At 34.2% G+C, this 72089-nt stretch overlaps 3 protein-coding genes, 1 long non-coding RNA gene and 1 other non-coding gene across 6 annotated transcripts; 2 read left to right on the forward strand and 3 right to left on the reverse strand.

Annotated features, from left to right (window-relative positions):
- Positions 1 to 5056: 5056 nt before the first annotated feature.
- Positions 5057 to 12073, reverse strand: LOC111022357 (uncharacterized). 2 transcript variants are annotated; one of them, XR_015788649.1, is made up of 6 exons: positions 11424 to 12073; positions 10816 to 11100; positions 10516 to 10736; positions 10055 to 10452; positions 9893 to 9977; positions 5057 to 9815 (listed from the first exon to the last, which is right to left on the reverse strand). XR_015788649.1 is itself a non-coding variant. In XM_088119293.1 (3 exons), the coding sequence occupies exons 1-3, from the start codon at positions 11445 to 11447 to the stop codon at positions 10683 to 10685; spliced, it is 363 nt and encodes a 120-aa protein (XP_087975419.1). In that variant the 5' UTR covers positions 11448 to 12073; the 3' UTR covers positions 10462 to 10682. The 2 variants fall into 2 exon arrangements, 1 of the variants encoding a protein (XP_087975419.1); XM_088119293.1 differs by lacking the exons at positions 5057 to 9815; positions 9893 to 9977; positions 10055 to 10452 and having other exon boundaries at positions 10462 to 10736.
- Positions 12074 to 14379: 2306 nt separating this feature from the next.
- Positions 14380 to 16768, reverse strand: LOC111022358 (uncharacterized). Its single transcript, XR_002602965.2, has 4 exons — positions 16642 to 16768; positions 15384 to 15608; positions 15159 to 15305; positions 14380 to 15081 (listed from the first exon to the last, which is right to left on the reverse strand). It is a non-coding gene; the product is annotated as an uncharacterized LOC111022358 (long non-coding RNA).
- Positions 16769 to 17950: 1182 nt separating this feature from the next.
- LOC111022355 (protein NRT1/ PTR FAMILY 5.10) lies at positions 17951 to 20248 on the reverse strand. The gene is made up of 4 exons (XM_022299521.2): positions 20061 to 20248; positions 19767 to 19984; positions 19079 to 19632; positions 17951 to 18884 (listed from the first exon to the last, which is right to left on the reverse strand). Exons 1-4 carry the CDS (start codon positions 20173 to 20175, stop codon positions 18068 to 18070), a joined length of 1704 nt encoding a protein of 567 aa, XP_022155213.1. The 5' UTR covers positions 20176 to 20248; the 3' UTR covers positions 17951 to 18067.
- Positions 20249 to 26990: 6742 nt separating this feature from the next.
- LOC111022370 (protein NRT1/ PTR FAMILY 5.10-like) lies at positions 26991 to 29118 on the forward strand. Its single transcript, XM_022299536.2, has 4 exons — positions 26991 to 27115; positions 27209 to 27426; positions 27605 to 28140; positions 28238 to 29118. Exons 1-4 carry the CDS (start codon positions 26995 to 26997, stop codon positions 29055 to 29057), a joined length of 1695 nt encoding a protein of 564 aa, XP_022155228.1. The 5' UTR covers positions 26991 to 26994; the 3' UTR covers positions 29058 to 29118.
- Positions 29119 to 54195: 25077 nt separating this feature from the next.
- LOC148208341 (small nucleolar RNA R71) lies at positions 54196 to 54303 on the forward strand. The gene has a single exon (XR_015789136.1). It is a non-coding gene; the product is annotated as a small nucleolar RNA R71 (small nucleolar RNA).
- Positions 54304 to 72089: the final 17786 nt, after the last annotated feature.

Below are 72089 nucleotides of genomic sequence, written 5' to 3' on the forward strand. Positions count from 1 at the left end.
TAAATAAACCAAGGGGTGAATGCAACTAAATCCTAAAAAATTTCATGAAAACAACAAAAAGCAACATGCCATACTCCAATCTTAAAATCAGCATTGCCATTGACGATGAAAATATAAAAGCAAAGACACTCCCGAAATGTGTTGTGATTGTGTTCGTGGTCTCCTCCCTTTTTCTTGGGCTCAGCTACATAATAGGGCATGAAAGTGGATGAGTGAAGATGCTAAAACAAAAGACAGTGAAATAATTAAAAAAATTAATCAATGAAAAGGCAATAGAAACTTGGTTTGACTATCGAAGGCACTATTTAATGTTTATAGTTAAGACTATGGGTCTCTTTGTCAATTTCAATTGGGATGTATGCAGATTGGGTTGGGTCAGGTTAGAGGGATTTTTTGGACCAATCCGATTTTTCGGGTTGGGCAGTTATTTAACCCAATAGACTAAATCATGTAGGCAACCCAACCCAACCCAACCCTTATATTTTTGGATTAGGTTGGGTTGGGTTATCGGGTTTAAAAGGAATTAAACCTAGATGTGAAAAAAAAGGGATTAGTACATAGATGGTCTATTTAAGAGACCTAATTACATAAAAGGATTGAAAGTTAAAAAATGTCTAACATAATTTCCAAAATAGATGGTACCCATAATAGAAATTACTAATATATCCATCTCAATATTAAATCATTAATAAAATATGAAATTGGTTAATATTTATTAAAATATACCAAAATCCCTAAAATTAAGCTAATTGAGATTTTTACAACCCACGAATTTGGTAACCCACTATTTTTAGAAACTCATTTTTCGTAACCACTTCATCCCCCTCCTCACCGCTTCAACTGAAACCCAAGGTTCGCATCTCCGACGGTTGCTTCAGAAAACTTCTCATCTTCAAGCTTCCAATCTCCATTCTTTCAGAAGATTACTCCGGAGTCCTCCGTCGCATTTATATGGCAACATCGTCACCGGCTACGTCTCTGTCGCATTTATAGGGCAACATCTTCCTTTTTTATTGTCACTGGCTACTTCTTCGTCACCGACTACGTACCCAAATTTCTCATCTCCGGCGGCCTCCGTCGCATTTATAGGGCAACATCGTTTCAATTTTGTACAGAATCGAGGTATATATTTCTTATTGTATATGCTCAATTTAGGTTTCTTTTTTTGACAAAATCTGCTACTCTTTGGTTCCCATTATCTCTTTCTATCTGTGATTATCCTTTATAATAGTGTATATTTCAATATATATAATATAGTCATACTAATTAGGATACATACTAATTAGGATATATAATATATATCTAGATTAAAATATTTCCATATACAACGGTGAAACAATTTCCATGGAAAATGTATTAGGATATATAATATATCTCAAGTTTACATAGGACTTTTGGTATTACATTGGTATATACGAGTATATTTTTCTTTATTCGTTTGTTATGAGTAACGTATGTGTGGTGATATATAGTGTTTAGATAAGGATATATATTATATATGTGGTGATATATAGTGTTTAGATAAGGATATATATTATATCTCAAGATTTATGTATGTCGATATATACTGATGGTGATTCAAAATTAAAAATCTATTGGATATATACCGTTAAGGATTTACATCAGATAAATTTTATATCTCATAAGGTTTAGTCTATGTTATATCGGGTATATTATATATTCAATATGTTATACTTTATACAAGGACGTGCTGGGCAGTGAACGAAGAAGAAAAAACGGAAGAAAAAATGGAAGAAAAAACGGAAGAAAAAACGAGAAAACTTGGAAGTGAACGAAGAAGAAAATCGGAAACAATGGAGGAAAGATGAAATAAATCTTTTTGAGAGATTTGGAGGAGAGAATTAAGGAATTTGAATTGAGATAATATCTATGGGGCCCACATTTATTAAATGATTGTGATATTAATTTATGGAAATAACAATTTTATATTTCAAAAAATCCAAATTCATTAATAAATGAAAATGTAATCAATAGGGGTAAATATGGAATTAAATTAAAATCCTAACTGCATAAATCTAAAAGTGTAAATTTTTAAAAATTTAGACATTTATGTAAATAAGTTTCTAAAACAGCCCTCCAAAGATATTATCTCAAAAAAAAATGTGACACCCAAACTTAATGAAAAAAAAAATATTGAAATCCAAATCTAAAAAAAAATGCGAAACCCACATCTAATAAAAAAAAATAGTGAAACATAAATTTGAAAATATGAACCGAGATCTGACTAAAAGAAAAAGGAGTGAAACTTAATGAAACTTGTTGATGCAGAAATTTAGCTTCCTGGGACTCTGTCAAATTCGCACCAATCTTCAAGAATAAAAGGGATCGATGAGACCTGCAAAATAGAATAGCATTAAAGACCAGTGTGACTCTTGCCACACAAGCTCTGATGCTTAAGTCAGAATCGGAGTAGTCGAGTATAAAGTGTGGGGTGTTGTGAGCATAGCAAAGAGTAGACATTTGTAGCATATCAAATAGTAGGGATTTGTAGCATTTTTCATTGTGAGTATTTACCTTCTATTTATAGAGGTAAAATCCTAAGGCCATTAGGATATCTTCTTCTATTGAATATAGGATATATTCTCCTAAATCTATGGAAAGTCCTAAAACCAGGGGATATATCTTCTCCTTTTGAATTCCTTAAATAAGGGGAATTCAAATTGAAGAAAATAGGGATTTTCTCATTCATAACAAAACTCGTATCTAATTTTTTTTTAAAAAGAAAAAGTAAAACAAAGATCTAAAAGAAAAAAAAAAGAGTGAAACCCAAATCTAATAAAAAATGATTGATACTCGGATTTGGAAAAAAAAAAGAGTGAACAAAATAATTTTATACCAACACAGATGTGAAATGCTGATTCACAAGACCGAACGGGTTGACCGTCAAATGTTTATAAAGGTCTGATTTCGATCGGATCTCCTTGAAACCTGTAATAACAAGAAGATTATAAAGCTAACATCGGTGTGATGTTGGCTAACCACACTTTGATGCTTAATTCAGCTTATGAGCCTACTAAAATAGGTAAGGAGATGTATTCAGTTGATTTTACTTCCCCTAAAGTGTTGTACTTCTTCCCAATTTATAGGACAAGAGTTGTTCACATCGCACTTGCATTTGAGATATGTCAAAGATGGGTCGCACTATCGTATAGGTTGTACTCACGCCTGGCTGCACTATGTGTTAGCTGCACTAAGGCGCTGGGCACGCTATAGCACTAATTGTACTATTTTAGTGCAAAGGGGGCATCATTTTGCCAAGCACGCCATAGCATTGATTGTGCTATTTTAGTGCAAATAGATGCACTATTTTAGGGGTTTGCACTATCTTTTCCTTTTCCTTGGACCCATTATTACTCAAATTCAATCTCTGGCCCAAAATAGTGCAATTCCTAGGTGGGTCCCAACACAAGCCGTTTTGGGCTTCCTAACCTTGAAGTAAGATTTTTTTTGAGATAATATCTTCGGAGGGCTGTTTTAGAAACTTATTTACATAAATGTCTAAATTTCTATAAATTTACACTTTTAGATTTCTGCCGGTAGGATTTTCATTTAATTCCGAATTTACCCATATTGATTGCATTTTCATTTATTAATGGATTTGGATTTTTTGAAATATAAAATTGTTATTTCCATAAATTAATATCACAATCATTTAATAAATGTGGGCCCCATAGATATTATCTCAATTCAAATTCCTTAATTCTCTCCCCCAAATCCCTCAAAAATAATTTTTTTCATCTCTCCTCCATTGTTTCCGTTCTCTTCTCCAAATCCCTCGATTTTCTTCTTCTTCGTTTTTTTCTTCCGTTTTTTCTTCAGTTTTTTCTTCCGTTTTTCATCTCTCCTCCATTGTTTCCGTTTTCTTCTTCGTTCACTACCCAACAAAACATCTTTGTCGTCTGCTACGGTGCTACGAACACTTTCCCTTCGATTTCTGATATGTTGCACGGTGCTACAATGTTTCAAAATGGTAATCTAAATTTTTTGCACTCCTCTCACATACGCACTTGTTCCAAAAAAAAAAACACAGTATGCTACACGTCACTCATCATTCAAAACATGAATTCTGGTTTTTCCACCGTCATTCACGCCTCCAGCAATTACATGTTTTTATTATTTCTTATGATTACAGGTTAATATCACAGTTTTTTCCACTGTCACATTATTTCTGCACTTCCTATTACTATCTTGTTTTAAATTACATTTTAGCTATTCATATTTATGGGTATAAATTATGTTCATGTTGTTTTGTTATTATAAGATAGGGATTAGTACATACATGGGTATATAATATACTTGTACTATTGAAATATACTATCAATTACGTATAAACACCTATTAAGTAGTATATAATTTATACCCATGTAATGTACTTTTAGAAATGTCATGTAGGTAGCACTTTTATTACTTCTTCTTCTTTCCTTTTGTTTTGGTAGCCCTTTGCACTTGACCATGTTAATGTAATTCAACTAATATATATCCACCTAAAACATGTAAAATTGTAAATGCTCATTACAGGGCAAACAATCCAAGCTGAAAGCCAATATAAAGTTCTAAAAGACATGGTATAAAGTATAACATATTGAGTATATAATATATCTGATATAACATAGACTAAACCTTATGCGATATAAAATTTATCCATATGTATTGATGTAAATCATTAACGGTATATATCCAATATATTTTTAACTTTAAATCACCATCCGTATATATCGAGATACATAAATCTTGAAATATAATATATATCCTTATCTAAACACTATATATCACCATACATACCTTACTCAGAACAAACGAGTAAAGAAAAATATACTCGTATATACCAATTTAATACCGAAAGTCCTCTGTAAACTAGAGATATATTATATATCCTATTATATTTTCCATGGAAATTGTTTCACCGGTATATATCGAGATACTTTTATGTAGATATATATTATATATCCTAATCTGTATCACTATATTATATAAACTCAAATATACACTGTTATAAATGATAATAGCAGATACATTGAGATACCAGAAGCCAGAGAGCAACAGATTCTGTAAAAAAATGAAACCTAATTTTAGAATATACAATAAGAACTATATCTCCAATGTTCTGTACAAAATTGAAACCTAAATATAACATAAAATACGGTATAAGTGGACATAACGAGCTGGATTGATCATGTGACGGAGGAAGAAGATGAAATTAGTGTAATGGGTCGACGTAGCTGCCAGAGACGAAGGAAGCGTGACGATGTTGCCCTCTGAAATGCGACGGAGCCCGCCGGAGATATTTTCTGCAGAGAACGGAGAAGCACCCGCCGGAGATATCTCTTCAGAAACGCGACCGGAAGCTTGATGATGGAGAAAAGGTTTTGTCGCAGCAGTGAAGAAGGAGAAAACAACGGAGATGAAGAGGTTACGAAATCGTGGGTTTCTAAAAATCTCAATTTTTGAATGTTGAATTTGCTTAATTTTAGGGATTTCATATATCTTAATAAATATTTACCAATTTCATATTTTATTAATGATTTAATATTGAGATGGATATATTAGTAATTTATATTATGGGTACCATCTATTTTGGGAATTATGTTAGACAAAAGTGTAAATTCGAGTACTTTCAATCCTTTTATGTAATTAGGTCTCCTAAATAGACCATCTATATACTAATCTCATTTTTTTTTCTTTGTTGTCTGTCCTTCTCTTCTCTTTACCACCATTCATCCTCATTCTCTTCTTCTTTTTTTTTTCTCTTTACCAACGTGTCGCTTCTGGCCGCCCCACCTTAGTTCCATGTCGCGTTTATTTTGCTCCGCGTGTTATACCTCATTGTGAGTCATTCTTCTTGCTGCTGTATTTTCCCAATATGCGCTAAAATCACGAAACACCTTCATTTTCTCTTTGGGTGCACTATATTTTTTTTGGCTCTATTCCATCATATCTACACTATTTCGCTCATGGGTGTTGTCCAAGCTTTGTAGATAGTGTTGCATGGTCCGGTTGCCTCCCTCACATCTAATTTGGTCTTCTTTGTGGTGCTAGATTATCCTCTTTCGGCTTCTTTGATTCCAAGTTCGAGCGTTACTCAATATTCCTTTTATCTATCCTATTTCCACCCTTACTTTCCATGGCTGCACTATTTCCACTCTTCCTTTGGGCGAAATCGAGTGCATTGCTTACGTAGGGACTACCACCTTAGCATTTTTCCATTTTAGTGCAGATTTAGGCAGATTTAGTGAAGGAATTCCTTTGTGCATCTTGGAGTTGAAGTTTTTTTTAGCAAAGAATTGTGTGTTTGGCCTTGCGAGGTAATCTTGCTACTTCTTTGTTTTTATTTTTTTTAGTATGTCTGGTTTAGGAGCTGAAGAATTTGATATAGGGGATTATGAATATCTAAGCCCATTGTATTCGAAATGAAGGGATTGTGAACAATCGCAGCCTTTGTAATCACATAAATCACAATCAAGAATGAATAAGCTAGTATAAGATGAAGAATCACACAAGAATTTAAGTGGTTCAGATACCCGTTTGGTATTCCTACATCCACTGTACAACAACTACCATAAGAACTTTATTATCAAGAAGAAGAACATAAACAGAGCAAACGGAAAATTACAGGGCAAAAGGAAATCACCCAAGAGAGTTTCAATCCACTCTCCACACCTAAGTACTCTGCCTCTCTCAAATTACAAGAAGTTTGTACCTCTCTCTAATCCCTCTGTCTCACCCCTCTCTAATTCCTCTATCTCACCCCATTCCAGAATCTTCTTCTGTTTTACAATCTCTTTCTCCCTTAACCGATTTGTCACGTACTTCTAGCTGTGGAAAGAATATTTTTGGTTATTTTCAATTCTTTTCTATTTCCTCATATTCCAGCTTAGGTGGATTTATAAAAATCCACGTACTTTTGAATCAGCTATAGAATGAGCCACATTACAGAGACTTAGGTCTGCCATTAGTAAATTCCTCGTGTATGGAGGGGTTTGCATTTCCCACTTTACCCCTAGATGATTTGATGACGGGGAATGGTCTAGTTGGATGTTATGCCGTGAATTTTGAGGATGTTAACAACAACTATGATTTTGATAGGATGGTTAGCTGACCTTCTGGTATTAAGCCTTCAGAGGAAGAAGAGATATCTAAACCGGTAATTATTACTGATAAAGGGGTTGATCATATGGTTACAGACATAATGTCCATACTTGGATATGAGTTGGTGCAGAGATCACGGAATCCCTTCACAGGTTGTACAAGAGAACTTAGACTATTATCGCTCTCGATATTGTATTCCAGTGTCAACCAAATACATCCCCTTACCTATTTCAGTAAGCTCATATGCTGACTTAAGCATCAGAGTGTGGTTGGCCAGCACCACACCAGTGTTAGCTTTATAATCTCATTTCTATTACAGGTTTTAAGGAGATTCGAACGAAACCATATCTTTATTGAACATTTGACGGTCAACCCGTTTGGTCTTGTGAATAAGCTTCTCGACCCGACTGCGCTCTCCAAATATTTCATCAACAGTTATGAAACCCAATAGACAAATTTGAAACAACAACGGATTTGATACAAAAAAATAAAGTGAAAAACAATGCAAGTGCAGATTTGAAACGAAAAAATCAAGTGGAAAACCATGAAAATGATATGATTGCCAGACCATGAAAGATGAAAGTGAGATGAGGGTGAAAACCTCAAGCATTTTTTTATGAACCTCGATCGGGGTTCATAACTTCCTCTCCTGAAATCGTTAATTCGTGTGAACCTCGCCCGAAATTTGAAGGATTTTCACCCAAAATCTTGAAAGCGTAAGAACCTCGCCCGATATGTCATTGATTCTCGTCCGAAATCATGAAGTCGTAAGAACCTCGCCAGAAATTTAACGGATTCTTGCCCGAAAATTGTCATATAGTCTGATTTTTTATTTCGTAGAATGTTCGTATTTTTATTTTAGTTTATAATTTTATATATGTTTACAGGATGCCTCGTTTGTTTGTTAGTTATAGTGGTCAGTGGAATGAGGTATAATCTATTTATGACGGTGGAATTATGGGAGGTTTGGATGTAGATGATAGTATAACATATGATGAGTCCATGAGTGCGATGTACAAGCTCACTAAAGTAGATATTGACAAGTTCAATATTGTGATATAGTGTTTATATAAAATTCATTGCCAAGTACCAAAGTATTATATGTGTTAACTCTTGGATGCTACAAGGATGGATGCAAATGGGGCATGCGTGCGAAGAGGATTCCTGGTTTTGATACCTTCCTCAACTCTAAGTTTTTTGGTGTGCATAATTGCAAAGGTGAGGTAATGAAACATGATTACAAACAAGCCCGAAATCACGTGGTGGGTTAGATCATAAAATACAACTTCGAGGATCCAGGCCGTTGTTATAGGCCAAAAGCTATTGTTAATGACATGCGTAAAAATTACGGCATTAACATCGGTATGAAAAGGCGTGGCGTGCGAGAGAAGCAGCCTTGGACTTACTGATGGGTTCGTCGAACAAGTCTTATACTCTTCTGCCTAAATATGGTGAGGCGTTGAAATTTGTAAACCCATGGACGGTGTTTAATTTGAAGCTTGAGGGTGATAAATATTTTTAATATACGTTCATGGCCCTTGGATGCTTTATAGGGGGTTTAGAAGTTGCATTCGCTCAGTACTTGTAATTGAGGGTGCTCATCTGAAATGTTGTGACAATTTCGGCTGAAGAGAATTCCAGTAACTCATTAATGCACGCTAGAAAACTCCTCTGGCGAAAATTGCACAACTTTGCTCGAGGATTTCGAAAAAATTTATTTGTATGACGTTGACCTCAAGCGAAGTCTTGCAAGTTTTGAGCTAAATTCGGGTGAAATTGCGACAATTTCGTTCGAAGAGAATTCCAGTAACTCATTCATGCACGTTGGAAAAATCCTCGGGCGAAAATTGCACGACTTAGCCTGAGGATTTTGGAAAAATTTTATTTAAACAACTCTGACATCGGGCGAACGAGACCAATTTTTGGGCCAAATTCAAGCGAAAATTGCACGACTTCGCTCGAGGATTAATATAGTGAGGATGTACTTCAGACTATTTTAGCCGGAGTCATGTTATTTTCATACTTATACAATTTATGGGCCATGAAAAGTGGTCTCTTATAAGGAATTTAAATGATTCGAATAGATTAAACCGTAATAAAATCAAAGTACAAAGGCATAAGAAACTTTACATGAAGTATTCAGCTAAAAAAATTGACATGTTTTCCCCCAGTTCAATCGCAATTTTTTCCCTAAAAAGCCTAATTTTGTCTTACGCTAAGGTGGTCATATCAAACCCCCTTACATTATATTCAAAATATTTGACACAGAAAATCCCGTAATCACTAGAGCTAACCTGTTGCGACGCCAACGTTACATGAAGAACGCACCATGACAGATTTGGTAAGGTCGGCCTCTATACCATAACACTAGTCTCGTGCATCAATGCTGGGAGGACGACACTCATAAGCTTCAACTCAACCTCCAGAACTGACAGCGGGGTGTTCGACCTCAGTGAATCCCACACAACGATCTCACCCTCTTCCATATCGATGCAAACCATGATCCAATGGTTTCCACCGATGTTAAACGATTGGTAGACAACGTTCAATTCAAGCCACTGTTTCGGGTAGTCTGTGTGAGTCCCGTCTATGTAGCTAAGGACAGTTTTATATTTCCCAATCCAATTGTATTCTGCTGCCACTCTAGTTGGCACTGCGTTTGGGGCTTCCAATCGTTGGTACAGATCGTCGGTTTGTCAAAAGAAGTTCTGTAATTGGTAGCGAAGACATGTTAGAACATAACTTACTATGCATATGCAGCGTATAAGAACTAGATATTACGTACCGCAAGGACTATATCACTGGTGGTGAACTAGATATTAAGTTCGGTCGTTGCTCGAGCTTGTTCCGCGTGAACATGACCAGCAAATCTACCGCATGTATAGGTTACCATTGTTAGGAAATTATAATCGTCAAGGTAGCATAAATTAAGGTTTCGACCCCGTACCTCACTCGTCAACCAGTTATCCGATGTGAGAAGGTCATGAAATCACGTCTTTCCTCGATTTCCGTAACATGACTTTTGGAAAGAAATGTCAGTATTCGGGTTGGCCATCCATGCATGACACTTTTCGACTTGTTCGGGGGGACATGCACAAGTGGATCGTACCGAATAACCTTCTTTCGCTTCCCGTCCACCATAACTTGGAACGAGCCCTGAAGCTTCCATGGCAGCTTCCTCTTCCACGACCATCATCGAGGTTTAGGCCGTTCAATCGGTTGCAAGATCAGACGTACTACATCCGACTCTGCCTGTGACGTACCAGATGTATTCTCAGCAGTCTGGGATTGAACTTCTCTTGGTTCTTCCAGATACGAGTTGGTGAAATCGTCTGCATGTTGATCCTAGAAAAAATATGTTAAAAGACGAAGTACTTTATTAAAAGGTTGACTATCAAGAATAAACACCTCGTCTACGGATGACTCGGAGTAATGTGAATTGATGATGATACGTTCAACTAGTGTGCACTCGCTGAGAGCATGTTCAAGAGGGGCATTCTCACCACGCGCATCTTCGCCCTGGGTACATGCACACCTTCCTCGCCACGCGCATCTTCGGTTTCCTTACCCTCCTCCTACACGTCCTCTTCAGGCACGTCTTGCTTGCACAACAAGTCACGTGCATGTTGCTTCAAATATGACACATGCAAACCTCATTATTACTGGATTAATACTCAAAAATTGAAATGGAGATGTAACAAAATGTACCTCCTGTCCTAGTGCCCGATATCCACCCGATGTCGGTTCCGATTCAAGTTGCTCCCCCTCGTGATCACAAACCATTGTTTCTCTCTGATGCACTCCTAAATCCGAAGGATCAATGTTCATGCCATCAGTGGCTTCACAATCCATGGCAAATGGTTTAGAACCATCACCGCCACTCAGTCCGTGACCCCATCTGTCTCCCCGTCCACCATCACCGCCAGTGGGTCCGTAACCCCGATCGTCTCTCGACCCCTTCCGTCTCATGTCGTTGGGATCAACAGGCAGACCCTATACAAAACACTTTCAACATATGTTAATTATTATAAATGACAAAGTAATTTACCTTAGTTATTCGTCTAAGAAATTTTCAAATGGATTTCTATTCAGCCTCAATACTGATTACGCTTGTTTACATGCGTAAAAAGAAGGTTTTAGATGCTGTTTTTACTATGTTTCAGCTTTGTTTCGGATTTTTCTCGGTCGTTTGAGTTCCAATTCATGCAAAATTCATATATTATGGTTTGTGGTTGGCTTATATTGTATTTATGATATTTTAGGACCATTTGGGAGTGCAAATTAATCAAAAGAAGCAAAAAGTCGGAAATACCTACATGGGAGGCGCCAGGCGCCTGCATGGCTGCAGAAAAACTGGTTTTCTTCCAACTTTGCCATTAATGAAACGCGTCTTCCCATGCGTTTTGGTGGTTCCAACCGATGCATACGTGTAGAAGAAGTGTTCCACTATCAGTTTGAGCACGATTTGGTCAGTCAAAAGAGTTGGAAATGGGTGATTCACCATCGTTTTAGGACCTACCTAACCAATTTTGCACAGCTATAAATTCCAGCAGCTTCTCCACCAAATTCATCAAGCTTTGCTTCCTTCTCTTTATCATTTTTAGTGTTTCTTTGTTGCTTTCTAAGTACTTTTGAGTTGCTTTCATTAGTTGCTTTTGGTTTTTAAATCCCGAGCACTTTACATTCCTTTATTGAGCTTTGTTTTGTTTCCATTTGTACTTAGTTATTTTCTACTTATCCAAATATATAAAAATTCAGCACTTTGCTTATCTTCCCTTTGCCTTTACTTTATTTTTAGTTAAGAGAGTTGTGTTTTTGGAGGAAAGAGCACGTGACACTCCCCCTTGCTTGAAAGAGAAGGGCGAAGCTCTCAATCCCGATAAAAACTCTCCGTTAGTTAACTTTTGTTTTTCACACATGCATTCCACATTCAACCATTTTACTTGCTGTATTTTCTTCAATATGTCTTTCTAAATTCCCGTCTCTAGCCCGGTTATGGATAGTTAGCCTTTTATTTCTAAAAAGGGTTGCTAAGAAGTAGTGTTTTTGCTTTCCATTCATTGCTCAACATGTTTTCTCAAAAAGTTAGGATTTAGAGAAGGCCACTGTAAGTCTTAACAAGTCAATACTGAAAAGGTTGCTTATTTGCATTGTTGAGTGGTTAAACCGAGGAGAGGAGCGCCTTAGACATAAGGGTTCCACTTAAGTAGCCTAGACATAGGACCTTAACCCGAGGTTGCGACTATTTCCATCCTAAAACTAAGATATCTCTCATAATAGACATATTAGGGAATGTCTTAGGACTTTGAACTTGCTTAGACATAAGTCAAGTGAAAAGCGTAGTCGTTGGTTCCTAAAGTAAAATGCATATCGTCCTTAGCATATCCTTGATTCTTTGTTGGCTAACTTGAAGTAATTCGGGCTAGGTTTTATCATTATAAGTCCAAATCCCAAATCCAAAACCATTATTTGTGACCACTTCCCATTTTACAAGAATCACTCATTTCAACATTCACTATTCTTTAAAACTTTAGAGTTTGGAAATTATTTAGAAGTCCTTGAGGATCGATACTTGGATACTCCATCCATTTTATATTACTCTGACAGGTGTGCGCTTGCATCTATATAATTGTTACCACGCTTAGTGCGTGCGTTCAGCAAAACGCCAGTCAAATACCACCCATCCGAACGTCCATACGCTTGTCCATTCACTTCAAATGTTTTTCCTGTTGGGTGTGTTGCCCTAAACTCGTAGTTTGTATTTTGTAAAAACAAATGTCTATTTAATAAAGTTTTATTCAATAAATTTGTTGTTGAATCATAGCTTTGCATTGTCCAAAATCCAATAAACTAAACATCCAAGGTTATTTTTGATGTAATCGGGACTGTATATATACTGGGTATATAGTTCATATATGGGGTATATATTTGATATACCCCTGATATATGAATGGATAATGTCTCGTGAATAACCTAAAGAGTCTATAGTATATGGATAAGGCTGGGTTCCTTATCCTGGCAATACTATGGTTACGGCCCGCTCTGTAAAGGTTACAGACGACTTGATCCAGGTCGTTCGTGTGGAGACATGCGAGTGGGGGTATCCTATACAATGAGTTTGTATAAGATCGAACCACGAAATAGGCAATCTTTAGATGTAACACCGTTAACTAATAGGTTGCTATTTCTTAGGATGACCAGGCAACTCATTCTCAATCTTGAGTGAGTTATGGACTCCTGCCCGTGAGGGCTCGTCCTTTGATCTGTATGGGTGAGAGTGGCCCGAGTCGCTGACTCAACATTCCTATCATTTTGGGGACGAGACCGAGTGGGGAGCTGGGAACATAACTTCACAAGATGGAATTCACTCCTCCCCGACTTTAGGGGAGTAGATGAGTGTTCCCTTAAATGCTAACTCCGGGACTTGAACAAGGGGCCCCACCCTCTCATTGGCCGAGAGGAACTTCCGGTTATTGGTTGGACCATAACCGGGTTGTTCATTAGAGGAGCAGTGGTGTTTAAGGAGTAAGATGTAACTCAGGGGTAAAACGGTAATTTGACCCAACTTGAGTTACGAACACTCGTGAATGATTGACTCGTCATTAATGGTCATATATCCATGGACACGAAAACATTCTGCAGTGAGAAGAGTGTAACTGCGGGTCTTTAGTAGAATGACCCGTAGTTAACGAATCTAGATTAACTCGGTCAATGAGTTTGATTGATTAATCTTGCATCGTTGAAGCTTCGGATCTGTAGGTCCATTAGGTCCCCTTGCTAGCTCATAACGGGTAAAATGAAGATCAAGTTTTTGGAAGAATTTGAATTGTTCAAATTACTTAAGGGATTATATGTATATTGATACATTATAATATATAGTTAATTATAAATTAAAAACTATATATTATGAGAGAAATTATTTGAATGAGATTCAAATAAAATTAATATAAATATGATTCATATTAAAACTATAGGTTAAAAATAATGTGCATAAGATGTACATTACAACTATAGGTTATGCGAGAGAAATGTTTTAGAATATGATTCTAATTTTATAATAAATAATTAAGTGTTAATTATTTATTTGATTTATATATATATTTATTAATTAATTATTAATTGGATTAATAATTAATTATATTTATTAATTAATATGATTAATTAATAAATTAATATATAATATTAATTATTATATATATAATATTAATTATTATATATATATTATTTATTAATATTAATTAATATATAAATTAATAATTAACTCTCCTGCAAAATTGCATGGGAGTGGGCAGTTAAGTGATGTGGGGTAACTCCCCACGTCACTGCTTTTTGTTCTTCTTCCTTTGCAGTTCTGCAAAACAAAAGAAGAACAGAACAGAACAAAAAAGTGAACTCCCACAGATCTCTCTCAAGAAGCTCAATCTCTCCCTCTCATTCCAAATTTTTGCTCCCACCAGCACGATCCCGAGACCCAAGAGGATAGCGAGGAAGAAATAGTGGTGGTGTTCGAGGAAAACTAGTTGAAGAAACGTTCTTCAAAGGTAAAGTTTTCTCTGTATTTTTCTCTGTAAAATTCGATTTTGTATCCCGAAAATCAGCAACGAAAGTCCGCTTCCGCTTCGGGATTCACATCCCTTCATTTCCACTCTCCTAAGACGCACACTGGACATGCATAACTTCTTCTCACTCTTATTCCCCTCCGATCATTCTCCTCAGACTCCACATTGATGTCATCACCCTTATCCTCCCCACCCTTATTCACCTTAGTTGCATTCTCTTTCTCACCCTGATAGACATTCACACCTTTTCCCCCAGCGACATTCTCAATTCTTTCACGTGCTATGGATGGTTCTGCAGCATCGCTTCCATGCAAACCTTTGATCATAACTTCGTCGTCTTCTGGTTCGGGTGGGTCGAAGGACCTATTCAGGAAGCTCGTCTAGCATTGGTTTTGTCTAATGTTCGCGTTCTTACCTGCACAAATGATAACTTGTCGATGGGGTGAAGATGAAAATTAGTTAACAAATAATGATAACGTAGATTTAACTTACAGTAGAGGATCAAAAAATCTCTCTGACCAGCACATGATATGCAGTCGAATGGCCACACCTCCACTAGAGGATGCGTTGCACGGGGTCCAGACTTACTTTAGTCGTAACACGTCCCGATAAAGAAGATATAGTCTCGTACGCCCACACCTGTACAAATACACGATGAATGTTATAAACCACAATAGAAAACAAAAATAGCAAAGAATATATTATTTATGTCCGTACCTGGAACGCCCATGGGAAATCATAGAGACTATATGATTTCCTCAACCCTCCCTCCATCGACTTCTTGGATGGTCCACGCTGCAGACTATTTATTGACTTCTTGAATGACAACGATCCCCAATCGTGGTTGCAGCAGGCTTCCCAGTCGTCGACTATTCCCAGCAAAGTATGGTCAAACTTCAGGCTTCTCTCTCGCCCCAACAGAACTAACTCTACGAAATGCACCTATTTGACACCTTAACCGCATCAAAATCATCCTCGAATCGTATAGGGTCTGTGTATCGTTGAAGTATAGGGTCCTAAGTCTTTGAGGAAATGTGTCTTTCCTAACTAGACTCCTAGAATACTTTAGGCCGCTAATGATGTTAAACTCTCTCCGACCAAAAGACACATTAGTCCTAAAAAGGTTGAAGCTAATAGTGTCTGGTGTACTCTCCTCAACCTCCCTAAGTAAAATAATGTGTATCAATGGCCCGTTAAATACGAGGTCCACGTCAAGGAGGTGGCCAACAATAATTTTCCTAAACATAGCAAGTTGTTTGAGGGTGAGTTTTGTCTTAATATCATTGTCTGTCTTCACTATGTACGATAGACATGTTAGGTTGGCAGAGGCGTAGATTGCAGGATGGTATCATTTCCATTTTACAACACTTGGAAATGAGTCAAGAAAAAACAACACCAACACAATAATAAGACAGAAATAATCCAGAAACAACCAAGTAAAAAGTTGACATATAAAAAAAAACCATCTTTGCATTGCTGTAAAATTCCTTGGGGTCGACCTCGGGCGAAATTGTTCCCAAGAATTAAACAGCAAACGAAATTCCTCAGGGTCAATATTACCACATTCCTCGAGCCTCATTTCTGGCGAAATCGTGACCGAAAAATTTCGGACGACGTGTTTCACGGGGAACCCCTAAGAAATTTGAAACATCGGTCTTCCCTGCCCGAAATTGTCCCCAGGAGTTTTTCCAGAACTCAAACGCCCCCTTCAAAACTTTGAAATTTCACAGCCCCTACCCCATTTCACCCTAAATCACCCCGATTCTTCACCTTCTTCAACCTCCCACCACTTCAAACTCAAAATTTACAAAACAATAACAAAACCTCTAACTCTAACAGATAACCACGATGAGAATAGAAAGGTTTAAATCGATGGAAACTAAACCCTAAAAACAATGAAATCGACAATATTTGAAAACAAAACGGTTAAATGCTGAAATGGACAAACCCACACAAACTAGCGAATTCAACTTACCTCCAAAATCGAATGCCAACACGAATTCACAGCAAAGAAAAGAGCTTTCGTCTTTGGTCAATGGCACTTTCGTTCGAGAACAGAGGAAGAAGCAGGGGAGGAAAAAAACAGAAAAAGAGAGGAAGAGAAAGAGGGGGAAACGGGGGGAGGCCAACGGTTTGGAGGCAAGGGTACAAATGTAATTTCGTTTATTTTTTATTTAATTAAAATAATCCAATGGGTCATCTAAAACATTTTTTAAGGGTGAATTATTTGAGCAAAATATTCTTTTGGGGTCATTTGAGTCAATATCCCATGTATATATATATTCGGTTCGGTTCGAGTTGAACCGAAAATCTTGTTTATAAACCTGTGAACCGAACCGAAACGGTCGGTTCTAGAAAATTTCAACACAATCCAAACTAAGAATTTACCTAATCCAACCCAACCCAACCCTTACGGTTTAGGACTAAGCAAATTGAAATTGAAAAACATTTCATAAAGGAAAAAAAGTGGACACCGGTGTGATCTGTGTCCCTGATCTCCCAACAATATGTGTTGACAAAAGGACTACCTAAAGTACAATTTGACATGATGATTGTCAAGTGGGCAATAGAATATATCTTTAAACCAGCTTGAGGAGGAGTGTTGGTTTATTTGTGAATATTCGTTGTAATTAGTTGTAAATATTAATGATTATTCTATTCCTATTTAAATCCCTTGTATGTATCGAGTCTTTCCTATAGAAGAAGGCTATGTATTTCTTACTTTTGATATATTGGAATACAAATACTTTATTCCATCAAAATCAACCATTCACCACATTCTACTTACCAACGAAGAGTATGAAAAATGAGAGTGAACGTTTATTCATGTCTATGAATAATTTTGGGATCAGATTGGTCAGCTCCTCATTCTTAAGCTTCTTTACGTCAGAATAATGAGCTATAAAATGTAAATCATGGAAAGCTTCAGTTCAGTCATACTGCAGACTTCAATGGCTTGTTATGGTTTTGTTTTTAAGCTGGAGAGGAGGAATCTCCAGCCATTTTACACTAGATTGAAGTGGAACCAGATGCCTTTGGTCAGAAATTTCTCCTTCACTCTCCCAAGGACTGCAAGTTTGTGTGTAAACCATTATGGGTATGCTGGAATTCCTACTCTCTTCTCAAAGTAAAAACAGTTCTCTATTAGAAAAACAAACGAGGATTGGTTTAGGTTTGTGTTGAGACAGAGTTCTATAACTTCATACAATATGCAGGCTTCTAAATATCTTAACCAAAATGGAATGTCAAGTCTGCCACTCAAAATCTGTAGACGACACTAAAACTAGAATTCGACAGATGATAATCGGTAAGATAAAGTTTCAAATAGATCCATTTTGATACATAACAATACATTTCCAATCCCACTCACTATAAATTACAACACTCCTAGACAGTATAATTCATGTGGGGTTCCCCTTATTGTAGATGTAAGTTCTTGCAAAACATAGGAAAGCGGCCAATCCGATAGTACTGAGCCCAGAAAGTAGCCAGTAGAAGTAATCAAGATGAGCTTTGTTGAGATTGTTGTCAAGCCAACTTTCTTTGCCATCCCCACTGGTTAAGTTTACAATTGCAGAGATGATAAAGCTGCTTAAAAAGCTGCCAACCCCAAAAATACTCAGATACAGGGAGAGACCGATGCTTCTTAGTCCACTCGGAACCTGGTCGTAGAAAAACTCCTGCAACCCAACCATGGTGAAAACATCTGCAACTCCAAACAGTACATACTGAGGAACCAGCCACCATATACTCAGAGGAACCGTTGCCTTAGGCAGATCAACCAAACCATATTCTTCAGCTGTTTTGAGCCTTTTTAACTCGATTGATGCAGCGATGATCATGGAAAGGGCAGATAACAGCATCCCAATTCCAATCCTCTGTAGCATTGTAATTCCAGAAGGTTTCCCAGTGAAATTTCTAGCTATCGGGATGAGTACGCGATCATATATCGGTAGGGAAATGACAATAGACAGACTGATGAAGGATTGAAGTGAAGCAGCTGGTATTTCAAATCCAGAAACTATTAATCTGTCCATTGTGACTCCTTGTTTTGTAAAGAAAGTTGATGACTGAGAGAACACAACAGCATATGCTAAGCATGTAACCCATATAGGACCAAGCCTAAGTACTGCTTTTGCTTCCGCAACTTCACTGACACTACATGCACGACCGCCTTCTTTTGAACTTTTAGGTACAACTAAAGCTCTGTCGAGGAACCTGCCATATTAGAGAATCTAAAGTTATGAAAAGAAGTATAACAATACGAGCAAAACTAAATGGCACATAAAACAAAGACATTTTATATTATAATTCATATCATATAAATATAAGGAGTGGATTTCTGAGAGAAGCAGCAATAATTTAGTGTAAAAGGAGCATACATTTTACCCTTCTTTTATCTTACAATTTACCTGAACTGTCGAGAGCTATGGTGAGGTAAAAGGCCACGAATTTCCTCTTCATGAGCTATCTCTGAAGAAGTCAGACGCCAATTTCTCAGTGCTGTGATGAACACCCGTCCGATCCTTACAAATGGGTTTTCCTCGTCTCCTGTGTTGCTGTACCTATACCTCCTAGTCCCCAGCAAGAAAACTAGCAGTGCAAGAACCATTGCAATGAAAGGAATTCCAAACCCAAGAACCCAACTAAGATTATCTTGCACATAGTTCAAGATATTAACAGTTGCAAAAGTGGCCAGAGAGATGCAAAAGTACCACCAGTTAAAGAAAGAGCTTTTAGCTTTGGTTTCTTCTGGATGTTGGCCGTCAAATTGATCGGCTCCGAAGGCCTGGACGCAAGGTTTGTGTCCTCCTTGAGCAACTGCCACCAGATACAAGGAGGAGAAAAATAAAATTACTTGGGCATCACTGGGGGAACATGGTACGGCTTTTTGGGTGTGTTGGCCTTGGCAGGCAGAAATGTTGGGAGAAGGAAATGTTGCAGACAGAGTCAGCAACCCAAGTCCCTGAACTTAGAAAGAAAAATGTTAAACACGTCAATTTGAGCATGGTTTTGGAGTGTTCATGAATAAGAGCTCCATCCAAGTTTAGACAAAGCTGATCTGAGATCAAAGTTGGGGAATGGAAAGAAGAAACGAACCAAGACGTAGAGGGCAGAGGAAAGAAGGATAGTGCGGAATCGTCCGAGGAAGGAGTCGGCGAGAAAGGCCCCAAGAAGAGGTAGCAGCGACGCGGCACCGGACCAGGCGTTGACATTGGCCGCAGCCATGGCCGTCGACTGTCCGAGCTGGTCCGTTAAGAAGTTTATGAGGTTGGAGGAAACTCCATAGTAGGCAAATCTTTCAGCAACCTCCACTCCTAAATCAAATGAAATCAACGATGAATGATGAGTGGGAGTTCGGAATTGAGGAAACAGAATCTCGTGGGAATTTACCTATGATGAGTGCGGCGGATCTCCAACCGCCGGAATTGGATCGGTGGACAGGACGGCCTTGGTAATCAACTGCGCCCTCCACCGTCTCATCCAACAGAGGAATCTGAGTCTCCATTCTGCCGCCACCACTTTTTCCGCCCCCAATCCACAACAGAAGATATCAAATGAAAATGTTCCGCCAAAAAATAAAAAAGAAGAAAAAAAAGCTTTTACTTTGAAGTCCTATCAAGTCGTACAATTTATTGAAACTGTAGAAGAATACTAAAATTATAATATTTGTACAAATTTAAAGTAATTGTTGCAATACTTAAAAGTAGATGAAATTGAATGTGTTCAGGCTTATTTTTTCCATAAATCTTTTTATGAAAATTTGATAAGGGAATTGGAAAATTTGAATTTGCCTTCTTATATTCTTATAGTTAAAAGAAAGAATTTATTATCTTTATGCATTAATAAATTGTAAGCATCTCTAAACTAAAAAAAATACAAAAATTTTAAAAGTGGATACTTAACACAACATTAAATTAAGGCACTATCTTAAATAAATAGTCATATTTAGCCATTATTAAGAGAGGGAGTATACCATTAAAAAAGAGAATATAGAATATGGTTCATTTTTACTTTCAAATATGTCTACCTCACATAGAAACATGTGTATTTTTGCCAATGAAAAACAAATAATGTCATTGGAGGGCTGTTTTAGAAACTTAGTCTAAAATTTTCTAATTTTATACCTGTAGGATTTTATTTTAATTTTGATTTTACCCTTATTTATTGCATTTATATTTATTATAATTAGTCTTTTATTTAAATGCAAAAGATTAATATTCCAAATTTGATTTTATAAACATTAAATTATTGTGGGACCTAAATCAATCATTCTCATAATCCCCTAATTTACTCCTTAATATATTATACTAAAGAAAATTTATTACAAAATATTCCATTATTATGATAATTCCCAAATTTACTCTTTAATATATTCTACTAAATAATGAAATTTATTACAAAATACTTTTTAATTTCATTACAAATATTGGTCGAATTTCAATAATATAATCATTATAATATACACTTATATGGAGAGAGATATATATATTTATATGGAGATATAAACTATATCCGGCTACCTTTTCATTTATACGAAAATATAAACTATATCCGGCTATAAACTTAAGCAACATACACTTAATGGTGATATAAACTATAGCTATTAAAACATACACTTAACTATGGTGATATAAACTATGGTCATCATAACATACACTTATATATAAACTATAGTCATTATAACATACACTTATATGAAGATATAATCTATATCTGGCTATAAAGTATATACGACTATATCTCTCTACAATTAACAAACAAAGCAAATAACCTACAAATCTTCTGGTCGGCGACTAGATGATGGTTGGGATAAACGGAGAGCTCAAATGGTCGACGGACGGTTGGCGACAAAAAAGAAACATCGGGATCAATGGATGGAAACAATGGATGGGCGGCCGGAGACGAGGAGAAGCTAGACGGATGGTTCCGGCAACGAAGAAGAACGACGACGGTGGCCGGAGATGAAGGAACGTAGACGACGGTCGGAGACGAAAGAATGAACGGAAACATAACGATAGAGAAAGAAGAAAAACCGGAGGAATGAGTTTTCGAATTTTTTCAATAATGGAAGATTTTGGGGATTTGATATTTTTTACTCGTGGAAAGCCTAAGCAAAATTTAAGGGATTTAAAATGTAACCTCCAATTAACCAATTTTGGATTTTAAAAATTAATTAATAATGAGGTGAGATACAAAAAGATATATTAGTAAATTGGGTGATGGGTACCATTTTAAATGGGACTGTTTCATGACAAAAGTGTAAATTTTATACAATTCAATTCTTTATATAATTATAGTGTCTAAATAAAGTATGAGTGTAATAATCCCAATCAAAAATTGAGAAGGTGAAAGTACCAAGCGAAGATGTCTAAAAAATATTTAAATAACAAGAAATAAAGAAAAATGAAAAAAAATTAAACAGTCACATAATTAGTAAGAGAAATGTAGTTTAAATAGGTAGACCACACCTAGAAAATACGTATTTTTTATTTATATAATGGATACATTTTACACAAGACACGTAAATGGAGGAGATATGAAATATTTTCATACAAGAGGAGGAGAAATTTTCATGGGATACTAATTGACACCTCATTAATTGATATCCTCTCATTTATCCACATGTAAATTAAAATTGTCGAACTATATTGAGGTTAATGAAAGAAGCAGAGTTAAGAAATTATCTTATGCCTAAACTTTTAGGTGCTAATATTCTAGGGGCACTTACAAATATGGCAAAAAATTTAGTAAAATAAGTAAAATAGCAACCACATTTAGTTTTTTCAAATATAGAATTTTTTTCAGAAAAAACGGAGGTCCAATTAGAAAATTACAAATTTACCCTTTAATATATTTAATATATATCTCTGATATACCACTGATATAATAATGATATACAATTGATTTACTTTTGTAATAACCATGATATCTACTCAACTTCTAACCTGTCTTACTACTGATATACGTATGATAATTCTTGATTTACCATGCTGATACAACACATATATATGTGATATGTATCTAATTTACCATTGATAGACAAATGATATACCACAAATGATATATCACTGATATAACAATGGTATCTACTGATATAACTTCTTATATGATTATATGATTTGCCACTAATATAACACTGATATATATTTGATATATACTTAATATGCTTCTAATTTACCACTTATATACCTATGATATAACCATTATATCTACTAATATAACTATGATACATATGTGCTGATATAATACTATTATATCTAATATTTTTTTTCAGATGAAAACAATGGTGCAAAATTTTTTATTTTTTATTTTTGAAATATAAAGTTATTATATAAAAGGTTTACGTGGACTATGCACGTCCAAAAAGACAAGTTAAATTTTGATATACTTTATAAATTTAAACCGTTGATCTCTTAGATTTAATATCTAATTAATATTAATATTGAATAAATAGTAGTGATATAGTAATCAACATTATTGATAATATTAGTATATTAATCAACAAATTGAAATGGTAAACTAGAATTTAAACAGCTGATATACCACTAAAAATTAAACATTTGATATACCTTATATTTAGTATATCAATTTCAAATATATTTAATATATCAATTGGAAATATATTTAATTTATCATAAATTAGAAATACATCATATATATATATATATATATATATATATATATATTATATGTATAATATGTACATTTGATGTATATCAATGGTATATCTGATAACATATATCATGGGTACATCTGATACTATATATTAGAGATACATCAAATGTATATCGGAAGTATATCAGAGTTACATCATATGTACATTAGATATAGATTGAATGTATATCATATACAAATTTACATCGGATCTATATCAGATATAGATTTGATATATAATATACATCAGATCTATATCATATATAAATTAGATGTATATCAGATATAGATATACATCAGATATATATCAGATATGGAATAATAAAAATTCCGAAAATAAAAATTTAAATATTTTGCTATATTTGAAATTTTAAAATATATAAAATATTTTTGCAACCCACCACAATGATGTATAATCTATAAAATGTAAATGTATTAGAAATGGAAGTGGTTGCAAGAATATTTTTTTTTTATCATTACACTTTTTCTTTAATTAATTAATAATCAATAAATAATAAATAATTAATTATCACGGTAACAATTACATGAAATCTAAAATAATAAGAAAAATGTTATTCTTTAATTTATGAAAAATTTAATGATTTTCTCTGAGAATAATTAATAATAGGATTTGAAACGTTTTAGATTTTAAAAATTTGTAATTTTATATTCATCTATTAATATAAAAAGTTTTTCTTCTACCATTTTTTTTTACAATACTAGCTCACTATTCTTTTTTCTTTTTAGTTATGTCTCAGTTTCTTGCTCTCAAAATCTCTATAATCTTGAAAGCAAATTTAAGACATACATGATATGTTCTAGTTGGTATAAAATTCTTATACTAAAGTTATATCTTGATTGGTAAGTTTGGATATATACTATTGATGCAAAAATTTAGCCTATTGAAATTACCAAATTTATACCAACTTTCTAAAATAGAAGGAAATTCGATGAAACCTACAAAATAGAAATATTACACATTGTGTTGCTAGCTATATACATTCCCATGCTTAATTCATAAACGGGATTCTGTGTGAAGCGGAGTAAACAATAGAGTTTCATAGCCTACCTCGATTATGATTATTTTACCTCTATTTATAGAGCGGAAAGTCCTAAGTCAATAAAATATTTCTCATATACATAGGGGAAACCTAAGGTGATCATAATATCTTGTCCTTTTAAATTTCTTAGATAAGATAAGATATATCCTCTTCTTTTCATATAGTTGGGTTTTTTTGGACCTTTTTGACAGGGCTTTGATATGCTATGGATTGTAGAGAAGATTGAGAATCGATTGGATCAACGAGCTGCTCAGCATCGACCTAGTACCAAGGCACCGAGCCCAAGCTCTCAGGCGCTTGGGATATGGTCTTGGCCATGTTGGTCGGCTTTGAGGCTTGGTCGAGCCGACCAGTCGTTTTTGTGGTCAGGTCGACCATGGCTTGGGCAAACTGGCCAGCCAGTCTATCGATTGGCCTCGTTCTTTTGTTCTTGGCTTGGGTCCACTTCTTGATCTCAGCCTTTGAGTTCTTATACTTCTGCTTGATATCCGAGTTTGGTTTGTCGGATTTTAGTCTTGCTTTACTTTACTCATAACAGGAACAATTTTAGTTCAATGAAATTGAATAATGATGTTTGTCTAACAAAGTAAATCTATATCCAATAATGCGGGTAATGATTTAGTTCTTTTATTTTTTCATTGTTACTATTATTTTTTAAAATTTTGTAATTGCTATATAATTGTGTATTTTTTTTGTATTTGTTATTTTTTTTTATAATTAGTATTGTTATGTTTTTGTTTATTTGAAATGATATGCATGTTTTAATTTTAATTCGATAACTCAAATATCCTCTAAATTGAAATTTATTAGAAATTTAGTACGTTTTTAAAAATATTTTCTATTATTTTGTAAGTAACAGTAATTTAAATATATTATCTTATGTTTTTAACAAATTTACATAATCTTTGAGATAAATATTAGATAAAAATATACAACTCAAAATAAAATATTCAATATTTTTTATGAGTCCATTAGAATTTCTAGCCAACCATCATAAAATTTATAATTTTCAATATAACAGTTTTATTTTCATGAAAAAAAATTTATAAATATTTTTACTCCTAAAATATAACTATAATTTTTTAATAACAAAATAAGATGTACGTTAGTAAAGAAGATTAAATATAATTTTGTAAAGTGAAAACAGCATAAATTAGTTTTGGTGTGGAGTGGTTGGCGAGCAATGCCACGGCAGGCGACGGTCAGCGAACGACGAATTCGGGCAATGAGGGGCTTGTTTTGGGCCATGAGGGGCTTGTTGCTAAAGAAGAAAGGAGGGAAACAGGAGGAGGGAAACAGGAGGAGGGAGACGGAAATGAGAAGGCCACATCAACCGGCTAATGACCAAAAAGAATTATTAAATTAAGATACTTTTGCCATGTCATCAAAGTCCATATTAATTGTCCGATCAACATTATCTTAAGTCAACTAAGGTTAAATGACTTCAGGAATATTTAGAATATTTGTCTAAAGTCAAGGACTAAAGTGTCCATTTTAACACTTCAGGAATATTTAGAATATTTGTCTAAAGTCAAGGACTAAAGTGTCCATTTTAACACTTAAGTGACCAAATAGACATCAAACTCCAAATTCATTCAACATTGTTTTCGACTATTGTTGGAGTCTGCCGCTTTTGCTGCCTTAGGCGTCTAGGAGTTTGCCCACCATTGTCGCCCCAATCACCGAAAGCAATGGAAGGTTAATAACTAAGAGATGAGAGTAGTTGAATAGCCATTGGAGAAAGAGTGTGAGGCGTGATGGGGGGTTAAAACTATGGGCAAGTTCTCAACAACACGTGAGAGTTTTAATACAAATGTACCAAGTATATTAAGGGTAGTTTCGTATTTTTGCTTTTACCGGCAAGTTAGAAAATTTTATTTTGAAATTTTGGATAAATTTTCTAAATCTAAAAATAATTTGAGTCATTTTGGTCCCTTCCTTACCCACCCTAGAATATTCCTTCGTGGTATGATGAATTGGGAAATTGTGTGAATGACGAGATAGGCTTGTCCTAAAGTTGATGGCTCTCCCCTCTCTTGATGACGAATCTTGATTGACTAACTTAGCGACATGACTCAGTAACTTTAGGAGAAAGGGTGCTCTCTTATCTCTTGATTAGGAAGCAGCACATATTCGAAGATAGCAACTTTTATTAAAAACACAAGACTCTGCTAAGTGAGTTTGGCCGTGCTGTTTTTGAGTAATAATTTGAGGCCAACTAAGTTGAGAATGAGTTAGAATCCTCAATCCTAACATCATGTAAACTAGAAAGTAATCCCTAAAAGTATCTTAACTCTTTTAAAAGTAGCTTATTTTTGGCAATTTCCCGTTTGGGTAACCCTTTTAAAATTTCCTTTTGGTAATATAATACACAAGCCAAGTTCAGTTGTGGGGCAAGAGACAAGAATAGTTGCAGTTGCTTCGTTGTTTTCAATGGGAGATTTCAAAATGGAAGATGGAACCAAAAGAGTGTTACTTATTTGAATTGTATTTTCTTTTTTTGAAACTTGAAAGTGATGTAGCAGCGGATGCAGATCACCTTCGCCTTCCAGAATCGTATAAATAAGTTGTTCAACCACAATAACAATAACAATAACAACCAATCAATCATGGCCGCCCATATTACGCTGCTGAGAGACGCAGACACCGTGCGCGGTGCCGTCGATTACAGAGGCCACCCGGTCCTCCGCTCCTCGTCCGGTGGTTGGAGGTCGGCGCGGTTCATAATAGGTAAATTAAGCTCCTCATTCTCAATCTTAATCTTAATCTGAATACGAACGTGAATGTGTGGACTCATTTTTTATTATTCAATGGTTGATTTAGGATTGGAAGTGGCGGAGAGATTCGCGTACTACGGAATAAGCTCCAACCTTATAACCTACTTGACGGGGCAACTGGGCCAGTCTGTGGCTGCGGCCGCCGAGAATGCCAACATCTGGTCCGGCCTCTCAATGCTCCTCACTCTCCTCGGAGCACTCCTTGCCGATTCCTTCTTCGGACGCTACCGGACCATTGTTTTTGCTTCTGCTCTTTACGTCTTGGTCTCTCTCTGCCTTTCCCTCCCAAATTTATGTCCCCATTTAAAACTTAGTTCAATTTCAACAACTCTTTGGGATTTTGGTCAATTTAGTTTTGTGCCAATGGGTTAATTTCAGGTAGGTTTATGCGTTTCACTAGTAAGCTGATTTCGTAGTTTGACCACCCTCATGTTCCATATAGGGGCTAGGATTGATTACTCTCTCAGAATCCCTTTCCACAGCCACTTCCGGCTGCCAAAATTCCACCGAAACCACATCTTGTTCCACTCCCCAGCTTCACAAAGTCTTCTTCTTTGTGTCTCTGTATTTAGTGGCAGTGGGGCAGGGTGGGCACAAGCCTTGCGTCCAGGCTTTTGGAGCTGACCAGTTTGATGGGGAGGATCCGGAGGAGTGTAGAGCCAAGAGCTCCTTCTTCAACTGGTGGTATTTTGGCTTGTGTGGGGGTTCCTTTGTAACCATCTCTGTAGTCATCTATGTACAGGAAAACCTCAGTTGGAGCCTTGGATTTGGAATTCCTTGTGCTGCAATGGTGATTGCATTCCTTGTGTTTGTGCTCGGAACCAGGACATATCGATATAGCATTACACAGCGTGGAAAGAATCCATTTCTAAGAATTGGTCGAGTTTTTGTTGCTGCAATTAGGAACCGGCGAACTCCTCCACCACCAATCAAAATTGAAGAGAATGGGAATACAATAGTTTCATCTCAACAGTTCAAGTAAGAATATGGGACTTTCTCCACAACTGAAATTTTCAATTGTACAATAGCCTGCGTTGTGGTTTGCTTACTGACATTGGTTTGTGGAAATTGGCAGATTTCTTAACAAAGCTTGCTTTGTTCCGAATGATTGGAACCATGGAAGGACTGCTTGCACGAAGGATGAGGTTGAAGAAGCAAAGGCAATTCTCAGGGTTATTCCAATTTGGATTACAACACTTGTTTTTGCTGTTGTGCTTGCACAGACAGGCACCTTCTTCACGAAGCAAGGGGCTACGATAGATAGATCGGTTATGTCGGGCTTCACCGTGCCTGCTGCTTCACTTCAGTCCGTCGAACTCCTTGTCAGTGTTGTGTTTGTGTCCATCTATGATCTTTTATTTGTTCCAATGGTAAGAGCTTTAACAAGAAATCCCATTGGTATCACGAAGCTGCAGCGGATTGGAGTTGGGATGGTTTTCTCGGCTAGTTCAATGGTGATAGCAGCGCTAGTTGAAATAAAGAGGCTAACAACTGCTGGCCAACATGGGCTGGTTGATCTGCCTGAAATTACCATTCCAATGAGTTTCTGGTGGCTGGCTCCTCAATACGCGTTGCTTGGAGTTGCAAACGTTTTCACAGTTGTTGGTCTTCAGGAGTTTTTCTATGAAGAAGTCCCAAAGGATTTGAAGAGTATGGGGCTTGCTCTCTATGCCAGTTTATTTGGAATGGGAGGTCTTGTGAGCAGCTTTTTGGTGTCTGTGATTGACAAAGCTACTAAGATTGATGGCCAAGATGGTTGGTTTGCCAACAATCTGAACAAGGCACATCTTGATTACTTCTATTTTCTGTTGGGTGGGCTTAACTTGTTAGGATTTCTGGGCTTCTTGTACAGTTCCAAATATTACATTTACAGCAGCAGGTCAGCTACAAATTGAACACATTGTTCTGGTCTTCAAGAATGGCAATGCAAATGTTTCTTTCTATTCCGGTGACAAATAGCTGAGCTTCATTTAATTTGTTTTTTAAATGTATATTTAATCTTTTATTCAATATAAGTATATTTTTGGTATATCTCATCCCACAAACACGAGGAATTAAAACATGAAGAAGCCTGAGAGAAGGGAATGTGCAGAGAGACGTACGGCAGCGGGTACGGGTAGTGTACGATTGTGCAAACTACAAATGGGCTGGGCTTGGATTTAATTTTAAATAAATCCTGCATATGGGCATGGGTGGGACGTGCAGTGAGAATCGGTCGGGTCGGGTTTTAATCAGTTTGGATAAGCCGGAACAACTTTGATCCATTATGCTTGGTTTATATAGCTTGCTGAACCGACATAAAAAATCGAACTACTCCGAAACCGAATTCCAACCACCAGTCATTTTCCATTGGTTTGGTTGGTTTTTTCTTGGACAGGGAAATTCTGCGTGAAAATTAGTTAGATATATTTAAATTTTACTTTCATCATTTAATTTATTTTTCTTAAATCTTTTTTGTCATTTTTTTTCCAAGGCATAATAATAATAGTTAAATGAAAATGAAAAATATAAAATAAAAAATAAGTCAGACAAAAAAATGTATCTACACTCTTCATACAAATGCAGATTGGTGATGAAGGCACTTGACTTGCAAGTATTATTACTATCTAGGATTGCATCTGCATACTCATTCTTAGTATAAAAATCTAACATGAGTGTCATGCTTATAGTTTAATATCAGACATGAGAAGTGTCAAAGTGGGCGTAATAATTGACATATATCTCCAATTAGGAGGTTGTGAGTTCGATCTCTCACCTCCACATGTTGTATTAAGGATCATGCGTAGAAGTTTGTATTAGATATAGGAAGTTAGATATATCTACTCGTTTAGTTAGTAGTTATTTATTATGTTATGATTTACTTTCTTGTATATAAGCAATTACAATAGGAGAATTAATGCAAGAGGGTACAAATTATTTACCTCTCTTTTCGCTTATTACGGTATCAAACAACTTTTAATCTCTCGCACCAAATTCTTCATCGATTTCGTCGGTAATTTCTTCGGAATCTTCACAGAGTTCGTATTTCTCCATCATACCGACACTTCTAATATTTTTCTTGTCACTGAGCCTCTCACGGATGATAATTATACGTCATGGAGTCATTCGATGATCATTGCTCTTTCTATCAAGAACAAACTCAATGTCATTGATGGATCGATTCCACAACTTACCAGTGATTTGCTTGTTGCTTGGGTACGCAATAACCATGTAGTAATAAGGTTAAAGTCTCCTAAAGGATTTCGTTTTCAATCCAAGGCTTCAAAAAGTATCAATTTGTACGTCCATGTATTGCCCATAGAAAAATAAAGTTTGAGCTTCGGTTCAACAAACTACAAGAAGAGGGACTTGGTAGTTTATTTGTGATCACGATAACTTGATTTTTTTATCACAAACACAATGCCAAAGAATAAAGGGGTGTCTTAGGGTTGATTCCACCGGTGTCTGTTAGGGTGAGGCAGTCTCGAGTACTCATTCCATTAAAGGTCGTTCGAGCGCATGGGTGACTTCATAGATACAAGTTTTGCATAATGATTCAAAAAAATAATACAATAGGTGTAGATAACATCCAATCAAATCAAATTTATCCGATTCCTTCCATTTCTATTTCTGTCTTATGAACCTTATATTAATATTCATGAGTTACATATCAAAACCAATTGACAATGAGAAAGGTAGCCCATGTCTATTATATATAAACCTATGCAAGGTCCCTTTTCTTTTCAACGTGGGATTCTTAACACCTTAAAAGGTTTATTTTACTTCACTTTTTACTTTAATTTTAACAAGTTGTTAGTCTCACTTCCAACATATGCACTGATGTATTAACATGGATATGTATTTAGATTGAAGAAAAATATTGGGTAAATTAATATTAAGCAATGATAAAAAATGGTTAATTTTTTAAAATTATGAACCAAAATAGAAATTTAAAAATTCAAGTATCAATAATATATTTATTTTTTAAATTCATAAACTAGAGCTTGGAGATTAAAATAAAACGATCCAAAAGTTAAGGATGATTTAAACTTTCAATTTCTAAGAATAAAATGATTTTGCATGAATCATCTTAAAAGGGAAAAAAATGGATAGCTTTAAATAATTCAATCAAATCAAACTGTTTGTGTTGAAAATTTTAAACAAATCCTAATTCATGATTATTCTAAAATAAAAGCCATAAAATTCTAGAACAATCAAGGCCAAAGATCTAAGCATGGAAGAAAACCAAAATTTATAAAGAGATTAGAATTACCTGAAACCATTAGATAGATTGACCACGATCTGCAAGAAGTTGTGGTTTATGGTCTTCCTCAACTATGCAACCCAGACCAAATATGGGCAATACTCTCTATTTGATGGGGAACAGGAGGCTCAAAAAGCATAGTGTATGGGACCATACCATATATTTATAGGTTAATCCTAGGGTTTCCCATAATCCCCTAGGATTAATGGGCTGGTTTCTACTCAGCAAGCCACACCACTAAATGGGAAGTCATGGGCCCATAATTAAAATCACTTGCCCATTAAATAGCCCAAATATAATTGCTCTTTAATTTGTTACCCACATATGAATTAATTATTAAATTAATTCCAACAATCTCCCACTTGGGTAACAATTTTCTTTATTAGCAATTATATTAATTTAGTTTTTTTAGAGCACATCTCAATGCTATTAAAATAAACTTCCCTTTAATAACAATCCGGTCCATCTCGTATATCGATTAAGAACCAAAGCGGCTGTTGTCACATGTATAATCACGACTCAACATTCAATGATCACCACACCAAATATACTCAATGACATGGATCAAGTGTGGAAGAGTAGCATGAGAATTACATGTAATGAGATCTAAACATGTCTATTCTCAACTGGTCCAACTTTATTCTTTAAAGTGATCCAAATTTATGCTTTCTAGCTTTATGTTAAATTACATTTAGAAAGAAAATCATTTAGAGTAACAAAATAAATCATCTTCTTTATTCTGCAGAAAAGAAATCTACATGTCTAATTTAAGAAAATACAAACCCCCACTCAACTGACATACCATAATTTTCACATCTATATGAGCATTATGCTCATAAAACTTTTGTGAAAATTCTTAATGAGCGGATCCGCAATGATGAAGTTGCATTTCTTTAAACAAAAAATACTCTGAATTTTCTTTATCAACTAAAGCTTAAAAATTCATAGAAAAACTTTTGTTGCTGTAATACGGAAAAAAAACAAATCTTTGTCAAAATAACCTAATGACAGAATTTGATAACCATATTCTTAAGTTCGTTGCCACATACAAAATGCTATAAACACAAACTTTAGTGGTGAAAGGGACTAAAGTGATTCTCCACCACGAGATAGTAGTATCTTTTAACATATTAGTGAATATAGTCTCAAAGGTGGATCTAGATGGCAACTCAAATTATCAAAATCAAATAGCCTTATGATCTCTAATTAATATGATTATGATGAGTGAGCATGCAACTTTTTTTTTTTAACACCTTATAACTCTTTAGATCCAATTAAGAGTTATCAAAAATTGCCTTTCATTCTTGATATAAATACTGCAAACGGAAGCATATAGACTTTAAATTCACCCAGAATATTCAAAACAGAATATAAATTGATAACTAAATAAATAATTATTAAAAATTAAATAAATAGCCACAAAAAAAAAACATCTGTAAGTTTGCGCACTGCAACATTTAAAAAAGGTTGGTGCTAGGGCATTATCTCCATGCACCAGCCGTAATCTTCAAACGACACCTTATTGGAGTGCCGCAATTTCTTTAATTTTTCTTTTAATGAAAACTAAAGATTCACCATCACAACTAATTTGTTAATAAAAAAAATTAAACTTTACTAAATTAGTCAGGGATAAATTCGAACAATTTTCAATCAATTAAGAATTTTAATCATGTGAAAATTGTTCAAACATCTTATCAATCCAAATAATTTTAATAACTTTTTGTTTAAATAAATAAGTTATTAAAAGAACAATGAACTTAACTCTTAAAGATCCAGTAATCATCCATGCAAAACTTGCTCTAATACCACTTGTTGAAAATTTTAAATTGTAGAACAATCTAAGCCAAACATCTAAGCATGGAAGAAAACCAAAATCTATAAAGAGATTAGAATTACCTGAAACCATTAGATAGATTGACCACAATCTGCAAGAAGTTGTGGTTTATGGTCTTCCTCAACTATGCAACCCATACCAAAATGGGCAATACTCTCTGTTTGATGGGAACATGAGGCTCAAAAAGAATAGTGTATCGGGGACCATAACCATATATTTATAGGTTAATCCTAGGGTTTCCCATAATTCCCCAAGATTAATGGGCTGGTTTCTACTCAGCAAGCCACACCACTAAATGGGAAGTCATGGGCCCATAATTAAAATCACTTGTATGACAATTAAATAACCCAAATATAATTGTTCTATGAATTAATTATTAAATTAATTCCAACAATTTGTACTCTCCTAAAAACTCAATCTAATTTGAAGGATGAGACATTAACAAATATATATATGTGAACTTATAGATAGTAAATCTCTGTATTTTATAGTTTATAAATGTAATAATATAAAATTATAAATACACCCTAAGATCTTATGGTGATCAAGAATAGTATTGGTTAGAAGATGACAAGAAAGGGACCCTGGTGACAGGTGACGCAAAGCAGAGTTATTAATTACAAACAATATGCCAAAAATATATCTCCCTATTCAGCATTCATATCTAAATAAATTATTTTTTAAGCTTAAAAATATGGTTCATATCCATTTCAGCTTGTCTCCTACCACCAACCCCACCCTCTCAAGTTCCATTTTTCTCACCTTTTATATCATAAATAATTGAGCTACATATACTATTTTTCTCTGGGTTCTTTTTACAACTATTATAATCTTTTGGCTTTAAATTCAGTAGCTTTTTCATAAAGGTAACATAATGTGAACAACCATCCAAACTTATGACTTGTGAATAATGATTTCATCTTAATATATATATTTTTATAAATAAATAATGTGAGTTCATGTTTGAATAGAAAACGACCATGTTTGGATGTGCTTCGTAAATTACTTTTAACGAAATAATTTATTTATATTAAAACATATTTGACGATAAATCATTATTTGTGATGTTTGGTTGTACCCTCTTGCCAAATTGAGGAGGTAAACAATCGAATCTTGTGACTAAGTTAGGAATTAGTATTGGTTTTTCAAAAAACTAAGTCTCACCTAGAAAATATATGTACTTGCTTCTTGATTAATTATAATAGCCTTGCTTCTTGGTTATAATAGTCTTCCTGGTTTATTACGAACATTGATACTCCCAAAAAAAATATTTCTCCACTAAAAATTGGAGATTCAATTACCCATCTCTACATTTGTTGGTCTAAAAACAAAGAATATATTACGTACCAGATATATAATATGAACCATATCGAACCATACAAACCAATTCAACCTAAATATTTTATGGTTAAGTAATTGACTTCATCCGGATAGGTTAATTAAATTAGACCAATTTACAAGCCCAACAATTTCATCAGATTCTTTTTTCTTTTATCTTATTTTTTTTCCTTTTTGAGTATAATAAACATCAGGTGACTTCGAATCTTTAGAGATTGTTTGTTTTTTAGGAATATAGATATCTAGTATATTCAAATGTTTGAAATTTTAGATGTCTGTTATTTTTTATAGACAAGTTTGTTCCGTAAGAAAATTTATAAGGATGTTCAGCAATATCTGGATAACTATATTTGTTTTGCAGGATTTATTTTTGGAAATGTTTTAAATTTATGTAATATTTCAAAAATACCCTTATGAATATTCATATCACTTAATACAACAATTTATTAGTATTTGCATTTATATAATAGATTTTTTTAATTTAATATTTTATTTTTAGATTAATTTTTTATATTGATGTTGCTTTAAAATTATATATTTATAAATATTTTTAATAATAATTTCTTTCAAATATTAAAAATCAATGGAGATATTATATAATTGAATTTCATTTCATTTTAGATGTAAATGTAATATATAAATATATTTATACACTTCATTAGTCAATTAGTACATTAATTATAAAATAAAAAATAAAAAAAAGAAAATTAAGTAAATATATGAAAAAAGAATGTAGGGTAAAAATGTAAAGGGATGACACACTCGACATGGAGATCTCAAAAACTCATGTTTCAAAAAGATATCTAAATATGTTAGATTGGATACCTCACGTTGGTACAAAAAACAAACATACGAGCCTAGATGCCCATATAATAAAAATATTGTTAAAATACTAGTTTGATTCCTGTATTTTCAGCTTTAGTTCATTTTAGTCCTTATACTTTAAAATGTTCGGTTTTGGTCCCTAGATTTTTTGCTTTGGTTCATTTTAGTCCTTATACTTTAAAATGTTCGTTTTTTGTCCCTAGACTTTTTGCTTTGGTTCATTTTAGTCCATGTATTTTGAAAATGTTCATTTTGGTTCATGTACTTTTAAAAAGTGACTATTTTGGTCCTTTCATTTTATATTAAATCTCATTTTTTATATCACAATTCCAAAATCACATTATAATCCATATATTTCTTACAATGTAAACATTACTTTATACTCAATAGTTTCCGTTATGTTTAAAATTTGTATTAAAATCTTGTGAAGACGGAATAAAATTATCACTTTTTAAAAGTACTAAGACCAAAATGAACATTTTCAAAGTACAGGACTAAAATGAAACTAGAGTTAAAATATAGGGATCAAAATAAACATTTTCATAGTACATGGACTAAAATGAACCAAGACTAAAAGTACTGGGACCAAAATAGTATTTTAACCTACAATTATTAGATTCCCACAAAATAAAAAGTCTTAGGGCCGTTTGTTTCGTGAGAATCGAAGATTCCGTGAGACGAGTATCTAAATTCCAATGTTTGTTTTGCAATAATGTAAGATACCCGAGTATTAACCTACCTTTGATATTCTTCTTTTTAAAAGAATATAATTTGATAATATAATAAATGAATTTCACCAAATATAACATTAATTATATAATTGTATTTTTTAAAAAAATATTAAAGTTGAAAATGAAATTTATATTCAATATTAATTACTTTTAAAAAAGTCTAAAATTAATATGAATTTTTCTAACATACCAAAATTAATACATATATGCAATTAATATAAAAAACCTAAATGAAAATTATATTAGATTAATGTATAAATTATAAAAATATTCGTAAGGGCATTTTTGTAACATTATATAAATTTAGAACATTTTCATCAATAAATCCTCTAAAACAAATGTGGCTATTCAGATATTTTCAACATCCTTATATATTTTCCTACAAAACAAAGTGACAATCTGAAGATGTCGAACATCTATATTTTCGAACATCTAAAATTCTAGGATGTCAGACATCTATATTCTCAAAAAACAACCGACCCTTAAATAGTTAAATAATGCCTAATTGATTTGATTCAAGAAGTACTTGACATCCGACAGAGAGAACCATATTTTTCGGACATGTTGCACCTACGACATTTTTATTTAACTATAGATATTATAGTGGGAATAAAAATTTATTAAACTATTTTGAAATTAAAAACAAAACAAGAAAAAGTGAAATGGTTCAACGAACAAATCCTTTTTATTTATTTTGTCTTTTATATTTCAGAAAAATTATATAAATTATTTGAAATGAGAAATATTAGAAATGAAAACAAGAATCTAAATTTAATTAATCTTGTAACGATCGAGACGGGTAAGTTTATCGATCCAAATAATTTTATATATCTCAATAGAAAATTCAACAGTTATACGTTTACCAAATATTACTTGAGGAAATGAAAACAAAAACTAAGAAATTTTTGGAGAAATAAGTTCAATTAGGATAGTAACCACTTATTTAGAAGGTCGAAATTAATACTATAAAATCATATAATCGTCCACGAGGTGAATCAACGTGGAGTGCCTGGACTGATTTCAAAGCTTTAAAATTGTGTGATAAGTTTATGAATTTTTAATTTTATGTATAATAAGTTTAAAGTCGTATTAGATACAAAATTCAGTTTTTTTGTATCTAATAGGACGGTAAATTTTAAAACGATGGGATAAATAAGGATCCGTTTGATAACTATTTTTAGTTTTTTTATTTTTAAAAAGTTAGAAAATTGAAAATACATATTAGAGAGAGAAAATTTGATGTAGAGTAGAGATGACAATGATGGGTGCGAGTGAGGATGCTCTCCCCCATTATTGTGGTCGTGAAAATTTTCAGTCTTCGTCTCCATCTCCATCTCGTTCAGTAACCTATAAGACACAAAATTGAAATTTCAAAAGTTTATTAGAAACTTTTAAAATTTAAAAATTTATTAGACATGAGATTGAAAATTAATGAATCTATTACTTACCCTTTTAAATAAATTTTGAAAATTTAGAATTTTTCTTCTTGAAGCATGAGAATTTAGAACTTAAACATCTAATTTAACTGAAAAAAAAAATCAATCATTCAATCAAAAGATTGATTAGAATTTTAAAAGATTTCTATTATAAGAATATATCAATTTCATAATATTAATGAATACAACCTGTTGGTCCTCCCTCGAAACTTATTCCAGCACGTAATGTGAATTTTCAATATTTAAAGTTCCATTTATTTTATTCTGTTTGCAAAAACAAAAGAAAAATTAGTTTATTATGAGTTTACTTTTTTATATATTAAAAGAAGACTAATTCATTTGTGAGTTTTTTATATGTAAAGTGGAAAATTCAAAATAAAGAGAAAGCGACAGCAGAGAGACACCAAGCTACAGCTGCTTGCACCGTTTACTTATCAATATACAATCAGATGGATTTATATGAAATCGAGGCACCGTTTACTTATCTACCGTTACAATCGAAATGATTCCGAACGAAAATCAATTGAAATGAGAATTTTATTGGTTGTTTATCAAAATTTTTCTAGAATCGTAATTAGAATTAATTTGAAGTTATTTACTACAACTCTCTCTGAAATCGAAATGGAATAGATGTATAACAATTACTACTATATCCATTTCTCCCTTTTTTTATCAAAGAATCACTTTCTCCTCTCCAGCTAATTATAATTACATTATTTTACTAATTTTTTTTAATTATAATAATAATAAATTTTAATTTAATTTAATAAATAACTAAAATATTTGATGCGTAATTAAAATAAAATTACATCAAATATTTTTTTTTAATTTTGAACCATAATAATTTAATATAACATATTATTAAATTTTATTATTCTAATGCTTAAAAATAATAATTTATATTTTAAAAAATCTATTGATATTAATTAATATAAATTTATAATAATAATAATCTTAAATTATAAATGGGGAAGAAATTAAAAGTTTTTAAAAAATTAATTAGAAATTGTAGGAGTCTAATTAATAGACGAGGGAGAAATGATGAAAAATGTGTTACAGGACAAGGAATGAGAATAAGATTGATGGATTATCATTTTTAGAGAATGAGATTACAAAGTATGGGGTGGATCTGACCATTCGCTTCTATTTCTACAATTTGGAAAAACATCAAAGGGAATGAAAGTCAACATGTGGGGTGGAGATATATGTCAATTACCGTTGAATTATGCTCGTTTTTTACCATTTAAATCTTTCATATGTACAATAAATTAGTAATTTTGGTTTTTTTTTCTCCGTTAAAAAGATTGAATTACAAATTTTTTTTTGAAACAGATTGAATTACAAATTTAGTTAATAAATTTGATATGGTTTTTTTAATACATATAAATTTGATATGGTTGGGCCTATTTAATCTTTGAACTTTTAATAATTTAAATTGTTTTTCTTAATTTTTTTATTTCCATTGGACACTATTACTTAAATGTTAACATGATTGGATGTATTATGGTATATATCTAACAAATCTGATCAAATAGAAAAAAGTAATCTCGTTATAAAAATATGAAAATTGCTTAAATTATTTATAAAGGATTAGAAAAAATATATGTGCGTTTCAGAAGAAAAAAGAAAAGTATGTGTGAAAATTAGTTCACAATTTCTTTTAAGGAAAACTTTAAAAATATTTATAAACTGTCTGTCTTTTGAATATAATATAAGTTTGTCAGGAATCTTTATGATTACCGCACATAGAATACAGAGAAATTTGATATGAGATTTTTTTTTTTTTTTTTTTTTTTTTTTTTTTTTGTAATCTCGTAGATAAATAAAGAAACTGGATATGAAGTTCATTTCAATTGATACAATATTTGAAGAGGGAAAAAAACTTGGCTTAAATTAGAAGCAGCCAATAAATTTCAATATTTCATAACTCATATTTTTCCTCTTTTCCTTTCTCTCTCTCCCATAATTTCTTAATTCGTTCTTTTTCTCTCTTTTGCAATGGCTCACCATTTTTTATTTTTTATATTTTATTTTATACAATTACAAGTACTTCTCTTATTCATTTGTATTTTTTTTATTATTTTTAAATTTAATGTACTTTTTGTATTTAAAAAATATAAGAAAAAAGGGTAAACAAAAAAAGCAAATATATATTTTTTAAAGTTGAATTTTCTACTTATGTATTTTTGGATTGTGAATAACTAAATTTTATTTGTTGCATATTTTTTTTCTTACAATGAAAATAATCTTTTTGAAACATAGATACGTGGTGGTAAAAGGATATAATAAATTTGGGAAAAATATGTACTAAATTTGAATTAAAAATACAGTAAAAGATTTAAAAAAGAAAAAGGTGAAGCAGAAAAACATAAGAGGGAGAACAGAAAAAGGAAGAGGAAAGAGAAAAGATATTATTGAGATATTAAAAGTTAATAAAGAAGAATAAGAAAAATCTAACACTTATTTTTATTATTATTATTATTTTTGTTAAATAAAAAACACACTTATTTATATGCTATTAAAACTGTGCTCAAAAGATGTTATTATTTTATTAAAAAAGAAAAGTTGTTTACCGGCGCCCAAAAAATGAATAAAAGAAGTGTGGAAAAAAATAAATGGCAAGTGACAGGCTGTGAGGAAAAGACAGGAATAGAACGGGGATGAAGACACGTGTCGAAAGAGGAGATGGATAGACGTGACGGCATTTGGTAGGGGTCCCACCACGAAGGGTATCCGTGATTTTATTCTGTGCGACAGCTCTGTCCGTATAGCATTCTCATCGTCATTGGGTTGAACGCCCAGAAGAGGAATGATCTCCCTCCCACACCTGTAGGCTGTAGGCTTGGATTTATCAAAACCAGGGGCTGGAATTATCGTTTCCACGTCTTATTACCAAAAACGAACAAGATTACATTACAACGCACACAAATCCTCGTTGGATATAAGATATCTAAGATTATGTTTTTTAATTCAATTTAATTTTTATTTCTTGTTTAACTTTTAGTTATAAATATTTTATCATTTTATTTTTCTAACATGCAGTCTGACCTTTGAAACAAGAAAAACTCATGCCATTACAATTCTTTTCTCCGTTAGAGGTGAGTAAAACGTCCTGCCACGTGGTAGGATCCGGACGCTTAAAGTTTAACCGTAATTGATATTTACTTTTTTTTTTATCAATTTGTTATACTAAAACATGATAGAAATTATTTCAAACTTTTAATTACAAATTTTTTTTTTCCAAATTACTAGTATAAAAATTAAAGTAAAAGAGAAATAAAACTGATCATCCAAGCAAGATAGAAAATCAACTTGAATGGTGATCCAAAAAGATATAAGAGAGGCAAAAGAGAAAACCAACTCTAATCTATTTTGTTTAGAGAATAGCAAAAATAGAATTAAGTATCACAAAAAGTCTTTTCATCAACAATAATAAGTGAAATGATTAAAGGTCCTTCCTCAACCCAAACTCTATCCAAATGTCGAGTTAAAGCAAGACGAGCCAGTTGGTGTGCAGCGCTATTTCCTTCACGATGGGTGAAGCTGAATCTAATGGAGCTTGAGGAAACGCACTGTTGACGAACATCTAAGAGGATAGCACCAACTTCCAATCATCCACAGGCCGATCCAACAACCAAAAACAGCATAAGGAATCAGTTTCCAGCAGAAACGAACGAACACCCATATCAATCGCTAATGCCAACCCCTCCTTGATCGCCAAAGCCTCTGCCCAATCCACTGAAGCACAATGGGGAATATAAAACGTGGCAGCAAGAAGGACAATATCATGTGAATCACGAGTCAACACATCTAAACCCCCCGTCAAAGAAGCTGCATAAAAAGACGCATTAGTATTGACCTTCACCCAACCATCTGCGGGGGGCTGCCATCTGTACAAACTCCGCCTTGTACATAAAGACCCAATAGGAGAATGAATCGCCGTCACTGATCGGAAATGCTGAGTGTCTTGTCCCAACTTCCCAGTGGGCCCAAAGGACCCACACGTCTGGTGTATAGTTTGATACGCGAAATCCACACTGCCTACAGAAAGACAGATAGCTCCTAAAAAACCTGCCAATAGACTCTCTCCTGCAAATCGACAAGCAAGAAGGAGATAGACGGGGCAGGCCAAGAGTGTCGAAGGTGAGCAAATTGCGAGTTCAACCAGAACAACTGCACAACATCACAAAACCAAAAAAGATGAAGGACACCCTCACTGGCACCTCCACAAAGTAACAGAAGTTCGGAATAGCCAACCCCCTCCAGACAAGGGCCTCGCACATGGGGAGTCGATTACCATACAGACGCCACATAAATATTTTAATTTTAGTAGGGAGGTGCATGTTTTAAAAGTCTTTCCACCATTGCAGAAGGGTGTCCCTTAAAGAAGAGAACGATACAGACAACAAATCCTGTTGCTGGGCCACCCGATATCTGCTTTTAACGAAGAAGATACCAACATTATAAAAAAATGTCAGATAAGGTGGTCCGAAACATGAAGATGAGGCAATGAAATAGCTAAAATAATCTGGGCTTCCTCAAGGTCAAAGCTTCTCCGAATCAATTGTTCATTCCACCTACCCGAAGCTGTAAACAAATCACAAACTCTAGTATAGATAGGAAGACGTTGCAAAGACCGAACTTGAAGCGAGCCCTCTCTAGGAAGCAAGTTAGCACTATAAACAGGAATGGATTTCCAATTACCCATAGACCAACGCAACCCCTTACAAAGCAGATCCTGACCCCACAAAAGGCTACGCCAAATAAAGGATGGATTTCACCCAAGACGAGCAGTCATAAAGCTACCATCCCGGAAATAACAACCCTGTAGAACACGGGCAAGCAATGATGTAGGGTCTCGCAGCAACCGCCAATCCTGCTTAGCCAATAAAGATTGATTAAACAACTCCAAATTTTTAAAACTCATTCCACCAAGACACTTCGGCCAACACAACTCATTCCAACCCACCCAGTGAATTTGTCGATCTTCATCCCACCCATTCCACCAAAACTGAGCCATTAATTAATGTAACTCATGAATTAGAGGTTTTGGCAAACAAAATCAATTCAAGTATATCACGAAATAGACTGAATAATAGATTTAAGGAGAAGTTACTTACCCCAATAGAGAAAAGATAGCCTTTCCATCCTTAAAGATGATGCCAAACTCTGTCATGAATAAAACAAAATGTATTCCGCCTATTCTTAGGCATAAATGAAGGAAGTCCAAAATATTTTTCATGGCAGCGAGTTCGCCTCACATAAAAAAAAACGAACCAAGAGTAGTCTTATCAGCCTCCGATGTATTTGAGCTACAAGAAATAATTGTCTTATCAAAATTAATAGTCTGGCCCGATGCTCGCTCATAGAGCTAAAGTATTTCCTGAACCGCCTCACATTCGGCCATCTTAGCTTTAAAAAATAGCAAACTGTCGTCAGCAAAGAAAAGATGGGAAATAGGGGGTTAGAACTTACCTACAGATAGTCCTGAAAAAGCTCCTCGTTTCTCCACCCCAGAAAGCAAACAAGAGAGACCCTCAGCACGAATTAAAAAAAAAAGATAGGGAGATAAAAGATCACCTTGGCGAAGTCCCCGACTCGGAATAACAGGCCCCACACGTTCTCCATTCCCATTGAAGGAATATGTAACCGTGCTTAAACAAAGACTGATTAATTGCACCCACGCCTTGGCAAACCCCATCTTTTGCATCATTTGTTCCAAGAAAGACCATTCAACCCTATCGTACGCTTTGCTCATATCCAATTTCAAAGCCACCCATCCCACCTTCCCTTGCCGACGATTTTTAAGGGACTGTATACATTTATATCCCAATATCGCATTATCTACAACACACTGATCGGGGATGAAAGCATCCTGATTACGGGAAATAATATGATGAAGAACATGATTATGTGATTGACTATCTTCTTGGAGTTGTACACCACATTACATAGAGAAATAGGCCTGTAATTCGTTATATAACGAGGGTATTGGACCTTCATAATGATAATGATCAAAGTCTCATTAATGGGCCTTAGTTAAACACGATGATTTAGAACCTCCAAACAACGACAGATAATATAGGGTCCCACTATTGCCCAATGATAAATGGTAAAAAGCACCCTAGAGACCATCCAAACTAGGAGCCTTGTGGGGATGACCAACTCTAATCTACTTGCATGAATGAAAATTTGCGTAAAATAAAATATAGAAAATATTCTCATATGCTTATGAAGTCGTATGCTTAAGAGCGAGTTTAGATTGCTCTTAAATGTCCTTTCTAAACTCACTTTTAATAGGATTTAGGGTGTGTTTAGGACTGATCGTAAAATAAGTAATTTTGAACAAAGTAATTTAAATATAATTGATTTTCCAATGTCACAATCCAAGAGATGCCTTATAAATCAATTTAAAGTGATTTTAGGTTTGAGAGTGATAGTTGAATGAATGATTTTGAAAAAATAGATTTAAGTAAAATTGATTTTTCAAAATCACCATCTAGGTGATACCTTAAAAATCAATTTAAAGTTATTTTAATTTTTTTTAAATCAATTTTTTAATTTGTCAAACATGATAATGGAAGGAAAGTGATTTTGACAATGACAATAGTGATTTTGATATTCTAAACATTTCTTATGTCGGTTTTATTTAGTTTCGACCGATTTAGCCTGTCTTTTATATTTTTTTATTTCACTTTTCAATTTTTGCTCCATCAAAAGTACTTTTCATTCAAAATCATTATATATTTGAAAGTTTACTTTTTGAAAAATAGCAAAAGCACCTTAAAATGTTTTGTGTTGATGCAGAAATTTGGTCTTCTGAGATCTCGCGAAATTTGCACTAATCTTCTAAGTATGAAAGGGATTCGTCGTCACCCTCGGCTGTCTCAGGCAAAGACAGCCTTTGAGTCGTATGGTATTCGTCGTCAGAATGTTGTGGTGTATCTCCAGAATTCACGCTGATTTGTTGCTCCTTTGGATTCTGTCTTACACCTTGTTGATTTGCTTTTCCCTAGACCTCCTCGGACCTGAACAGTTCTTGGTCAATTTGATCATTTTGACTTTTAGATCTTAGTCATTTCCCACAGACGACACTAATTGTTGATGCAGAAATTTGCACAAATCTTCTAAATATGAAAGGGATAGACGTGACCTAAAAAACAGAATAGCATTAGGACCGGTGTGACTTTGGCCAGATGAGCTTCGAACTTAAGTTAGTATCAGAGAAGTCGAATGTGGAGTGTAGGGTGTTTTTGCGTACCTTTAGGATGTGACTTACTTCCCTATTTATAGAGGTTGAATCCTAATCTCCCTAGGGTTTACAGAAATCGAACCCCTAGCATCTTTAGGAGATCTGGGCTTCTGGACCCATGTGTTTCGTTATGGGCCTAACGTCGGATCAAGGGTTGAGATCGGGCGGGGGTTCAGATCAGACTGCATAGGAATCGAGGAGAATCGAATAAGGGTTCTCAATCATTTGATCGAGAACACCTCGACACCGAGGAGGCCTCGACGCCGACCATGGGTCGGCCCAGGTTGGCTCGGGCTGACGGTCTTTGGTGCTTACCTGTGCGCTTCTCTTTCGTCCTCTACTCCTATTCTGTCTCTTCCTCCGTTCTATGTATTTCTTTCCATAACATTTTGTAAAAAAGTATTGTAGTGTACTTTTTGTATAAACCCATTACATTACTGTTTAGGGTTATGAGCCAAATATAAATATGACTTATTATGAGTACTTTTGGTTAATATGTATATAATTAATTAAAATACTTTCTCCTTTTTCTTGATGAGCCACAATTCATAAAGTGTCAAACAGTCTATCACAGAAAGGGTTAAATGGCCTACTAACTGAATGATTGTCATTAAATTTGAAAAGCAGAAAATTGATCTCCATCATGGAAAAGGACCCCTTATCCAACACAAAAATAAGCTGATATGAGAGAGATATGATTTATGATATGATTTGACATGATTTAGGGTTTAGATCTGATTTAGATTTAATTGGAATTATATTTTAGGAATCATTCTATTATAAATACGATGATATGTTTTGTCTCAAATTAAGATATTGAGTTACTTATTTTGTAATTCTCTCTGTCCTTTGTCCTTAAAAAAAACCTCCTAAATTTAGCATCAACAAAAATAATTGAAAATTGAAAAAAAAAAACAGCAAAATAAGAAAACACAAAAACTAACATGGAAAACTCCAAATTGGTGAAAAAATCAGGACCCAATTACCAAAACATGCTCTCGAAACAAATACCACTCAGAGCTAGTATACCAAATTTAAAGTGTTTCAATTGGGATGAATAAAATCCAAGGCACAACTCCTTTTATAGCACTTAAGCATACCCTCCTCCTTGTATCTTTTCAATGTAGGATAATTGCACTTTTAATATTTTGTCAAAATCCAACAACATTCCGACCATTGGTTGAGGAACATTGATTGGCCGATGTTGATTTCATCGATTTCAGTTGATTTAGTTGATTTTTCATTTTTTTTTGAAATCGCCTAAAGCACTCCGATTCAAAATTATTATAGTTGTGAGAGTAACATACAAGTATTTTAAAAAGAAAAAAAGAAAAAAATCAAAAGCATTTTATGTAAAAAAAAAAAAGTACTTGTAGTGTACTTTTGAAACAAATACTCAACCAATATGTATCCACGCATAACATTAAACTAATTTATTATCAATACTTATTTTAAAGTGTTTATAATTAGTACAACGAATCTTTTTAAGATTACATCCATTATCCCAAGTTTGAGATAGAAGTATTTATCTCAAACAAACATTAGGATGAGTTTGGAATATCTTTTAATTTAAATTTCTTTTCTATAATAACCATCTCTCAAATATCTAAGTTATTGAGATTTTTGACCCTTTTTTAATTCCATATCAATTTTTTACCCATTTTCTAAAAACTCTTATTTATGACCACTTGTGTTTTCTACTCCTTTCAACTTTTTGCCATTGTAAAAATACGAATTTGTCTTTATGATATATTAAATAAATATTTACGGCATAATAAATTCTCATCAATAATTCTCACCAACTTTTTCACAAAACTTTTAATTTCGAAGTCAATTACTCTGTGTTGTTCATCTCTTATGCAATTCCAAAACACAACTCACGTTTTCAAATTCATCTCAAACGAAATATTCACATTTTCTCCCATGTTGATAATTGTCCCCACATTTTCACAAAGTAGGTATGTCCTACAATATTTTTACTTTTAAATTGTTGAATTTCTTTGAAACAATTGCCAGTTGTTTTCATACCTAATTTCTTGCTCTTTTCTGCCCTCTCTAAATGGCCGCAATTTTGACAGAAAACATAACATTATGGACGTAAAATATTCGATCCAAGATTTGAATGCATACCTGGTTAGCGATTATAATGAAATTTGCTTCGGGAATGTCAAACATTCAATCCCGGTGCATGTAGTTATGGGATTGCTCCGGGACAACATTAGATTGCAACCTACTATTATGAAAGTAGATTAGCATGGTAGAAGTGTGAATACCTCGATCACACCCACTCGAGTGTCGTGATCAAAAGCATGATACTTTGTAACCTCATCGGGTTGCCTACCAATCGTAAGGTCCTGAGATACAAAAATGTGTATTAGATGATAAATTACGAGTATGTAGGTAAGTTAACATGTAAAAAGTGTGATTAACTCGATTACACCGACTTGATCATCCGAACAAATTAGGATTATTGCATCATATTGTTGGGTAATCTATTGTAAGGTCATAACATTACATATGAGCATTAGAGTACTGAAAATAAGTAATATTATTGTCTAGGTGAAGTACTAGTAATACCTTTATACGTCTCTCATCGAATGGATGATCGTCACAAGGAATCCCAACATTCTTGAGATCTTCATTCTTTGGGTCCTCATCCATACTCTTCACATCCTCATCCATATTATGATAATCGTCCTTCTTTGGATCCTCATCCATCTTCGGATCCTCATCCATCTTCAGATCTTCGTTAGACCTTTGTTCCAACGGACCATCTCCATCGGACCCACCGCCTCCTCCGAGATATTTACTCAAATCAAGAACTTGCCCTATATAATAGCGATTAAAAATGAAACATACGACACTAGAGTGAATTAAATATATATACTAAAACTAACTGTACCTTTGAGAGTTTCTTCAAGTGCTTCTAAATATCCTTCATGGCAACCTCAATGCCACCCACTCATCAATACTCGTCAAAGTGACCTCCATGGCAACAACTTGATCTCCAACCCTTCTCAACTGTTTACCGGTCGTCTTCTTCAACTTCTTACTCTTCGTCCTCTTTTCTGGCAATCGCCCGTCATTTCCTTCTTGTTCGGCCATGACATCGTCCACTGGGTTATCTGGTATTGGAGAACGAATGAAGAAATGTTATTATACTGCCTCCTCGACAATCTTCTTCCATTTGTTCTTCCGTTCTTGGGCAGTGGCTGGAATGAGTACTTCAAGAATGGAAGGATTTACAACATCAGGTATTGGATGTGATAAGATGCAGGCTTCTAGTGGATGCATGACGCGGTCTGTAGAAAACCTAATGTTAAGTTTTGCATGAAAAGTAAAGACTAAGTATATTTGCATTAAATATAACCTACGTAGGCGGAATCGAGTATATCGATTTCTAGTACACGAAAACTATGAGAATAAGTGCACAACCATTGGAGAAGCCGAGGAATTACATCGTCATTCAGCCTCAGCGCAACTCATGTCGTCGACGTCGAGATAGTCTCATACGCCTATACCTTCAACCACATTAATTTAATCAATGCATGTAAGTAACTAATCGTTATATAAGTACTGAATTGAACTTACTTAAACCACACCGACCGGAAAAGCATATGGAAAACCACATAGACACTATAAGTCCAAATGTGTGAGGGTTCGATGACGACTTTTGCTAGTACGTCACTAGTCTATCTATTAGAGCGTTCTTGAGGCTCCAAAGAGCCCTATCATATATCATAATACTCCAATCATAGTTGTAGAACGTTTCCTAGTCATCCACAATCCCTAAAAAGCTAGTGTTCGTGGATTGCTTTCTCTCCTTATCCATCTGGCAAACTCGATGAAGTATATCATGCCAATCTTGGCAGCATCCTTGTTATCATCAAAATTAATCTTCATAAAAATTCTCTAATTGTGAATACTTAACATTTACCTTATCACCAAAAGACTAGGATCTAAGTCTTCGGCTAGGAATGTCATCATCTAACCTATTAATTCGATGCCTAAACCTAGTAAATAGGTGAAGCTCCCTCTTACTAAGGAACACTTTATTCCCTAATAAGTCAAAGCTCATTACATCTGGTTTAGGCTCATCGACATCTCTCAACAGTAGGTGATGGATCAATAGGGCCATTAAATACAATTTCCGTATCCAATATAGGTCCAAAACATGTTTGTTTAAACATGTCTAATTAGGTTGGGGTTAACTTGGTCTTAATGATGGGTACTGTTTTATCTATAGGGGAGAGGTTTGTTAAGGAGGTTGGAAACCAATCAGCACGGTGGATCTTAAGTCTCATCTCCATACTATCCCAAACAAATGCGAAAACTCATCATTAACCCTAAACCCAAAACATTACTGTTAGAGATAAAAGAGAAAAAAAACATCTTAATATCCTCTATCCTATTCTACCTTTCATCTTGTAGACGATATTAAAATTCAATAGTTTAATTTATCCTAGCCTTGCATTCTGCCTTTCATCCCAGAGACGATCTCGGTTAGGATCGACTTCGGGATGAGAGGCATAATTGAAGGGTCAGAATCAATTGAATCGACATGATCATGCATTCTGCCTTTCATCCCTAAGTCAATCTCGAACAAGATCATCTCCGGGAGGAAACGTATAATGCAGGGCCAAAATCAATTGATCCTAGGGGTGAGCATCGGTCGGTCGAGGTCGGTTTTTTGACGAATCCCGCCACTAGAAATTAAGCTAGGAAACCGACTTCTCCGAAATGACAGATTGCTCTCAACGATTGACCAGTTGATTTGGTCGGTCGATTTTGTCGGGTTTTTATAACTGTTTTTTTTCTTCTATGGAGCTATTGACTATTGAGCGTGGGTCCGTGTGGGGGGGGGGGGGGGCTTCTATTTGAAACAAAGAATGAAAAGAACTTGAAGCCTCGAAAATATCTATTTAGAAGATGGGAAGGAGGATGATATATTAGAAGAGAAAAAAAGAATAGGAGGTGAGGGAAGGGGAGAGGAGAATGAAACAGTAGTAAGGGAATGGAAGGACAAAAACAAAATTGATATTTGACCATGATAATTAAAAAGAAAAGATAAAAAATACAAACAGCCTTAAAACTAACGGCCCTGTTTTTCAATTTCCTTGTCTAATGCAGTCCTATTGCTACTTTTTTTTTTTATATAATAAAAGTAAATGGTCGGCCGGTTGGAAATTACTTTTTCCGACCAAACCGACCAACCAAAAATGAAAACCGATTCCGATCGAAACCTTTATCAAACAGACTGACGTCAGTTCGGTCGGTTTTGATCGATCGGATCGATTTTGATTTTTTTTGCCCATCCCTAATTTGATCCCGACCCTACTAACCTATCCATGTTCAACTCTGCCTTCAATCCGGGATTGAATCCTAGCTTGCAAAAATTTAATCCATCAAATAAAAATAAAAAAAACCACTAAATTGGAATACATTAAGGCTACTTCAGATAACACTCAATTTGAAAACCCAAACTAAGAAATAAAAATATTAGGAGAATTTGAGTGCACAAACTTTAAAGTGATTTGGATTTTGTGAGGCATTAAAACTGCTAACAAAACTTGTTTCAACGCTGTTAGATTGATGCGCGACAATTAGATGTGGTGGTTCGAGTTTGCGAGGAGATTAATCTGAGACGATGGAGTTCGAGATGGGGGAGGGAAATCGTCAGTTGGGCAATGATTTTTTGAAAATACGGGGGTATTTTGGTACTTTCACAAGGTAGAAATTTGAAATGGGCCAAAATTTATTTGGGAGGGATCACAAATAATTTTTTGGTATTTTAAAAAGGGTAAAAAAATCTCAATTACTCAAATATTTAAACTACGAGTGTCAATAACTTTAAAATACTTTTTCTAATAATCATCTAAAAAAAACTATTCGTAGACCAATTTGATTTTCTAAAAATACTTTTTATTTATTACCAAACATGGTAAACCTTCTAAGAAACATTACTCATCTAAAAGTATTTAAGAAAAATTATGTTCAAGCACACTCTACTTTATTATTTTTTTGAAAGTATTTTTATTTAATTTTTTGTTTTTTAAAAAGCATCCTAAACACACATTAAATATTGGATAAGTCCACAAGAACCCAAGTTGCACAGAAAGTGACCTAAATTTAATAAACAATACCTATAAAGATAAAATGATTATTATAATTTTTTTGTTATCTCATTCTCATTTACGTTGAGTACTTTACTTGCTAAGCGTTTTCCAAAGGTTATATTCATTTTGTAAAAATATATACATATATATGAAAGTTCTCAAAATCATGAGAAGTGGACATCTCTCCCACCATCTCACCTCATCTCTTAATTATAATATACCCTTTTTATGGAACATTTTTTCAATTAATAAAGATTTAAAAATCAGGAGGCTTGATTGAGAATTGTTGGGTTCCACAAAGAGATGTCTACAAGTCGTCCGGAAAATTTCGACAATTAATTTTAGTTTGTTTTTTTATTGGAAATATTAGCGTGACACGTAAACAAAAATAGAAAAATAAAAATGGGTTTGTTGTATAATGTTGAATATTCCAATTATGCTTTGCTAAGCGATTACACAATCTTTGATAAGCTGATATGTGAATCTGGTCAAAAGCACAAAATTTAGGACAATTACCCTTTGGTTGAACTAATTTCTTCCTCTCTCTCTCTCTATATACACGTTGGTTTAAATTTAATCTTAATATCTAAAAATTTGATTTTTTTTAATTTTATTTTGATCCATAAACTTTCAATGTACCTTAAAAACCGTAAGGTTTATTATGAACTTTGGTTGGTATAGAAAATCAAACTAGACCTTTGATTTTCAATGGCATATTTTTCTAAGAAGTATCGGGTTAAACTTGTTTGGTCGGAAGCATTCCTATGTTGGATGAGCTCTAAGAGAATTTTAGGGTTTGTTTGATAACGTTTCCGTTTCCATTTATCGTTTCTCTTTCTATTTTTAGTAAAGAAAAATAGAATTGCATGGCCCCAACACCCAAGACTTCAAGAATGCTTTGGAACTAATTAGAAACGGGAACTAGAGACAAAAAAAACTTGCTTTTGTCATTTCTAAAATTTCTATACAATTTTGAAAGTTTTATTAAAAAATGAGAAGCAAGAAACATAATGTTGGGTTTAGTGCCCTGAGCTTGTGAGTTTGAAATTTATAATCATTTTATTTATTATTAATAAGTGTTATTTTATTATTTCTTTGCATTACTCGTATTCCAATAAACTAAGATCTAAGGTTATTTAAGGTAATTAGAACCATATATATTTGATACATAGTATATATTTAATATATAGTATATATACAATATATATTCAATATACAAGTGGATAATGTTATAGTAATAACCTACATGACCTATAGTGCATCGATAAGGTTGAGTATCTTATCCTGGTAACATTATGGATACGACCCGCGTAGTAAGAAACGACTTTATCCAGGTCTTTCATGTAGAGACATGCGAGTGGAGGTATCTTATACAATGATTTTGTATAAGACTGGACCGCAAAATAATTAATTACTGACTCTAATACTGTTAGTCAATAGATTGTTATCTCATAGGATGACCAGTTAACTCGATCTTAATCCTGAGCGGGTTATGGACTCCTGTCTATAAGTGATAGTCCTTTGATTTGTATGGGTGAGAGTGACTCGGTTTGCCAACTCAATAATCCTACCATTTTAGGGACAAGACCAAGTGGAGAGTTAGGAACATAACTATGCAAGATGATATTCACTTCTTCCCGACTTTAGGGAAGTAAATGAGTGTTCCCTTACATGATGACTCCAGGACTTGAACAAGTGGTCTCACCCTCTCACTGGTCCCAGAGGGACTTCTGGTTATTGGTTGGACCATAATCGGGTTGTTAATTAGAGGAGCATGTATTTAAGGAGCAAGATATAACTTAGTGGTAAAACGATAATTTGACCTAGCTAGAGTTACAAGCACTCATCAAAGATTAACTTGTCTTTAATGGTCATACATCCATGGATACGAAATTATTTTTGCCACCAATAGAGACTGGAGTAGTGAAACTCAACTCCCTGGGTCCCACATTTTCTATAGAGGCGTGTTTGTTAAAATTGGACTACACTCCTTGATTAAAGCTACGGTTTCAAACTCTCCTAACTTCCTTTTCTCAGTCAAGATATCCTTAAAAATTTTTACATAGTTAGGTATCTGCTCAAGAGCCTTAACTAAGGGTATATTGATGTGGAGTTGTTTCAAAACATAAAAAAAAAAAAACTATTGAATTTAGTGTCTTGGTTTTTCTTTTGAAGTCTCTGTGGATGGGGAGGTGGTAGTCTATATTACACTGGTGTTTCTACACTTCTTTGGACTAGTGCTTCTCTTGGTTCTGCTTCCTCCACTGATTCTACTTATATTGCTCTTTTTCCTATGCTAATTTCAGGTTTAGGCTGAACTTCTGTCAGTGGTATCTGCTTATCTGATGCTCCAGTATTGTTCACTCCTTTATCATCAGCCAGCACATTTTCTACAGTCTCTTCTGCTTGGCGGTCTACTTTGTCTGGTTGTGTTTTCAAAGGATATGGTAAGGGTAAAGCCTTCCCACACCTTAGAGTTATATCTTTATATTGTTCCTTCCTCTCTCTCTTTGGGGTTTTCAGTGTCACTAGGCAAAGTACCAAGTGGCATATTTTTCAATTCGTTTGTCAATTGCCCCCATTGGACTTCCAAATTTCTGGAGAAGCTAATTGGCTTTGGAGTAGTGCTGCTTGGCTCTGGATTGTCGCATCATTATTCCCATGTATTCCCTCATCAGATTCTCCTTGAAATTAGATGAACTCGCTATTGGCTTCACTCCCTGCTGTTGTTTGGGCATAAGATGGGTTGTCTTCTACTAAAATTGATTGGTATTCTGATTCACTTGGTTCCCTCCCCAACTAAAATTGAGGTGTTGTCTCCATCCTAGATTATAGGTATTTGAGTAGGGATTGTTTGTATTGGGATTTCCAAAATAGAAAACAGAAGCTGGATTTTCAAGGCAAGAATCCTAGTGGTGTTCGCCCTCACAGTAGGAACATATGAGATGGCCATTACATTGATGGCTCCTTGGCTAGTTGACGATGTTGCAGTAGTATTCATGTTCTTGACCATATTAGTCAGGTTAGTGATTTGAGCCTTTAGTGAAGCCGTTGAATCATCATTAGCAGCTTGTTAGCCAGTCATTTGAAGCTTTAGGATATGACTGCTAATGGTTATTTGAGGATATCCTCTCTAAAATGTCAAAAACATCCATATAAGCCTTAGACAGTAAAGCTCAGTTTGCTGATGCATCCACTACCAACCTTGTTTCTTCCTTTAGCCAATTATAAAAGGTTTTAATATGGATACACCAAGGCAGACCATGGTGTGGGCACCTTCTTAGCAGCTCTTTGAACCTCTCCCAAGATTCACTCACAGATTCTTCTGGCTTCTATTGAAAATTATTGATTTCTCTCCTATAGTTTGCATTCTTACTTGGAGGAAACTACTTCATCAAGAATTTTTCAGCAAGATCATTCGAGGAAGTAATAGATTCAGCTAGTAGAGAGTTCAACAAATTTCTCACTCCAGCTATCAGTGAGTAAGGAAACGACTTCAACCTCAATACTCCCTTAGATACCCCTTCTATCTTAAATGAGTCACTTACTTCTAAGAAATACCTTAAGTGCAAACGAGGGTCCTTGGTTGCATGCCCATGAAATTGCCCCACAGTTTGGAGCATTGGAACATGACAGGCTTTAATTCAAACCTTTCTGCTCCGATTTGTGGTCCTGCAATAACCGGATGGAAGCCATGAAATGTAGGAGCAGCATATGCTCTAATTGCCCTTTCTTTGTCATCAGCCAACAGAGTGACATTAAGAGGAGGAACAGTTGCTGATACAACATTCTCTCATCTATTTTTTCCTTAAACTTATGGATTGGGAATCACAAGAATAGGGTTCTCGATGGTTGATCCATTGGGCAAACTTTTACTTGTTGTCTAGGTTGTGCTCTTCTTCTTCGATGAAAAGCACGTTCTATCTCGTTGTCAAGTAGATATTCCAACCCTTGCAAATCGTGCATTCACCTTCAAGATCCACCAAAACAGTAGTTAAAAGAAACCTCTCCAGCACAAATTTTCTTAAGCAAAAATATAAAGTGTAAAGTAAAATCAATCCCCGGCAATGGCGCCAAAAACTTGTTGTACGGTTTATGTCCCTTTGTGCAAGTGTACACAACCGTTGTAGCAAGTGATAAAAAGATCGTATCCACTGGGATTGATGACTAAACACTTCAATATTTTACTTAAGAAAACAAACAACTTAACTAAAATATGTTTAATAAGGTGGCCTATGAAACTAAAATGAAATAGTGCAAAAAAACATTCACTAAGTAAGAAAACAAGTCAAGAGAACAAGTAAAATCAGTTCGGTTATAGAGCAAAATGAGTTTAATGGAGGCTAACTACTGATGTAACAAGGGTAAGGGGGAAGAGTTTATGTGACTTTTTCTGGACTTACGTAAACAATGTTACAACATTAATGATTTTGATATACTAGCCAAACAGACATGGAATCTTCCCTTTTCCAGATTTTCTGGAATATTAAGTTTCGAAGCAACACAATAGCATATCAGCACAGTTTATAGTCTTACTAGGTGAGCCTTATTCCTAAATACCCACGCTCTAAACTCAAGTAGATCTAGCACAAGTTGAAGCCAAACACTTCTTATTCCAATTTTCCAAAAGGTAATAAAGACGTATTCCAATATGTTGGCCAAACACATTAAAAAACAAACGTTAAAAATAACTTCAACTCAGTATATATATCATCATTAAAGTCAAAGCAAAGTTTACAGCCTAAAATCAGTTCACAACATCCTCCCCTTTACAATATGAACTTTGCTACACAATGTCATACAAGAAAAATGGAGAGTAATCAACGAGCTCAATACTAAATAGAAAAACAAGAGGGAAAGCTTATTAATATCAGCATAGTTTTCTCCTGCTTCAGATGCTTCTTCGGGTCTTCCTTCCTTCTTCTTGTCTTCTTCGTGTCCTAATGAGATTTTTTTAGGAGTGAGAAGTGACTTTTTTTTTTGTGTAATCTTGGAGGTAGCGTTAAAGGGTTACTTTAATACCCATCCTTAATTTTAGGGCAACTAAAAGGATAAAGTGTGCCCCAGATCCAAATTTCACTTATTGCTCCGTTTTACTGCAGTAATTTCTCAGGTAAAAGCTATCATTATCAACTCTGTCCTTTTATGTCTTTTTTATTCCGATGCTGCATCAAAACATTCAAAATTATGTCATTCTTCATTACTCTCAATATTATGTACTAAGACAAGGATGTTAATGAATTTAAAGCATTATTTGCACAAAATCAGTGTAGAGTAGGTGTTGGTGTGGCTATCCTTAGCCAATTTATATGAAATTCTTGCACAAATAACTCTTTTTTGGAGAGTTATTAGGCTCCCAGACAGAATTAGAGTACATAGACTCCATTTCCTGATCCATAGCTTTGACCCAATCATCTTTGTCAACATTTTTCACCTCCTGTTTATAAGACAATGGATCGTCAATTTCATCATCGGGTATGACGACTTGGGATTCGTTAATCCCACCTAACGACCAGGTTCGCTCACAACCCTCCCACTACATCTAAGCCCTCTCTGATCTTGAGAAGAATTATGTTGACCCGATGTACAGGCTTCATCAACAACCCTTGTTGATGGGCCAGGAGGTCAGCAACTCTTCGTGGTTTATGATCCTTGATGTGGTCTTCTTCTAAGAAAGTGACATTTATCGATAGAAATACCTTATTTTCTTTAGGGTCAAAGAAGTTACTACCTCTTGTTTCTTTGGGATAACCTACAAATAGGCATACCTTTGAACATGGTTCTAGTTTCTTTGGGATTGTAATGAGCACATGTGCTGGACATCCTCAAACTCCGAAGTGTCTTAAACTAGGTTTACGACCTCTCTAGAGCTCAAAAGGTGTTTCCGAAATACTTTTTGACGGAACATTGTATAGGATACAAACTGCAGTCTTTACTGAATAACCCTAAAACGAGCCAGGTAACTGAGCACAACTCATCAATGACCAAACCATGTCTAACAGGGTTTTATTTCTCCTCTCCGATACACCATTTTGCTAAGGCGTACCTGGTGTTGTGAGTTGGAAAGTAATTCCATATTCTATCGTATAATCCTAGAATCTCAAATCCACGTACTATCCAGCACGATTTGATCAAAGTGTTTTAATTGTTTACCTAATAAATTTTCAACTTCAATCTTATACTCCTTGAACTTTTCAAGAGTTTCAGACTTACATCGCATTAGGTAAAGATACCAAAATCTTGAATAATCATCTATGAACGAGATGAAATATTCATACGCTCCTCGAGCTTGAACATTCATCGGACCACAAAAGTCTGAATGCATAAGTTATAAGGGTTTTTTAGTCATTTTTCCCTCTAAACAAGACTCACATACCGGTAAAGAATTGTTTTCTAACTCAATTAGAAGACCGCTCTTAACCAATTTCTCAATCCTATCGAGATTGATGTGGCGCAACCTAAGGTGCTAAAGATGAGAATTTTCTTTAGTTGAAAGTATTTTTCTTTTAGCTTGTGTTGTTACAGTTTTAAACAACTCAGTGTTTAGAATTGTTTTAGTTAAAGTAGACATTAATACATACAAGCTATTTTCTAATTTTGCTGACGAAATATGGACACCATTTCTTGAAATAAAAACTTCATTACTATTGAAAGAAAAGAATAAGATTGTTCAAGCATACAAGATATAGAAATTAAGTTCCTCAAATGCATCTATTTATAAAAAATAGTTTGATGCTACTTGTAGACACCGTATTTGGTCCGATTTATTTTTAATTTGAATTTTTATTATTGTATTTTACTTTATTAATTTATTAAATTTTATTTTAATTAAAAAATAACATAAGTTTACTTTATTATTGGTTATAAGCTAAAGTTTAAATTACATTAAAAAATAGGTTTTGTTTAAAGATTTTGATTTTATTAATAAAATTACAAATTTAAAAATAAAGATTTTATTTTAATAAAATGTTTTGATGTTAACAGTTTATTCCCCTTGATTTTTTTCCTAGTCAAGGTTCTATAGGTGTCATTCCCTACGTTTTCCCTTTTTTTTGTGTCTCTGGTTTTACTTGACTTACACATGTTACTGTTATTTTATTTTATTATTTCTTTTTTTGTATTTAAGAGTCTGTAACACAGGCGACAGGAGAGAGAATGCATAGAAGAGTGTTGAGAAAAAGCAAAGAGAGTTTTTTTTCCTTCACCCATCCCTAGGCTTCTCCCTTTCTTCTTCTATTCTTTCAATTTAGCCACACTCCACCTATTATTTCTTCCTCCATCTCTATCCTTTTTTTTCTCTCCATTATATATATATATATATATATATATATATATTTTAAAATAATTCCTCCTCCTTTCCACTCTAAACTCACCCACACATTTAGCATCTTTGGCGACCGCCCACCTGACGACACCCAATTTTTCCGAGCATTACAAACAGGTAAAGATTTGGTAAAAGGTTTTCCATTTGGTGCCGCTTTTATATTTTTATTTTTTTGTCAATAATAAAAAACGTTATGTGAGTAAAATAAGCCAAGTTTTCCTTTTAAGGAAAAAGGAAAGAAAATCTCAGGAAGATGGAGTAACTGGGCTGTGGTGAAATCTTAGTAGCCACTTTGTATCAATAGGTTTCGTATTCCTTGTTATCACTATGTGTTACAAGAAAAAATATTACATAGGAAAGAAAATTTCTTAAACTAAATCTAAATAAGTTTTGAAAGGAAAATAAAAGATTTTGATATTTATTATTTGTTTTAAAATATAAAGATTTTTTTTTCAAATACAAGACGGGGTTTTTAAAAAAAAAGAAGAAGATTTTGTTTTATTTTAATTCTTAAAAAAATGTTTTTAAAATGCAAAATTTTGGTTTTATTTTTAAATAAGCCTCTTTTAAAAGTGAATAAAAGATTTTATTTCAAATTTAATTAATTTTCTTTTGATTTAGTAAAAACTAATTTTAAAGGAAAAAAAAGTTATCTTTTTAAAGGAGAGTAAATAAAATATTCAAAAGAACGTAAATTTTATTTTAAAAATCAATGAATCTCAAATTACAAATTTAGTAAAAGTTTGTTTTAAAATAAAAGATTTGTTAAATAAGTTTTAAAAAAGTGAAGAAATTTTTTAATAAGTCTATGGATTTAAAAAAAAAAACGAATTTGAAACTCTAAACAAATAGAAGGTTTTTTCTTTTTCCTTTTTAAAATAATCAAGTCCCAATATGTTTTCTTTTTATTTTTTTATCATTGTTTTTTTAAGAATTATTTCGAAAACTCTAATGATGGAAATTGGGCAAAATGTCAATTAATATAATACGGGACAATTAAATACAAACACAAAAATATTTTCTTTTGGACCAAGTAAAAATAATAGGATAATTATTTTGACAAAATATGGTACCGTTTTCGAACGGGTGTCGTATGGTGCTAACACATTTCCTACGCTCAGTCGACTCTTGAACCAAAAATCTATTTTTCATAAACCTTGGTTTTTTTAAATACGTGACCAATCATACCTCGTAGATAATTGGAGGCGACTCCAAACCCTTATCTTGAAAGAGACCCTTCAGGGGATGACGTCGGTTGTTCCGCATCACGCAACACTACCCACTACAATAGTAGAGACGACCTTCCCGGTTCCAACTCTGAGCGTCATCTCTCCAGCCTCCAATTGCCTCCAGGAACTAATTCCATGCAAAGAAAAATAAACATGATTAGTGGCTCTCGAATCAATTATCCAGGTAGAATCATCATTCTCTACTAAACATATTTCTTCAACAAGTAAATCTGATTTATCTTCTTTTTCTTTCTTCTTCTCAGCCAAATATTTTGGGCAGTTCCTCTTATAGTGCCCGTCAACATTGTAGTGGAAACACTTCCCTTTTTCTGCAACCTTGGGTTTCTTTCCATTTCGGGTAGCAATGGGGCAGTTTTATTCCCCTTTCTTAAAGGGATCGAATCTCAAGTGGAAGCGGTTGATCGCTTGTGATTCAACTTCAATTAGAAACGAAACGGTACCGATTTTCAAAAAACATAATCGTTCTATTAAAATGAAGGTTAAGTTTCTTTAGAGGAAGGAAACTTACTTTTGTAGGCCGTCAGGAAATCTTCTTCTTCCTCGAACCCAAAAATTGAGCAAACACGAACAATCCAATGTTGGACACTACCACCACGTTACCTTGCTATGTCTCTATGATTAAGAACGGATTGTGGGATCCGTCTTGAAAGAAAACCAAAGGAAATTATGATCGTGAGAGAGATTATGATGTTCTGTGTTTTCGGAGAAAAATCTAAAACAACTTCAACTAGAAAAACACAGACTTTCTGTGTTTATGAAAGACGGAGGAGAGAGTGGAGTGGGAGTAACCTCCCATCCCCACCTCACCACATCCCAGTAAAAATGGTGCGATGTGGTGTTTGATTAATTAATTAATCAAAATTAATTAATTTAATTAATTAATCAAAATTAATTAATTTAATTAATTAATCAAATATATATATATATATATATATATATATTAATTACTTAAATTAAAATCATTTTAATTTAATATATTGTATTTAATTAAATAAATAATTAAATTAAAAGTTTTTTAAATTTAATTATTAATTAATTAATTAAATAAACATAATTTAATTAAATCACATTTGATTAAATCAATTAATATTTGAATCATATTGAAATATACATTTCTCTCCTGACCTATAACATTTAATATGAATCTAATTCATATTAAATTTTAACATATAGTTTCAATACGAATCCAATTCATATTATTATCTCATAATATATAGTTTTATAATGTATCATCATACATTATATTACATTGTGTCATATACAATTAACTTAAATTTTCTTTAATTAAAAATGAACAATTCAAATGCATATTTAATAATTAATAATTAAATTCAAATATTAATTAAATAAGTAAATAATTAACAATTAATCGTTTAATTTTTAATCAGATATCACATATTTAATTAAAACCATATATTTGAATCATATTCAAATGAATTTCTCTTGTATAACCTATAGTTTTAATGTACATCTTATGCATATTAATTTTAACCTATAGTTTTAATATGAGTCCAATTAGTATTAATTATTATTTGAATATTTTTCAAATATTACTCTCATAATAAACTATATATATATTGTATCATTATCTACATTATATACATTCCTTTATTTATAATTTGAACATTTCAAAATCTCTCATAATTCTTGATCCTCATTTTACCCGTTGTGAGCTAGGATGAGGACCCAATGGACATCTAGATCAGAAGCTCAAATGATACGAGATTAATTGATTAAACTCATTAACCATATTAATCAACATCGTTAATTGAGGTCATTCTACTAAAGATCCACAACTGCACTATTCTCACTATAGAATATTTTGTATCGACGAAAATTAACCATTGACGATAAGTCAATCTTTCACAAGTGTTCGTAACTACAGTTGGGCCAAATTAGCATTTTACACCCGAGTTACATCTTGCACCTTAATTATCACTGCTCCTCTAATGAACAACCTGTTTATGGTCCGACCATTAAACGAAAATTCCTCTCGGGCCAGTGAGAGGATGAGGCCCCTTGTTCAAGTCCCGGAGTCAATATTTATGGGAACACTCATCTACTTACCCTAAAGTCGAGAAGGAGTGAATTCTATCTTGCATAGTTATGTTCCCAACTCCCCACTCGGTATCGTCCTCAAATTTGTAGGATTGAGTCAGCAGTCTAGGTCACTCTCACCCATACAAAGCAAATGACGATCCCTTATTGGCAGGGGTCGATAACTCGCTCAGGATTAAGATCGAGTTACCTGGTCATACTATGAAATATCAATCTATTGTCAAGCGGTGTTAGAGCCAATGATTAATTATTTCGCGGTTCGATCTTATACAAACTCATTGTATAGGATACCCTCACTTGCATGTCTCTATACGAACGACCTGGATAAAGTTATTTGTAACTATTACAAAGCAGATCGTATTCATAGTGTTACCGGGATAAGTTACCCAACCTTATCTATGTACTATAGACCATTTAGGTTATTATTGAAACATTATTCACTTGTATATTGAATATATACTGTATGTCAAATATATACACTATATATTAAATATATACCGTATATCAGTCATATATTGTTCTAGTTAATTAAATAACATTGGATCTTAATTTATTGGAATATGAGTAACGCAAAGAAATAACTCTTTATTGAATAAATAAATTGTTTATTAATTACAAACACGTGAGCTAAGGGCACAAAGCCAATATCTTATTCTTCAACTCTACATGTTTATTGTTGGAAAATTCCTCTCAAGAAACTTCATTGACAAATCTCTCCCCAAAAACCTAAGTTGTATTTCACTATTGAGAGAGATGAATTAGTTGAATAGTTTGATTATTTTTGTGAGCATTTCACTTGTATATCTACAGTCGTGAGAGTTCTTGTTAGTTTGTGGGATTTTTATTTATTTTAAAATTATTTAGATTTTTGTATTAAGGTGTAAGATCAACTTGAGATTGAGTGAGTAGTTTGATTCTAAATCATTTAAAATGATCGCAGTGGTTTGTTCTTGAACCAGTTAGAAGGATCTTAGTGCTTTGATCTTGAACCAGTTAAAAAGACAGTAGAAGTTGGATCCTTAACCCGCAAAATATCGGTAGGAAGTTTACTCTCAAATTTGTAATCGAAGTGGTCGACCTATTTGGTTGTCACCTGTAAGAGAGTCAAAACAGTAAGATACCCAAGAAGAAGTATTGAGGAGTGGAGTAGAGATTTCCAAACCACTATAAAAACTTCCGATGTCATTTATCTTTTTCTACTTTTGTTTTTTGGTTTACATTTCCGTTGTTTAATTATATTTAGCTAGTTAATCTGCATTAATTAAATTGGGTGAAATTGTTATAGTTTTGTAGTTGGTTTTATTGGCTACTTATTCCGTTTTTATTTTTTAATAATTGAATTAATTTTAGATTAACTTCTAATAAGTTTTTTTTAATTTGATAAGCATGAAACAAGATGAAACAAGTGGTACTCCATAGTGATGTCATATGATTCACCCCTATTCTCTACAATCTAATGAAATGGAGTTACAAGCATGATATAAGTTGAAACATGTTAGGGTTCAAAGACCAACACAGCTCGCAAAAAATCTTTATCAAGGAAAAAGTAGAAGAAGAAGAGAAGATCAAGAAGAACACACAAAGGTTTAAGTGGTTCAGCCTAAGATTGGCCTACATCCACTGTAACAACTGTTCTTTGTTATTTAGAAAATGGGTAACAACTTTACACGGTAAGTTCTCTACCTCTTTTGTTTACTGAGAAGATAATTTATAGGCTAGGATTTCAAGCTAACTCTTCTAACCGTGTAGGTGGGAGAAACAGTAGGATTTACATTTACCCATTGGTAATTTTACAAAATCTCCACCTTAAATCATACTGAAAAGTCGAAGAGCTGCTGTTGACTGAAGCTTTTACCCTTTGTCTATTAGGTGTATTCCAGTCAGCTGAAGGCAGTACTCGAATTTATCTTGATTGACTGGTTTTGTTAGCATGTCAGCCGCGTTATAAGAGGTATGGACTTTTATGACTTTTGTTTCACCATTTTTGATCTGTTCTCTGACGAAGTGGTATTTTACATCAATGTGTTTGGTTCTACTGTGAAACTGTTGGTTTTTTTTTATAGATGTATGGTGCTTTGGTTGTCACAGTAGATTTTTACTTTTTGTTGCTTATATCTGAAGCCTTTTAGTAGTCCTTTGAGCCAAATAGCTTCTTTTACGGCTTCTGACAGTGCTATAAACTCTGCTTCAGTAGTTGACAAGGCTACTACTGTCTGTAAGGATGCTTTCCAACTGATAACATTCTCACCAAGTAGAAATATGTAACCTGTGAGGGATCTTCTTCCGTCAAGATCTCCAGCATAGTCCGAGTCTACATATCCGTATAGTGGTGGTGTTGGTTCACATGATTTTTTGTACATTAGGACCAGGTTTTCAGATTCTTTTAAATACCTTAGGACCTATTCTGTGGCTTCCCAGTGTCTTCTTTTGGGTTTTGCCATGAACCTGCTTATTATATTGATTGCATAAGTTAAGTCAGGCCTTGTGCATATCATCAAATACATTAGGCTACCTACTGCATTAGATTATGGATTAGCATTCATATGTCTTTGATGTTCGAAATCATTTGCAGCAGGCAATTTGCTGATGACAGCTTGAAATGTTGTGCTAAAGTGGTTTTTACTATTTTAACTTCCTTTAGCTTGAATTTTTCAATTATTCTACTGTAGTATGAGCTTTGATCTATGCTCATTGTGCCTTCTTTTCTATTTCCAATGATTTCCATTCCAAGGATTTTCCTTGCTTCACCCAAGTCCTTCATATCGAACTCGGTTTTCAAACATTCTTTTACCTGAGTTAAGTCATTTCTTCTCTTGTTTGCTAATAGCATATCATCGACATATAAGAGTAGGAATATGTCATTGTTATCGGTAGTTGTTTTAACATAGAAACAACTATCAAAGGCACTATGACGAAATCCAATCTTTGTGATGTATTCATCGAACCTGTAGTACCAACACCTAGGTGATTGTTTTAAACCGTACGTTGCTTATTTAATAGGCATACCTGATCTTCCCTTCCTTTTAGTTGATATACTTTCGGCTGTTTCATAAAAATGGTCTCTGATAAGAATCCATGTAGGAAGGCTGTCTTTACAACTAGTTGATCAAGTTCAAGTTCTCTTTGTGTTACAATTGCTAGTAGCATTCTTATAGAAGTATGCTTTGATGGGATGTGAATCCCGGAGCAGAAGCCGATCATCGTTCATGAATTTTTTAGAAACAAAATCAAATGTGCAAGAATAAGAAATACAGGAAAAAATTACATTTGAAGAACTGTTCTTCAACGATTTCCTGACGAACACCACCAAATGGTCTTCTGTGCTATCCTCTGGGTACCGAGATCGTGCTTGTGGGAGGGATCGATTTGGAACAAGAGGGAGAATTTTTTTTAGAGAGATCACTGTTGAGAAATGTCTTGGGATTACTAGTAAAACTTCTCAGTTTTTGCTGTGCTTCAATAAAAACAGAAAGATGACGTAGGGAGTTACCTCACATGAATAATAAGCCCCACTCCCCTGCAATTAAAGAGGGGAATGATTTATTAATTTAATATTAATTAAATTAATATAAAATAAATATTAATCAAATTAATATAAATAATAATTATATATAATTAATTAATTAATTAATATTATTAATTAATTATTATTAATCTAATTAACAATCAATTAATCAATTATATATATATATATATATATATAATTAACACTTAATTATTTATTATCATAATATAATCATATTCTAAAACATTTCTCTCTTATAACCTATAGTTGTAATGTACATATTATGCACATTATTTTTAACCTATAGTTTGAATATGAATCATATTCATATTAATTTTATTTTATTTGAATCTCATTCAAATAATTTCTCTCATAATATATAGTTTCAATTAGAATTAACTATATATTATAATGTATCAATATACATATTCTCTCTTGAACAATTTAAATATTTCAAATTTTTCCAAAAATTTGATCCTCGTTTTACCCATTATAAGCTAGCAAGGGGACCTAATGGACCTAGAGATCAGAAACTCCAACAATACGAGACTAATCGATCAAACTCATTGACCGAGTTAATCAACATTCGTTAACTTCGGGTCACTCCACTAAAGACCCGCAGTTGCACTCTTCTTACTCCACAATGTTTTCGTGTCCATGGATATATGATCATTAACGACAAATCAATCCTCCACGAGTGTTTGTAACCACAGATGGGTCAAATTACCGTTTTACCCTGTGTTACATTTTGCTCCTTAAATACCACTGCTCCTCTAAGGAACAACCCGGTTATGGTCCGACCAATAACCAAAAGTCCCTCTCGAGCCAGTGAGAGGGTGGGGCCCCTTGTTCAAGTCCCGGAGTCAGCATTTAAGAGAACATTCATCTACTCTCTAAAGTCGAGGAGGAGTGAATTTCATCTTGTGAAGTTATGTTCCTAACTCCCCACTCAGTCTCGTCCCCAAAATGTTATGAATATTGAGTCGGCGTTTCATGCCACTCTTACCCATATAAATCAAAGGACGAGCCCTCACGGGCAGAAGTCCTTAACTCACTCAAAATTCAGAATGAGTTGTCTGGTCATCCTAAGAAATAGCAATCTGTTAGTTAACGGTATTACATCTAAAGATTGGCTATTTCGCGGTCCGGTCTTGTACAAACTCATTGTATAAGATACCCCACTCGCATGTCTCCGCACGAACGACCTGGATCGAGTCGTCTGTCACATTTACAAAGTGGGCTGTATCCATAATGTTGCCAGGATAAGGTACCCAGCCTTATCCATATACTATAGACACTTTTGGTTATTCACCAGACATTATCCACTCGTATATCAGGGGTATATCAAATATATACATAGTATATCAGGGGTATATCAAATATATACCTAGTATATCAAATATATCCCCAATATATATATTGTCTCGATTACATGATAATAACCTTGGATGTTAGTTTATTGGATTTTGGACAATGCAATGCTATGAATTCAACAACAAATTTATTGAATAAAACTTTATTGAATATACATTTGTTTTTACATAAATACAAACTACGAGTTTAGGGCAACACACCCAACATGCTTCACTACTGGAGAGAAAACTTCAGTGTAATCAATACCTTTTCTTTGTGTGAAGCCTTTTCCCACTAACCTTGCCTTATATCTCGGTTGTTGTACTCCTGGTATCCCTTCTTTGAACTTGTAGAGCCACTTTGTAGCTCTGACTTTCTAACCTTTTAGGAGTGATACTACTGTCCAGGTTTCATTTTCTTCTAATTGCTTCATCTCTTCATTCACAGTATTTATCTATTTTACTGCATCGGAACCGCTTACAGCCTCTTGAAAGTTCTGTGGTTCAATGTCATTTAAGGAGTGTGATGCATTTAGGGCTGTTGCCAATGTATTTGAGTCTGTGTATCTAGCTTGAGGCATAATAATTCTTCTTTGCCTATCTTTTGCTAATTAGTAATTAGCTAGATCGATTACTGGTTGTGAGACTTCTTCTTGAGTTCATCACTTTCTTCCTCCACATCTTTACTATGACCATTGGGAGGTGGATTATTTCTGTTGGGTTCTGAAGTCTTTGGTAGCTTCACCTCGATTATTGTCCGGTTCAACATGTCTTTTTGTAAATTCTACACTTCTTGATACATAAACATTTCTTGTTCTCTAAATATTACATCCCTACTGTTTATGCATTGTTTATCTAAAGAATGCAAGAGTCTATAACCTTTTACGCCCTCAGTGAAGCCAACAAACATGCATCTCATCGCCCTTGGTTTTAGTTTCCCTTGATTTATATGCACAAACCCTATACATCCAAAAAATTTTAGACTGTCTAATTTTTGTGGATGCTTTGTCCATTTTTCTTCAGGTGTTAGAAACTCATTAGCTGTATGAGGACATTTATTAATTGTGTGAACTGCATACGACCCTAGTTCTGCCCAAAACTTTCCTGGTAGATTAGCAGCAGATAAAAGACATCTTATACGCTCCACAATTGTTCTGTTTAGCCTTTCGGCAACCCCATTCTACTGTGGTGTATTCTTTACAGTTTTATGATGCACTATACCATTTTCCTTACATAAATTATTGAATTCTTCACTGCAATATTCTAATCCATTGTTTGTTCTTAAGTAATTTATGGATTTTGAGGTTTGATTTTCAACTAACATCTTCCATTCTTTAAATTTCTCCAAGGTTTGGTCTCTAATTTTAAGAAAGAATATCCAAGTTTTCCTGGAGACATCATCAACAAATGTTAGAAAATACCTTGATCAGCTGAGATGGTTCCTGTGCTGGGCCCCACAGGTCTGAGTGTTTGTAATCTAGAATAGCTTTAGTCACATGATCACTCCTTTGAAACGTCTGTCTTTTTGCTTTCCCTAGGATACAATGTTCACAGAAGTGCATGTTTTCACCGATTCCCTTAGGTAGAATTCCCTGTCTTGTCAATTCTTGCAAGCCTTTAGCACTTATGTGTGACAAACGTTGGTAACACAAATCACCTTCAGTTAATTCTTCTTTTTCTACTATATTGGTTGTCCCTGATCAAACGATGTCTCTGACAACATAGAGGTCATTTACTTTTTCTGTAGTAAGGACAATTTTTGAATTCTTTCTAACTTCAATCATTCCACCTTGTCTGTTATATTCACAACCTATTGAGTCAAGCATCCCCAAGGAAATTAAATTCCTCTTGGGACCAGGTACGTGTCTCACATTTTGTAGAAGCTTTAATATGCCATCCTTCATTTTTAGGGCCACATTTCCAATACCTACAACTTTTCAGATATTATTGTTTCCCATGAACACTGAGCCGCCATCCCACTCTTTGTAAGATTGAAAAGACGTTTTCTGGGGTGTCATATGATATGAACACCCATAATCAAGAACTCATTCCTGATTATCTGGATTCGGTCTGGCTAAGTGATCAGTTGCAGCTAATACATCTAAGTTAGTAAAGGCATTTTCCCCTACTGATGCTTCTGCAGGTTTGTTCTTTTTGAACTTACCATTTTTCTTTTTTAGAAAGAAACAATCTTTCTTGAGATTCCCTTCTTTATGACAGTAGCTGCATTTTACCTTTGATTTCCCTTTGCCTTCTGATAGTGTACTTTATACACCACATTTCATTATATTCAGGTGAAAATTATTTAACAATTTTCGGTTATTTATGGCTTATTTACTTGCATGACTGATATTTTTATAGGATCAAGCCATTAGAAAGAATTGGAGCATAAACGATCAATTGAGAGGAGAACTAGAGCGAAAAAGAGAAGCTTAATTCAGCCACATCAGCGCCGCAGCGCTATCATGTAGCGCCATGGCGTCTGCAGGTCAGAATTGGGAGCAAATTCCATAAGAAGCAACGCCACAGTGCCAATATATAGCGCCGTAGCGCTTGTAGACAAAGCTTGGGCCTTTTTCTGTGATGACAACGCAGCAGCACTGTCTTGTAGCGTCATGGCGCTACAAACTTGCTCGTCCGTCACAATTTTGGGATAGTGCCATGGTGCTGTAGCGATACCCTCACATAAGTAAAATATTACTGCGCCGTTTTTGGGAACTTTTATGGATTCTTACATTATATAATTGAATTTTGGAGAGGAGTGGCTCGAGATTTGAAGCGAGAAGGGCGAGCAGACGATTTTCAAAGGCTCATGATCGTGGAGATTCAGTCGGGGACGGTCAATCGACATTGCGGCTTTAGTTTCTCTCCTTTCCCTTATCTTTTCTAGATTTATTATGAAATTCTTTGTCGGATTTTATTGTTATTTCGTGAACATGAGTAGCTAATCTTCTTGTTCTAGGGATTGACATAGCCTCTGGATTTATGAGTTGGATTTATTAACAATTGTCATGATTGATTTGTTTTTAATCTATTTGTGCATTTATTCGCTTAAAACTTTTAATCTCTTGATAATGGATTAATTGTTGCTAAATCTGAATCTTACGCTCTGGAGAGGTGGTTTAGGTTGGAACATGAATGCATGACTGGGATAGTTCTAAGATCGGGAGATTTAGAATTATCTTAGAGGTTGTTAAAAGACTAAGACTTAAGGTTCTGCTTGTTAATGAAACTAGATAGAGATCTTGGTTTCTTAATAACTAGGAGAATTAATTGTGCTCGGGAGAGACAGTTATGATTCTTGATTACTTGACTTATAGATTAATTGCATATTCAATCTTGACATGTTTAATTTGTCCGCTTCCAGGTTCAGTTGGTGAAATCACTTCCCTAGGATCCGCTCTCCATAAGAGTTTTCTTTAGAGTTTTTTATTCGCTTTGTTATTTGATTTGTGTGTGTTAAAAGAAATTCATTGTTGTTTCTCTAGATAAAATTTGACAATAATATATGTAGTACTTGAGTGACTAGAAACCCAATCCAGTGGACGATATCGGTAATTACTTACCACTTTTATTAAAACTTGACCCGTACACTTACGGTAAGCATTTTCTACTACATCTTCTGATTGGTATTTTGCATCTTTCCAACTTCCCTTGTTTCTACCGTTTTCAAAGTGTCCTTATGCATTGGTGTTGTCTCGTTTTGATGCCTACAATTCTAATTCTTTAGTTTTTACGGCAGAGATTATGACATTTGTTGTGATAGATACTCTTTCATACTTAAGTGCGGCTTTTACTTCTCTATTAGCTTCTAGGAGTGAATTTAATAGGATGAAAGCCTCATTGTCTTCACCGATTTTCTCTTCCGGGCTTTTAAATTCAGATGATAATTTCTTGAAATCCTCAAGATTCTCACTGAGGGTTTTGGAATTATCCATCTTATAGGTACATAATCTTTCTCTTATGTATGCTTTATTTGGAAGTTCTTTAGGGAGAAATATTTCTCCAAGCTTCATCCACATTTTGTATGCAGTTTCTACCTCTATCACTTGTCTTAGTACACTGTCACTGAGGTTGAGTATGATTGTTCCATACGCAACTTCTCCAAACAGTGTTAATTCTTGGCAGGAGATGGTTCAGGCGTTTCTCACAAAATTTTTCCCACCTGCCAAGACAACTCAACTTATAACAGAGATGGAATCATTCAGGCAATATGATTATGAGCAATTGTTTGAGGTCTGTGAGAGATACAAGGAGCTTCTAAGGAAATGTCCACAGCATGGATATCCGGAGTGGCTGCAGATTCAGATGTTTTACAATGGACTGAATGGACAAACAAGGACTATACTGTATGCTGCTGTTGGAGGCACTTTATTATCCAAAACACCTGAGAATGCTTACATCTTATTGGAGGACATGGCAGCCAATAGTTTCTAATAGCCTAGTGAGAGATCGAATGTCAAAAGAGTTGTTGGAATGTATGAAATCGATGAGGTAAGTTCCCTAAAAGCTCAAGTTCAAGTTTTGACTAATGTTGTTTTTAAACTTTCAGGACCAGGAACTTCTCATTCAAATGGGTTGGTGGCAGCAGCAGATACATATTCTTACTATGAGCCAACCATCGAGCAAGCTCAGTATGTCAATAATAGAAATTTTGGCTACAAGGGAAATTAGCAACAGAGCTCGCTGCCAACACACTATCATCCAAGGTTGAGGAATCATGAAAAATTTTCTTATGCTAACAACAGGAATGTTTTGCAACCTCCACCAGGTTTTACATCTCAACCAGCTGAAAAGAAATCCTCTCTTGAGGATCTACTTGAGGCTTTCATCAATGAGTTCAGAAGTCAAGCTAGTCGGATTGAAAATCAGGTAGAAAGCATGGAAGTTAAATTGGAAGGAAACACATCTGCCATAAAGAACATGGAGGTTCAGATAGGGCAAATAGCATCCACCTTGAACAATATGCAGAAAGGGAAGTTTCCAAGTGACACTGAAGTTAACCCACAAGAACATTGCAAAGCCGTCACTTTGAAAAGCGAGAAGGAACTCCAGGAGCTTGAAAAGAAAAAAAAGGAAGAACCAATCATCACAACTGAGGAACGGGAAAATAAGGAGGAAGTTGTAAAGGAGGCCACTCCTGCTCTACAGGCTGACAAGCCTACTAGTTCTATTACTTCTAGTCCTCCTAACTCTTTACCTTATCCTAAGCGTTTCCAAAAGAAAAAGATTAATGCTCAATTTGCTAAATTTTTAGAAATTTTTAAGAAACTTCACATTAATATTCATTTTGCAGATGCGCTGGAACAAATGCCAAATTATGTGAGGTTTATGAAGGATATTATGACTGGGAAAAGAAAATTGGAGGCTTATGAAATGGTGAATGTCACTGAGGAGTGCAGTGCGATCCTTCAGCGAAAACTACCATAGAAAAGATCCAGGGAGTTTTACTATTCCTTGTACTATTGGTAGTTCATCATTTAATAAGGCTTTATGTGATTTGGGTGCCAATATTAATTTGATGCCCTTGCCTGTTTTCATGAAACTTGGTCTTGGAGAGGTGCAACCAACTACAATATCTTTGCAGCTAGCTGATCGATCTATCACTTATACCCAGGGATGTTATTGAAGATGTTCTAGTCAAAGTTGACAAATTCATTTTT

The sequence above is a fragment of the Momordica charantia genome, assembly GCF_013281855.1.
Source record: "Momordica charantia cultivar OHB3-1 chromosome 11 unlocalized genomic scaffold, Mcharantia_2.0 BLBB01000011.1, whole genome shotgun sequence".
Classification (NCBI taxonomy): Eukaryota; Viridiplantae; Streptophyta; class Magnoliopsida; order Cucurbitales; family Cucurbitaceae; genus Momordica; species Momordica charantia.

Bases quoted from the DNA above. Each gene is read 5' to 3' on its own strand.
- LOC111022355 (XM_022299521.2), bottom strand. From the start codon at position 20,175: ATGGAGACTCAGATTCCTCTGTTGGATGAGACGGTGGAGGGCGCAGTT. The intron at 19,985-20,060 runs GTAAATTCCCAC...CATTTGATTTAG, and splicing joins ATCCGCCGCACTCATCATAG to GAGTGGAGGTTGCTGAAAGA. The intron at 18,885-19,078 runs GTAAATTGTAAG...CTAATATGGCAG, and splicing joins CATAGCTCTCGACAGTTCAG to GTTCCTCGACAGAGCTTTAG.
- LOC111022357 (XM_088119293.1), bottom strand. From the start codon at position 11,447: ATGCAGGCGCCTGGCGCCTCCCAT. The intron at 11,101-11,423 runs GTAGGTATTTCC...TGTTTTGTATAG, and splicing joins AGGCGCCTGGCGCCTCCCAT to GGTCTGCCTGTTGATCCCAA. The intron at 10,737-10,815 runs GTACATTTTGTT...TCATATTTGAAG, and splicing joins ATCGGGCACTAGGACAGGAG to CAACATGCACGTGACTTGTT.
- LOC111022370 (XM_022299536.2), top strand. From the start codon at position 26,995: ATGGCCGCCCATATTACGCTGCTGAGAGACGCAGACACCGTGCGCGGT. The intron at 27,116-27,208 runs GTAAATTAAGCT...TGGTTGATTTAG, and splicing joins GTCGGCGCGGTTCATAATAG to GATTGGAAGTGGCGGAGAGA. The intron at 27,427-27,604 runs GTCTCTCTCTGC...TGTTCCATATAG, and splicing joins CTTCTGCTCTTTACGTCTTG to GGGCTAGGATTGATTACTCT.